Consider the following 72,089-nt stretch of genomic DNA (forward strand, 5'->3'; position numbering starts at 1 on the left):
ATAGGATCAAATCCTGGAAATACTCTAAAAATAATAGATTATACCAACATTTGATTTATCCTTGGGATGAAGGGGAGATTTAAATTTAGAAAATCTGTTAATATAAAATTTCATATCAAAGGTCAAAGAGACAAACAGCAGAATAATGTCAGTGGTGTCTAGTTGAAAACAGAGGGTTTTTTTCCAGGAATGGAGAGATTCTTGACAAAATATACTATACACTGTTTAAAAATTAGCTTCCATTAGCTAAAGGTCAAACTTAGTTTCTTACAATGGAAAATTATTGTGTAGAATCAAAAGCCAATGACATACTTATAAGGAATTATTTCCCATATCTTTTTGTCACTTTGAATGCAGTCTTGATTTCCAAATTTCCTGTTTGCACTTGATTTGAAAAAAATGACAATTTCATTGTCTTTACATTTAAATATATTTGGTAGTCTCAAAAGCGATACAGAATAAAGTGCTTCTAAGATTTGCTGTTTCCTACTGGATGAAAGCCATCATCATTGAGTAACTTTTTAAAAATGAACTAAAACAAAGGCCAGCATAAATTTTACAATCTAGAAAACAGCCATGTGACTCACATAAGTAATCCTGGCTACTTAGAAGGCTGAAATCTCAGGATCACTGTTCAAAGCCAGCCCAGGCAAGAAAGTCCTTGTAAATCTTATAGCCAAAAATCCCCCAAAACAAACAAATAAAAAACCCAGAAATGGAGTTATGGCTCAAGTGGTAATGTTAGTCTTGAGCAAAATAGCTAAAGCTCTGAGTTTAAGTCCCAGAACCAGCACAAACAAACATCAAGAAATAAGACTTTTAAATTAACATTTTACTATTAATCTGTGTTGATTTTGCTAAAATAGAAAAATAGCAGGGGCAGAGTGGGGGTAGTTGTGGAGCTGAGAGGGAAGGGATGGTAGGGGGAAAACAAAGGTGGAGGCAACAATGCTCAATAGGAAATGCACTCATTATCTTGCTCATGTAACTGTAACCCTTCTGTACAAGATTTTTACAATAAAAACCTACAAAAAAAGAAAGATAGCAATGTAGGAATATTGTAGGCAGACAACACTTATTCAGTTGTGTACATATGTATGTATGTATGTATGTATCCATATATGTAGGTACATATATTATTATTTATTGGTTCTAGGGACAGAACTCAGGTCCTTACATATGTTAGGAAAGCATTTCAGCAATGAGCTATATATCCTACACTCTATTCTAAGAACATCAACTGAAAATCGATTTGGGAAATAAGTGAAAGTTTATAAGAAGTAAAAGTCATGATTTGGTAAGATGAATATTATAAAATCTATACAGTAATTGATACATCCAAACATATAAGTTCTGTGGAAAAAGTCACAAAGAAAAGTACATCAAGAAGAATTCAGAGAATCAATTTCCTCAGAGATTATTTTTCTAAAGTTACAATGAGCTCACAACATCTTCAAATATTATAAAACTGTAATAAATATAACCCTATTTTTTTCAGAAAGAGATAAAATGTCCAAAGACGAATTGAATGCCTAAACAAATTCTGTATGTTAAATAATAAAGTATATAAAAGTAGCACTTCAAATAATTAAAAATGGGAATGGCACCCAGTAAATTGGATGAGCACAATTTAAGTAGAATTTGAATATAGCATCCACACACATACCTTTCAAAGGAATTCAAGAAAAAAAAAGATGGAACAAGTAAAATGAACTTTAAAGATATTTAAATATTTATTCTTGGAGTTGGATTTTTCTTTGTAAAACACAGAAGCAATTTTTTTCAAAAAAAGAAAACAACAGAACTCTGGTTAATAATTTATTAAAAAATATGTGTATGATTAAAAATAGCATATTATATTGGTAAATATTAAAGACAATTGGGGCTGGGAAGATGGCTCAGCAATAGAGTGTTTGCCTTGGATGCAGAAGGCTCTGAGTTCAATTCCTCAGCACCACATAAGAAGAAAAAGCTGGAAGTGGCGCTGGGGCTCAAGTGGTAGAGCGCTAGCCTTGAGCTGAAGAGCTGAGGGACAGAGCCCAGGCCCAGAGTTCAGGCCCCATGACAAAAAAAAAAAAAGACAATCCATTCATAAGAATGCAGAAATGCAGATATTACAACTGCTAATTCATATTTTTAAAGTACAACTTCAGTAAATCTGAGATATTAAGCTCTTCTTTCTCATCAAATTAAGAAAAATAGGGCTGGGAAAGTGGCTCAGTGGTAGAGTGCTTGCCTTGCATGCATGAGGCCCTGCGTTTGATTCCTTAGCACCACATAAGCAGAAAAGGCTGGAAGTGGTGCTGTGGCTCAAGTGGTAGAGTGCTAGCTTTGAGCTGAAGAGCTGAGGGACAGCGCCCAGGCCCAGAGTTCAGGCTCCATGACTGACAAACAAAAAAAAAAAATTGAGAAAAATATATGTGATGCTGCTGCACAATTTTGAATAAAGATTACTGTAGGAAGGTTCTGATTTTTTTTAAGGAAAAGTACAGCATTATTTCAGAGTTAAATGTATCTATTTCCATTAAAATCTCTAAATTATGTAATTCAACATTTTTTATACCTACAAATTTGTCCAGGTCTATGATCTTGAATATTCACCAAGACTATATGATTCTTTTTATTATGAGAAACACAGTAGTGAGACAATTCACTGATTGTGCCAATTAATCCACTTAAGAAATACAATTTTATATATTTATAGGACTATGTCACTATCATTGTATTCTTGTTAAAAGTAGCCCTGTCTACTAGCAGTTAATCCCAGAATATCCTTCCATTCTATCCAGACAGACCTCAGCCCTAAAAACCACACAAACCTAAATTTAAACTTTATCCATATAATTTTGCCTAAAACAGAAAATCATAGACTCATATGACATGTGATATTATTTCCTAAGATTGAATTATTTTCCTTTATTTTACTTTGCTATTTAAAAAATTGAGACAGATATGTCTTATTTTTTATTTTAAATATTTTTTTTCTTTTTTTCTTTTTATTATTGTGGCAATACCATACAGAGGGGTTACAATTACATGGGCAAGATAGGGAATACATTTCTTATCAAGCATTGCAGCCTCCTCCTTTGTTTCCCCATACCATCCCTTCTCCTCTCCATCCTCCCACCCCCACACTCCCCTACCACCACCCCCACATTGCCAAAGTTGTAAAGTTCGTTTTCGACATAACGACTTGCACATCTCATTGTTGTAATGGGTCCACCTGTATCCCTATTTAAGCAGTTTGTTTTTTCCCTTCCCCTCCACAAATTATATCAACATCAACTACAGTAAAAGCAGGGGTTATACCCTGGGGGAGGTACATACATACAAAGCAACAAAGAAATCATCTTATAAATATGTTGGAAACAATCATAAAAAAGAAAAAATCATTTGAATCTTTTTTTGTTGTTGTTGTTTTTGTTTTGGTTGGTCGTGAGGCTTGAACTCTGGGCTTGGGCACTGTCCTTGCGCTCTTCAGCTCAAAGCGAGTGCCCTACCTCTTGAGCCACAGCACCACGTCCGGTTTTCTAGTGGATTTTTAGCTATTTGTTATAAATGGAAATTCCCATTATTTTTGGAATGTCCATTGATATTGCATAAAAAATACAGTTGGTTGGTTTTTTTTTCAAATGCTTTATTGGTTTCAATAGGTTTTTTAATGTATTGTTTACAATTTTATCTACACATTAGTAGACAAATTAATTAAATGAATCAATTAATCAAATAATGCTTTCCCTTTCCTTCCTTTCTTGCTTCCTTTCTTTTCTTTTCCTTTGTTTATTTAATGTTTCTCTTTTTTTGGTTTGAGCTAAGTGCTATGCACTGATCCTCTTTCTTGGCTGTCAATTTATTACTTGAATCACATCACCAGCCCTTTTTTTAAATTTTTTCTTTTTTTCTTTTTTAGTAGTTATATTTTTGGAAATGAGTCTAGTAAAATATGCTGCCAAATCTGCCTTCATACTTCAATCCTCCATATTATAGCCTCTTGAGTTGTCTAGGTTACTGGCATAAGCCACTGCCTCTTTTTTGGTGTGTGTGTGTGTGTGACTGAATTAACTATATTGGTAAGGCCATCCACTGTAATGTTAAATAAAATGGTAATAGTGAAAGTTTGAGGCTTGTGTTGAACTTGAATAACACAGTCCAACACCATTAGGCAAGATGTAACACCTCTGATAAGGTTGACAATCTCCATTCCATTTCTTGTGGCATAGTTTGTCGGGTTTTTATTTTTATAAGTGTCTGCTGAAATGCTGGTGTGTTTTTGTCCTTTAATTCTAGTAGTAGGATATATGAGATGAATGACTCCTAGATATTAAGAAACTTGCTTGTCCAGAATAAATTCTACAGAGATGTATTACATAATTTTATCTGAGTTTTATAGCTAGATTTTACTTGCTAATAATTAAAGATAGTTGCATCCATATTCACAGAAGATAAAGATCTCTAGTTTACTTTGTTAGTTCTTTTATTGGTCTGATTTTGATATTATTAAAACTGTGATCTTGGAATGTAAGTTAGGAAATTTCTACACCTTTTCTATTTTTTTGGAAATATTTGTGGAGTTTTAATTGCAATTTTTCTTTGAATGTAGAATGTTTCTGAGCATTGTCTTTTCATTCAGTGAAGTTTTTAATTTGTTAACTTAATCTCTCTCCTTGTTAAAAATGCATCAGCATTTTAATACTAAGTCTGTTTTGGCAGTTCATTTTCCCATGAAAATGATGTTCTTTTCAATTCTGACTGTAGTCATTTTAGTCTCTAAATTTGCTTGGCTATTCTCATTAAATTTTTTGTGAATTTTATTTACATTTTAAGGCAATGATCCTCATATTGTTTAGCTTTATTGTTTTATTCCTATTTCTTTATTTTCTAGGTTTTTATGTTTGAATTATATGCAGCTTGGTTCTTCTTTTGCCTGCTTTACTATGGTTGAAGGTTAATTTAGGAAGTGTAGCTTTTCTCCATTTTTAACCTATGTATTTATAGCTGAAACTCTCCATTGGAGCCTTGATCTAGCTGAATCCCTTCAGTTTTTATATATTCAATTTCATAGTCTTTCACCCAAGAGTATTTCCTAATTTCCCTCAGGAGACACTCTCCTTTTACCAATTTTATTTAAGAGTGAGTATATGATTTAATTTTCATATTTGTGAGAATTTCTTCCTGCTTTTCAGTTCTCCTTTCCCTTCCATCATTACAGGCAGATGGGCTTTGTATGGCTCCCAGACTCTTAGATTATTGAATAGGTTTCTTCTAGAAAGCATCTCAGAGCTCAGCATAGAATCCCTCAGAACACACCCTGTGTTCCTCACAATAAGTACACTGTGGCTGTGGACAGGAGTTTTTACAAATAATACTTTTAGTTGCTTTATAGCATTATTTGTTATTACAGTTTTTAAGCTGCCTTTTTTTGGCTAGGGATTCTATTTATTGTAAAAATGGCATTTAAAATCTAATTATTATAGATAATTTTTTAATTGTTTTTACCTTAAAACATGCCATCTTTTAGCTTATTTATTTATGATGAGCTCTTATGTGTTACCCAAAGGGATTTCAAATTTATGATGTGCCTTTCCTGAATTCTGGATAACTGGGATTACAGAAGTGCATCCATATGTCTAACTGATGACATTTTAATATCCAATTATTATTGCTGAACTGCCAGTTTCTACATTAAATCAGGTCAGCTTTTAGCTTTTTCTCCCCTGTGTGTAGTGATATTATTAGGGCTTGAACTAAGTGTCTCACTCTGAATTGCGGGTCTTGTTCAGAGCTAGTGTTATACCTTATGAACCACACTTACTGTCAGATGTCTTGTCAGTCAATTAGAGATGTAGCCTTTTGGACATTTTTGCCTGGGCTGTCATTGAACTGTTAGCCTCCTGGTCTCAGGAGTCCTCCAGTCTCAGGTAGGACTACATGCATAAGCTACCAATGCCTGGAGACTGCTCTCCTTATTTTATTTTATTTTTTTTTGGTCCTGACCCCTGAACTCTGGGCCTGGATGTTCAAGTGGTAGGCTGGCGCTCTACCACTTAAGCCACTGTACCATTTCTGGCCTTTTCTGCTTATATGGTACTGAGGACTAGAACCCAGGGCTTCATGCATGCACTCTACCACTGAGCCACCTTCCCAGCCTCTCCCTATTTTTAATAGTCTTTTAACCTTTATGCCTAAGACATTAATTTGTATAGCATCAGTACAAGTAGTAAAGAATTTTTAATTTGATTGTGTATTAATACTTATTGATGAGTTTTATACTTACAATTGGTGATGATGAGCTTCATCAGTTTGTTTGTGTGGGAAACTATTTAGTTCTCTCTCACTTCTGCAAGCCAGCTTTGATGGGCACAATATGTTTGATTGCCAGTTATTTGTTTGTTTATTTGTTTTCTCTTCTGCATTTTAAATATATCTTACTGTTTCCCAGGTCTCTAAAGCATCTGCTTTAGAAATTTTGTAGTTCTGCTGAAACTCATTGATGTATGATTTATTTATCTATCTGGCTGCTTTCAATATTTCCTTGTCTTTGATTCTTGGCAATTTGATCATCTCTTGGCTGGTTGAAGTTCATGGAGACCATTGACCTTTCTGAGCCTAGATGCTTATACTTACCCTGTATTTAAAATTTATATCTATTATTTCATTATAAATTACATGAGAAATAAAGCCACATGAACAACCTTGTTCTTTACAGCCTTATCCACCATAGTCAAGGAATGGAAACTGCCCTGATGCCCCTCTGTGGATGAATGGATCAAGAAAACATGTTATATATACACAATGGAAGTTGAGCGCTGGTGGCTCACACCTGTAATCCTGGCTACTCAGGAGGCTGAGATCTGAGGATTGAGGTTCAAAGCCAGACTGGGCAGGAAAGTCCATGACACTCTCATCTCCAATTAACCACCAGAAAACTAGAAGTGGTGCTGTGGCTCAAGTGGTAGAGTGCTCACCTAGAGCTGAAGAACTCAGGGACAGCGCCCAGGCAGAATTCAAGCGCTATAACTGACAAAGAGAGAAAGAGAGAAAGAAAGACATACACACACACACACACACACACACACACACACACACACACACACACACACACACACAGAGAGGAGGATACACAATGGAATTTACTCATCCATTAGGAAGAATGTACTGACATTATTTGTAAAGAAATGGATGAAACTGGAAAATTACATGTTAAGTACATAAGTAGGACCAAAGACACATATCTTCTCTTATAGGTGGATGCTAGAACTAATTTACACATGTAAAAATGAACACTTAAGGGGTTGTATGCAAACGTACACATATGTATTAACCGAAGTAGGGCATTTGCAATGGGGAATTCAAGCAGTGTAATTCCTTAGAAAATTAACTCAGAGTCCAACAAAACGAATACCAGGAAACTATAACTTGAAAGGTGTGGGGTAAGTGGGATCAAGGAGAGGGGGCTGGGCAGGAAAGGGGGACAATGCAATCATAATATTCAATGTGGAGCGGGTCTGGGTTTGGGGGAAGGGGGGAGAACCATGAAAGGAGTGTCACTGATCAAGTTGCACTGTACCATAAGATGATTGGTTGTATGGTAACTCTTTTGTGAAAATACTTCATGAGAATAAACACATAATGTGAAAAATGATATTACAAGCTGGGCACCGGGCTCACTCCCGTAAATCCTAGTTACTCAGGAGGCTGAGATCTGAGCATTGTGGTTCTAAAGCCAGACCTGGCTTTTTCTTATCTCCAATAAATTACTCAGAAAAAGCCAGAGATGGTGCTGTGCTTCAAGTAGTAGAGTGCTAGTCTTAAGTACAAAGAGGCTCAGTGCCCAGTTCAAGCCCCAGGTCTGGCCAAAATTAATAATAATAATAATTTGAAAATTATATCCCTTTAAAAATTAACACATATATTTCTTATCTTTAATAATTATGTTAAAGAAAATAGTAATATGTGATATAATGCCAGTTGCTGAAACTCACTGTTAGCTTTTACTTCTATGAAATTCAAATATGTTATCTAACCTACTTTTTTGGAAGATCAAACCAAAATAATAAATAAAGTCCCAGCAAAGTGCTTGGCATGTATTAAACAGGCAGAGAGTAACAATAGTGGATATTCAGGACAGTAAGCTCTGGAGTCTATTAGCCTATACTTGAGCCGTGATCTGTGATCTATTGCCTATGATTTATTTTTTTCTTTGTAAAATGAAAAACAATGATGTCTTCTCAGAATAGTTATAAATTGAGTTACTTTATATTGAACATTTAAGGAAGTATTAATATATATAGTATCTTCCCCCAAAATACTAGCCCTTATCATATTTTTATTGGATGAGCCTAACTCTGTCCTAACTGATGATAAGTTTAGAAGGTATCCTTCAAAAGAAAGCTGTTTGGTATATGGTTTGATCAAAAGCCATGAATGTGAAATAAAAATATGTATCCATAATATTTTTATTTCTAAAGTAGTTATAAATACTTGTACTTTACACATGGTGGCAACTGCCACTAACTTCATAGTGCAGAAGAAAGGGAAAGTTCAGGCATAAAATGACTTTGTCAGAGTAATTAAATACTTGGTTGATAATGAAGATAGTGATTATATTCATGTTGAGGACTATGGCGATACCTTTCCATTGGAGTAATCTTTCCACTAATTTTGACACTTAATTCTAAACATCTTTATAACATCTCCAATCAAGAGAAAAGAAGCCAAAAGGAATGTAGATGTTTATGAGCCCTAATAATACATTTCAGTTGAATCCCCCTTTCCCTCAAGATGAGAAAATGTGTGCTGAATGTAACTGCATTTGATTTTCATTGTGCAGTTTCTGGGAAATTAATTAGCTACAATGATTAAAAATAATCCACAGAGATTCAGTTTGTTAGAATAATTCCTGAAAATTAGAGTTTTTCAGCCAACAGCTTTATCTTATTCAGAAAGAATGTGTATTTTGAATACAAGAAAAAGGGAACATATGACATGGAAACCACTTACCATTGTTAAAAAATGATTCCTTACTAAAATACTGTTTTGTCTGAAAAGGAAGACACTCACAAATGCTTTCCATTACTTCACTAGATTGCTGTTGAATACATTGTTCTTAATACTCGGATTTTCAGGAACTCATCAGAATCTTTTTTTTTCTATGAATACTATTAAATTTGCTTGAGAGGCTCCTAAAGGGTTTGTTTGTGTTGTTGCTGTTCTTACTGCTGAATAAAATTGGGCAATTTTATGGACTCATTAAGATAACGTATGTCTAATTATGTTCTTTTAGCAAAAAAAAAAAAAAAACTCCTCCAACCTTTTAGCAGAAATATAGACTAAATTGACAAAAATAAAGATGTAAACACTATAAGACTAAAAATAAATCACAACTAAAACTGATAAAGAACTAGATGCTACTAATTACTATGTAATTATTAATGTTTATTCAAATTGCATTTTTATAAGTAGTCATTCTCAAGAACTATTTGGATATAATTGTGAACTGAAGACTCATTTTGCCTATTTTATTTGCTGATGTATTAATTATTACACACAAATAACATAGATGAAATCACTTATTTCTTGCGCTGAGATTAAAAGTGCTACAGCCCTTCAAAGCTGGCTGTCATATAATCTGCCTTTCCTATGTGACTTTTATTTTTCACTCTTTTCAATGGGCATCTCCTACTAGTTTCATGTTTGACCTCAGCATTTCATGTGTGCCTCAGATTCAGGACTGTGCTCAAATACATCTTAGAAAAACCCTTCCTGGCCTGGGAAGGTGGCTCAGTGGTAGAGTGCTTGCCTTGCATGCATGAGGCCCTGGGTTTGATTCCTCAGCACCACATAAGCAGAATAATCCAGAAGTGGTGCTATGGCTCAAGTGGTAGATCACTAGCCTTGAGCTGAAAACTCAGGGACAATGCCCAGACCCAGAGTTCAGGCCCACGACTGACAAAAAAAACCCCAAACAAACAAACAAAAGAAAACCTTCCTTCTGGAAAATATTCCCACTTTTCCTTAATTTGCAGAGCTTTTAATTGTACCATAAAACAATTTCAACGTTCTGCTCACACATGCCCACCTCTGAATTTAAGAATTGTGACTTTGACTTGAAAACTACACTTGATTTTAGGCAAAATACCAAGAAGTAATATGACTTGTAATCCACTGGAACTATAAAGCAAGTGATGGACTTTGAGCTGTTAGGGATTTTATCCTACAAATCAGAATTTACATATTTACTTTTACCAATCAGAGGACCCATAGAACACTAAACCACTTCATTTGCAAGTCACATTATATCAAGGTGCAAATCATATTGCCTGTAGTTACAACTAGCTGGCTCTAATTTAGCCACTGTAACTATAATCAATCTGTAACCGATACCTAGGAAGAACTAGCCTATCGTTTTTTTACTTCATGATTTTTACTTTTCTGAAAACATAAACATTTTAATTTTTGACTCTACTTGGAAATAAACTTTAAACTTTTTATTTTACCGTAAAGGTTATGTGCAGAAGGGTTACAGTTACATGAGTAAGGCAATGAGTACATTTCTTATCAAGCATTGTTACCCACCCCTTTCTGTTCTCCCACAATCCTTAACCTCTCCCACCCCCCTCTCCCCCTCCAAGAGGTTGTAAAGTTCAGTTTCAATATACTGTCTTGTGGGTATCATTATTGCAATGGGTCATCTTGTGCCCTTGTTTCAGCGTTTTGTTATTCCCCTTCCCCTCTCCAAATTATACAAATGTATATACAAGATGCAGCGTACCAAAATGAAGTTCAGTGACAACAGAAGATATACCATAGGGGGAAGAACATACAAAAGAAACAAAAAAAATCACATAGGACATTAAAATCTACAACAAAGAAAGACCTCTTGTGTCCATGTGTTGGGGTTAATTTCGCTTAGTATAATCTTATATGGTGATATAGCTTTTGAGCTTTTCTGCTCATCAGATAAAATTATCCTACATGTATACTAATTATTGCAAATGAGGGAAACCATGGGACCTATATTTCTTTGGGTCTGGCTTACTTCATTAAACATTTATCCTTTAAGGAAATGTATGAAAATAAAGTATCAGGGAAAATAAAGGTTGGATAGTGAACCTAAAGAAAATTACTATGGCAAAAATGTGTTATAAAACACTATATCACAGAAATGTGAATTTTAAAAATAAAGCATTTCAGAATAGAAAAACAAGGCTTTGGGATATTCTGTGGAAGGGCAATATTCTACACATTTACAACAATTTTGGATTTCTGGGCACAAGACCAATGGTGAGAAACAACCTCTGAAATGAATATATGAAAAGATGTTAGGGTTGCAATCACATAAAATCCACAATCAACTTAATTTGATGCATATTTAATGATATGCATAATCCTTATTGTGTTTCAAGGAGATTAGTAATAATTGCTGAAGGGTTCCCATAAATTAATACAATTAGTATTGTTCTGACACAGTCAAACTAAGTGTTCCTATGATAAGCAAAGAGAAAGTAATGCAAAATCAACTAGAAGAAATGAGAAGTTGTTCTAAGGTTCAAGTGGAGAAAGAAAAAAAAAAATAGGAGATACACAGATATCTTTTAGCTTAATTCTTTCCTGGTAGTAATACACACACTGAACAATAAAGAATGAAGATTTCTATTTGGGTATTTGAAATCAAAGTACAAGATTTTTCACTTTCGTGACATCATTCTCTTGGCTATGGAGACTGTAGAACTCAGAATTGCATGTCTTGTCAAGAGAGGGATTGGTTGTTATGAAAGTTGAGAAGCAACTTCCATTTTTCATCTGTTCTTTGAAAATAATCTCCCAGTATTACAGATGGAACAGAGGGGAAAAAATAAAACAAAACAAAAAAAAACAAGAAGACCCTACTCTCTCTCCTCTCAGGAGTCCTAAATCAGATTTCAGTAGTAGAGAAATATATGTCCTAAAAAAAAAAGTAGAACGGCAAGAAGTCACTGCTGTAATACTTTGTGTTGATTTTCCAATGCAGAGAGCTGTGAAGGGATTCTGGCAAGGAATGACTCTGAAGAAGTCTCCAGCCTCCCAGAACCCTGAGCAGAGCAGAACTGCTTTACAAAGGGTCAGTCTGACCACTTTCCCTATGTATCCTTTCCCTAATTGGAGAATCAGTGATTTACGGTAGGAAAATCAACTCTCTCTCTCTCTCTCTCTCTGAGCTTCTTTTGTTTAAGGCTAGTACTCTACCACATGAGCCACAGCTCCACTTTTTTATTTTCTTTCCTTTTTTCTCCTTCCTTCCTGCCTTCCTTCCTTCCTTCCTTCCTTCCTTCCTTCCTTCCTTCCTTCCTTCCTTCCTTCTTTCCTTCCTTCCTTCCTTCCTTCTTTCCTTCCTTCCTTTCTTCCTTCCTTCCTTTCTCTCTCTTTCTTTCTTTCTTTCTTTCTTTCTTTCTTTCTTTCTTTCTTTCTTTCTTTCTTTCTTTCTTTCTTTCTTTCTTTCTTTCTTTCTTTCTTTCTTTCTTTCTTTCTCTCTCTCTCTCTCTTGCTTTGGTATTTAATTGCAGGTAAGAGTTTCACAGACATTCCTGCATAGGCTGACTTTGAGTCAGGATCCTCAGATCTCAGTCTTGTGAGTAGTTTGGATTATAGGCATGAGCAGCTACCAGTGACCATAATTAATCAATCATGTGACTCATAAACATGGAATATCACTATTATTTGGAATTTGCTTTTTTAAACTTTCTCTCTGAATATTACTTTGGTTTTAATGATCAAATCTTATATAGCATTTGCTATACTTGTCCTAAAATATTTCAAATATTTGATGCTAATGTAATAACTATTTCTAAGTACATTTTATATTGTTAATCACTGTTATATATCATTCAAAAGCTTGCATTCCCTTCACTTGAAGTTCTTTTCTTTTAGAATCCTCAGTTTGCCATGAATAATAATGTGTTTTGTCTCTGACTCATTTCTTTGTCAACACTCATGAAACATTTTAGCTCCCTTTTCATACCATCAAACTTATTATAATGCTGTAAAACACATATATAATTGATAATAAAGGAAAAATAGTCATTAAGGTATTGATCTTTTTTACTTCCAGGTTAAATAACTCACATTGAAGGCCTGACATTATTAATATATTATATCCTCATAATAAAAAATGAGACCAATATTGTAAATTCCACTTTCAAACCAAGACATCTGAAACTTCGGTTTGAATAGCGCAAATATATTATGTAGGTTCTGGCCTCTGGTGTTATCATGAGATGGCGAGACTAGCAGAGTAACAAATGAACATAGCATGGCCCTTTGAAATCTTTTCTTGGTGGTTTTGCCATAGCTAGCTATAGCCTTTCTCCTGGATATCATTTACAGCCAATTCTTAAGCAAGAGGAATATCAAAAAGAACACTTCTTTTATTTGTCACCTGGGATGACAAGATGATGAGACACTTGCTATGAACATACACTCCACATAATCACTCATACCCGAGTTTAAGGCAGACACAAACATAGCCACGTTATTTGTGCCGCGTTATACATGTGCATAAATAGAGAACATGCAATTTTCACAGCGGGAATTTGGTTTAAATGCTTCTCTGCCACCTTGTCCACATAGAATAGCCAGGTTGCATTTGAAAACCCCTCGGACATAATCAGAAGCAGGTGTTTCAGCAGACTCTTTCCCTTACTCACCAAGATGAGTCTAATGGATTGATGAAGACGAGAGAAGGTTTGGGAACCTTTGAATGTGGCTCCACACAGCCCTTATGTGTCCCCTTCATCTTAAACAGAGGTTGTTTGCACCCTAATTCTCTCATTTTCTGCCTCTGTGCTGAGGTATTTAAACTATATTAAACTCATAGTATGCAAAATGGAGATGAGAATAGTTCCTAGGAAAGACACCACTGTGACCCCAGCATGTCAGAAAGCCAGTAAGTAGGCCAGGTGATCAACACTTTGGGTCACATAGATCTTCAGAGCAAAAAACGGATGGCGCCTGGAAACTGATTTCTGTATATTCAATCAAAAGCTTTATTGTCCCATAGCTCAAAGGAAGATTACTCACACAAAACTCCAGGTGAACACTATGGAAAGGCCAGGAGAAAGATCTTGCAGGTCCACATACACACTCCAAGAATGACCTCTGGAGAAATAACTCCAGGAGCCAAGAAGCACTTGATCTGGAATGATAATACTGCTTAACATCTTAGGGCTTTTCTAAAAATTTCCTTTGACTTGAAATAGAATCAATCTCTCTCTCTCTCTCTCTCTCTCTCTCTCTCTCTCTCTCTCTCTCTCTCTTCTTTTTCTTCCTTTCTTTCTTTTTCTTTCTTCTTTCTTTCTTTTCTCTCTCTCTTTTCTGAGAAAAATATTCCATTCACTCTGACCTTACTTCCTTGCTGAGAAAAGTCCTGTGGTGATAACAGATAACAGAATTGGTAACCGAGTTGCAAAAGATAAATATATAACCAAGGAGACAAGCCACTTACTTCAAGGCATCCACAAAGAAAGATTATGTCTTATATTCAGCAGTTAATATCTTCCACAGCTATTAAGCCTAGGCTGCATACAGCTCCAAGGGTAAGCTACAATAAACCTGAGGACCAAGGGGATACAGGGAAAGTCTCCGCTCTTTGTATTTCATTAATCCTAAACAACAAAGTGAATTTGAGGTCTGGAATGAGGCATTTGAAAAAGTAAGGGACAATGCAGAGAATAGCTCACATATTAGGAGGACTTTTGAATTACTTTTGAATTACTAAGAGTTGTGTCACTTGGTAAACTTGATAGCAGTGACCAAGTCTCTCTATGCCCTGCCTTATGCAGAGCCAAATAAGTGAAACATTAAATAAATATTCAGTAAAAGGGATATTAGGATGATTTAAGAAAGAAATTTGAGAGCAAAAGTTTTACCTTCCAGTAATGTCTAATTTCAATGGATTTTTAGGTTTTCCCACTTTAGCATTTTGAAAATGAGAAAAACACAGACATACATACCCACACGAGCACACGTACACACATGCGTGCATACAACACACACACACACACACACACACACACACACAAACACACACACATATACCTTCACAAAATGCTGTCCACTGATGCTAAGTATCTAAAATTCCATCAGAGAATGAATCAGGTAGTCTAACTGGCTCACAGGAAGAAAGGGAAATGGCTATGTTCTAAATTTCTATTGCATATTACTTTATTAAACATCACACTAGGTACCTCTTACACATTAATTCTTACTTTGTTCCAATAAGGTATTATCATATTTTCCAAATGAAGTAGTTGCTCATTCGAATAAACATTTTGTCAAAACTTACTCTTCTGATAAGTGTTAAGATCTTGAACTGAAACACATATGTATCTAGCATGATAGTTCTCTCTCTTCTGTGCCCAGAAAGCATTTCAACGTCAATATAGGACAGTGGTTCCCACAAGGTGAGTGGGGTGGCTCATGCTTGTAACTCTAGCTCCTTGGGAGGCAGAGGCAGGAGGATGTTGGGTTTGAGGTCAGCCTGGGCAAATGAAGAACCTATCTCATAAACAAATAAAAGGCTAAGAGGTGTAGATTAAATGATAGAGCATTTGCCTAGCATACACAAGTCCCTAGGTTCAATTTCCAGTACGAGAGAAATTAAATAAGTAAAATAAAAATTGTGTTTTACAATCATCCACGACTTGGAAAAATCCCTAATTATACTTGTTAGAAACATAAATTCTGGAGCATCATTTCAACCCAAATCTATAGGAAGGAGCTTAAAAGCTCTGTTTAATAAACACTCCAAGTGGTTACTATACATGCCCGACCTTGTGGCACATCATAAAAACACAGAGATTCGCTCTCAAACCGTTTAGTCTATTTACTTTTTAAAATAATTATCTCAGTACAAATATTTATTTCAGTAGAAACATATTAAACTTTTATTAGTGGAATAAGTAAGATTAATTGTATGCTTTTAAGAAAACTAAAGATAATACTACTAGAAAAACTCACGGACTCTCAACAGCAAAATAAGTACTATAAAATATTTAAGGCAGGTATCACGTGTATGTCCAATTGACGTATAGTGTGAACAAGAACAAATCTCACACTGTTCAATGTCATGCTGACACTTAAATATGCTGTAATTTTAAAATAAAGTACAAAAATAATTTATTTTTATTTTTTTATTTTGAAAATACTATACAGAGGAGTTACAATTACATGGGCAAGATAGTGAGTACATTTCTTATCAAGCATTGTAGCCTCCTCCTTTGTTTACCCTTCCCATCCCTTCCCATCCTCCCTCCACCCCCACCCAATCCCCCCCCCCCCGCAAGTTGTAAAGTTCGTTTTCGACATGACAACTTGTACTTCTCATTGTTGCAAAAAATTTTATTAATTAGGTCAAAGAACAGAATTCAAGGGAACTATAAAATGTGTGGAGTTACATGATACCACTTGAATCCGGGCATTTCCATTTTCATTCTCTGTGGACTTGAACAAAACACTTAATATCATCTGTCTCTAAGTCGTTCTATCTAATTCACAAATATATGTAATAATGTTTTATCTATAGGGATAAAGTATGGATTAAAACTATCATTACAAAAATTACTTTACTAATTCTATAATTAGAATATGGAAAATTATTTTGCAACAATATGATAGACATGTCCTAGGATATGCAAATCCTGTTGGCAACACTGTATATGATGTCTAAAATGGAGCTAATACACACAGAATCAGATCTGGGTTGAAATTCGTGCTCTCCATATATTAGACAAACGATCTATGCTTTAAATTCCTTTCATTCTCTTCCCTCTTCCACTCCCCTTCCCTACTCTCTTCCCTCTTCCACACCCTCTGTCTTTCTTCTTCCCCTTCCTTCTCCTCCCACCTCCTTTCTTTTGAATAAATTTTCAGTATGATCTCATAGTCACAATTCTACCACATCAGCTTCCTGAGAGCTGAGATTAAAGCTGTAACCTACCATGATAGACTTTGATTTTTGCATCTCAAAAAAAAAAACCAATTGTAACTACCTCATGTGTGAGATAAAATATGTGCAAAACATAGCAGCATTGGTTTTGTTAAGATGAATTGTATTAATGTTTATTAATGAGAGTATATTATCTGTAAGATGCTTCTGTCTTAACCAGTTTATTTAAAATCTCTGTAAATCCTATGAGATGTCTAAAGTGTCCTTATTAATATTTTGATCTGATAGGTAAATATGCTCACATCACAGTTATTTCTTTTCCAAAATTGAAATAAAACAGCATAAAACACTTAAATATAAATTTTGAGAATATATCTTTGATGATCAGAATTCAATATTTTAACTCCATTTTTACTATCTTGATTCTCCACAGAGCTCCTTTTGAATTCCTATCATTCCCTGATGTGGAAGGAAACATATATCAGAAAGAACATTATGTTTGGAATCAAGTTTTGATAACCTTGAGACAAGGATTTTGTATTCAACATGTAGTATGTCACTTGATCTAAGATATTTATTTTCTCATCTTTAAAATGTCAGAAAACGCCGCACATGGAGGAGGAAAGAGGTAAGTAGCAACTCAGCTCAGCTTCCACTCAGTTAAAGAGACTATCACCTCCAAAGAAGCCCACCCCTTCCAGACAGATGGGCTTTCCCAGCAACTTCTACACGATCCCACAACCATCCTAAACTTTCTGACAACCTGTAAATTTGCCTTGAGCCATAAATGACAATGATCCTAAAATTCTCTCCAAGGCAAAGCACAGAAAGTCATAACACATGCCTATTCTCCAACAGAGGAGTCACAAAAAAGTGTCTCCTTCCTTCTCAGATTAGAAACCCATGATAGTGTCACTTCACATGGATCTCTATGGAAAAATGAGAGGATAAGGTCACAAATGTCTGTATATACCCGTCTGTGTTCGCCCTGCCCCCACCACAACAGCAGCCATGCTGGGAATCTAATACAGTGCCTTGAGCATGCTAGACAAGGATTGAACCCTGAGGTGTATCTTTGCCTTCATGTGCCTTTTTTACTGGCATGATTTACACATTTCCATCATAGAATCCAATATAGTGTGGCACTGGGATATTTTTCCTTAGCCCCTTTCTTCCAAGTTACCATCATCAAGAATCATTGGGCTTTCTCTCTCTTTCTCCCTCTCTCTTTTTTTCTCCCTCCCCCTCTCTCGTTTTCTCTTTGTTTTTACCAGTCCTGGGGCTTAAAATCAAGGCCTGGTCACTGTTCCTGAGCTTCTTTTTTCTTAGTATTAATAAGTTTGTTTTTATTGTGAAAATACCGTACAGAGGGGTTACAATTACATGAGCAAGGTAATGAGTACACTTCTTATCAAGCATTGTTGCCTTCTCCTGTGTTTCTCCTTACCATCCCCTCCCCCTTGAGCCAAAGTTGTAAAGTTCATTTTTTGACATAACATCTTGTACATCTCATTGTTGCAATGGGTCCACCTGTATCCCTATTTAAACAATTTGTTTTTTCCCTTCCCCACCACAAATTATACCAACATCAAATACAGTGAAAACAGGGGTTATACCATGGGAGAGGGACATACAAAGCAACATAGAAATCATCTTATAAATATGTTAGAAACAACTGCATGTAAGGAAAAAAAAACATTTGAATACTTATCTTGGGGTTCATTTCGCTAACATCAACTTATCTGACCTTTTCTGCTTGACTCAGACATACATTGGTTATTGCAAATAAGGGAAACCATGGGACCTATGTTTCCTTGGGCCTGGCTTACTTTCTTAATATAATTTTTTCCAAGTCTTTCCATTTCCTAACAAAAGGGGCAGTGTCATTCTTTCTGATGGAGGCATAGAATTCCATTGTGCATATATACCACATTTTCTTGATCTATTCATCTACTGAGGGGCATCTGGGTTGGTTCCATATCTTAGCTATGGTAAATAATGCTGCAATAAACATAGTTGTGCCGGTAGCTTTAGTATGGTCTTGTTTGTGATCATTTGGGTAAATGCCCAAAAGTGGGATTGCTGGGTCATAGGGGAGCTCTATGTGGAGTCTTTTGAGGAACCTCCATACTACTTTCCAAAGTGGTTGAACAACTTTACACTCCCACCAACAATGCAGTAGGGTTCTCTTCTGTCCACATCCCCTCCAGCATCTGTTGTTATTAGAGTTCTTGATTATAGCCATTCTAACCGGGGTGAGGTGGTATCCCTGAGCTTATTTTTACTCAAGGCTAGCATTCTACCACTTGAGCCGCAGCACCACTTGTGGTGTTTTCCTATTTATGTGGTACTGAAGAATCGAACCCAGGATCCAGGGCTTGATGCATGCTAGGCAAGCACTCTACCACTAAGCCACATTCCCCACCCTCTCTTTCTCTTTCTATCCCTCTATCCTTTCTTCCTTCTTTCCTTTAATCCTTCTCTCCTTCTCTGCTTCTCTCTCCACCCCTCACATTTTCTGTATTGAAGATTGAACCTAAGTCATAAGTATGCTGGACAAATATCTACCCCTTGAGCCACATCCCCATGCAACCTTCTTTTAGAACTTTATTGCTTTTTTTTTTTTTTTGAGATAAGGTCTCCCTTAACTTTTTCCTGGGTTGGCCTCAAACTCATGATCTTCCCCTTTCTTAGTTGCTGTGGTTACAGGAATGGGCCACTATATTCACCCAAGTTTCAAGCAGTGTGTATCCTCCTGTAAATATTCTAGATCTTTCATATATCTCTTTTGTTTTCAACTTTTCATCATCTGGATGGTTCAAAGAAATAATCTAGGCAAGCCACTCTCTATAAGGCCTCTGTTTACCCATAACTTAATTATTTACCACCCTAGAACAAGAATGGCTACAAACGATAGATTGTATGTCATTTTTATGTCATCATGTTTCTCTGCTGGGTCAATTTACTAACTGCTGATGTAGTGACATTCCAAGGATATCCTAAATGACTTAGAGATATAACCAAAACCAAAAGTACTCTCAAATCTAAGTAATATTTTCCCTTTCTATCCCATATTTGTTGTCTTTTGATAGCACTATGTAATATCCCTTAGTCCCACCACTTACTTGGCAATTATGTCAGGATGCTATGGTTTTAGCAATTTTTAGGGCACAGTTTCAGGACTCCTCTTTTTCGGTTCCTGTTAGTGACCCAGTAATTGTTTTCCTGGCTTTCCAGTCAGGTGTGAAGAGCTCTGATAGCATGTCAACAAAATGTCAAATACTCAGGGAGAGTCTCTGTGAGTGTAATTGTGATTGATTGCTTATTTGAATCTTTCTGCTCCCAGCTGCTCCTTGAATGTTGTGTTAAAGAAGAGCAAAACCAGAGAGGGGAAAGCTCAAGTTCAGTGAAAAGCTGTGCTGTGTATCATTATAGAAACTAAACAGCAGGAGGCAGAGAACAAATAGATTCTGGTAGGGTATACCCTTTATAAGATATTGTGGTTTGTAGTCCAGACCTGCAAACTGAGCTGAGAAATAGCCCATAGCCAAAAAGGTCCCATATCATCAAGCTTAGACTCTAGTTCTTCCTGGGTGGCCCCGTGTGGGTCTCACTCCCAGAAATGATCACCACTGCTTCTTCCAACGACCTGAATTATCACAGACAGAAAAGAAAAATCAGAGCAAGTTAAAAGTATTTGGATCCCTGTTAAGATAGGACATTCAGTCTTACAAACATTATCATGTACCACTTTGTACTAATAGATTCATGACATCAGAGTTTGCCATTTTCCTGCCAACAAAAATCACTGTATGAATAATTTGAATCCAATTATAAGAAAATTTCAATTGAATATTTTGTTGTTAGGAGAAATAATTTCCAATTTAGAAAATTTATTATTTGTACTAGGTACAAATAAAATGAAAATAGATTATTTGGGTAATAATTATGAAAAATGATTACTTTCAAGAAGGCAAAAGTGAATTAATCTATGCATGAGTTAAATGGAGTTTTCTAAATAGCTAATTGATTTTTAATGTATTCAACACACTATGAACATGTTTCATCTCCCAAACCAACTCAGACTTCAACCAGAATTGAGAGAAATGCACAAGGAATTTTCCTCAGTCTGAAAAAAAGGAGCAAGGTTTTAAGTTAAGGAATTCAACATAAAAGAACTTCAACGTTTTTTTTCTCCCCTAAAAGCCTTGCTAAATTTTTTAACGTAGCAAACCTTTATACACAAAAGCATTTTTTTAGAAAAAGATAATCCTAGAATGTACTTGCTTTTAACAGAGAAAATAATAAATGACAGTGGACATTGGTCAAGAAAATGTGTCTTTATTTATAACCTCACTCCTATGCCCACATAGATAACAAGCATTTTACTTAGTTAGGTGACTAATGGCTATTGAGCTCCCACTGGGTTTAAGAAGCCTATTCTGGCAAGTCTAAGGAAACACAAAAAGAAAGTCAACAAATCCCTGTCTTTCTAGAGTTTAACTTTTAACAGAAAAAATTTACTCATGTAAAAATTTTAAAAATGCATAAAGGTATTAAAGACATGAGGTTATAAAAATCTCTTTAGTTGCCTAAACAACTTTTGATGGTCAGAAGATGATATATCTTCATGGAATAATATGATGAAAGAAAAACAAGAATGGTGATATCTTCTAGTTATACCTAAGGACAGGCACAAAATAAATATGTCACTTAATTCTCCTTGTGAAAAATAAGGCGGAAGATTTCTTTCCCCTCCTATCATTTTAGCATTTACTTTATACAACTTGTAAAGTGTACTCCTTTCTTTCAAACGTATATCAAGAGCTTTGAAAATTAGATGGTTCTTTTTGCAAGCTACATAACTGAGGATGGCCTTTCTGAAAGGACCCAAGAGACATCGCTTTGAAAGCTATACATCAAGGACATGCACCTCTCTATCTCTTAGGCTGCACATGAGCAAGGATCAAACCTGTTTAGATCCTAAGTCTAAGTTGTCAAACTATTTTCTGTTTTCCAAATATTAAAAATAGGTCTATGGGCAATAGTCACTGGAATCACTAAGTAAAGTGAAGATGAATTGACTGTGACAAATGGTCCGGTCCAGTTCTCTTACATGAGGACTCCTTGTTCATCTGGACAACCTCTGTTTAATGATCTGTGGCCAGGTTGGTTCTACAAAAGGGTGAATCTTCCTTTTTTTTTTTTTTTTTTTTTTTACTATATCTTAGCATATTGCTTACATTCTCATTTAATGCTTACTCGGCAACAATATGATTTCCTTCTCTAACTTGTAGAGAAGAGTTCTGGATTGGGAGAAGATTTCTTATTATTTTTATTGTTACTTATTTCCGTTTTTGTTTCATTGTGCTGGTACTGGAGTTTGAACTCAGGACCTTGGTGTTGTCCCTTAGCTTTTTTTGCTCAAGGCCGGCCCTCTACCACTTGAACCACACCTCCACTTCTGTCATTTTGGTAGATAATTGGAGACAGGTATCTCAACTTGGCCCACCATGCCTTCCTTCCAAATTGACTCTTCCATTGCAGAAACTCATTGTCTATACTGGTTTTCTCAGTGTCATTTTGAATACCAGTTGATACCACCACTCTAGTGGGTGATGCTGGGGGGGTTAACATGTTTATGTTCTCTTCTGAATGTTATTCAAAGACTTTTTGGTTGGTTTTCCGGTTCTGTATCATTTTATAGGACATTTTATATGACATAAGCTGTGCACAGATCCCAAAGGATGTTTCCAGGGTTCTTCTATCAACCTAGATTTCCAAACTACAGTCCTTAACACATTGTATGCTGACCTTAGATTTTAGGCTTAACCTAAGGGAAGAATAAAGAAAATAATTAAATTCTCTTTTAACCATCAATCATCATCAGTACTTACAGGTTTTAAGTTACCACATGCATCACTTATGCAAATATAGGTTACTATTTATTATGGAATAAGAGAAAATAGAATGCACAGGGAGGGATGAGAATGATACTATAATTTTTAGCAAGTAAAAATTACTAGATGCTTAAGGAAGTTACAGTGACTCCATCAGATCTGATGCTCTAGTCTCTATCACCTTTCTCTATTTTGGGTTTGTATATTTGAAATCACCCTGGTTTTTAGGGGAAAAACAAAGGAGGAGGCAACAATGCTTGATAAGAAATGTACTCATTACTTTGCTCATGTAACCTCTCTTTACAGTATTTTCACAATAAAAAACTTATTTAAAAAAATGAAACACATTGATGTAAGCCTAGTCAAGGATCATCTAAGTATTCCCATTAGCCAGGTGTTCAGGGCCAGGTGCTATCATACTGACCTTATCACCAAGTCTTACAAATTGTGTATCTAGTTAGTAGTTTTTCCATAAAAAGCATCACTACTGGACACTGACTTGCAGATTCCACTGTGTACTTCAGAAGATCCCCGTTTAATTCTTGAGGTCTTCTTATACAGGTAACACAGAAAGATTCCACTTTAAGCATGACAGTATTTTAGGATCAACTTTGTAATTTAAAATCAAACAGAATAAACATAAAATTGGGGAAATCTATATTTTTCTGAGTAGAAATAACCTGCTTTACAAGAAAGACTCTGAAATATATTTTACCATTGCTTTATGGAGTGGGCATGATGGCTCACTTTTATAATCACAGCTAATCAGAACGTAGAGATCAGAAGGATCACAGTTCCAATCCAGCAGGTACAAAAAAACAAAACCAAACAAAAAACCTCAAGACACTATGTGAAAAATAAAGCAAAAAGGATCAGAGGCATGGATCTAGGGGGTTCAAGAGCTTGCCTAGCAAAGGCAAAGTCCTGAGTTCAAACCCTCGTATTGTCAAAACAAAACAAAAAAATGCCCATCAATTGATCTGAATGTATTATTACAGATAGGCAATTTGATGCTGCTGTGGCTGTGTTTTTCTATGACTGATCTCCTACCCTACTATTTTCTTCTCTATTTTCTTTTTCTTTACTTTTCAATCCTTTTTGGGAAGCAGAAAATGTGCAAGTCCAAAATATGAAGTTTGGAGTCATTTAGACATTAGTTAGATTCAGTAAAGCCTATATCTGAGTGCAGCACAAAGAAATTTATTTAATCTTTCTCATCCTTCATTTCTTCATTATAGTAATAATAATAGTAATAATAGAATAGTAATAATGATAAGAACACCTAGTACTTAGAAAGCTGTGAAGTTTATTCCTTTATAAAAGTAGTTGACAGCATATAGCACAACAGAAAAGGCTAGTTATACTTAGTAACAGTCCTAATAAATTGCATGCTTATTATTCAGAAATATGCATAGAATATAAATCTAAGTGCAGGTCTCTTCTGTAGCTATGAACAATCAGGCAACACTTTTTCATTTCTGTACATCACAGCACTTATCATATTTTATTGGCAGTATCTTTTCAGTTATTTATATTCAGGAAGGAAATGGGTGTATTTCTCTCTATGGGCTACAATTCAAAAGTTAACTTTTCTCTTGGAACATCTTCTGGAATAATGCAGCCTGTGTGCTACGTTTGTGTCTAAAGCCCACCACTCCCAAGTCAAGGAACTAGAGCACTGAAGCCAATAAAGAGAGAGCTACAGGAAATTCAAGGCCCAGAAGAAATAAGGGTTGCTTTCAGCTCCACTGGACAATTTTCAAGGGCCATTTAGTTATATCAATAACCGCCCGGAGCATGGTTTCCCATTCATTTACTGAAGGATTGCTAAGCTGGGGTCTCATTTTACTGCTTATTCATGTGTGCTCAGAAGTAGGCAAAAGTGATGCTGAGGTTACATGTATTTAGTTGGTGTACACTGGATAGCTGCAGCACTTGCTGCCAGCTCAGATTCATTTCCAAAAGGGATGTCAGTCATGGGAAGCATAGTCAGAGGGAAGGGAGCCTGGCAACTGCACTTATTTTGAATAGATTACCTGCACTGAATAGTTTGTTCAGGATGGAGAACGGGATTTTATCAATTGTTCAAAGTGTACTTGCTCATAATCCGCATTATTAAGTTCAAATGGATTAACCAACTATCAATTTATTAATTTATCAGTGAGTCACAGTGATTCTCTATTTGTTCTTTAAGGACTCTCCTTCTTTAGAGCTAAATAGTTGAGAAAATAATAAATTTACTATTTGTTCAATAATATTCACTGTCTATAAGATACTGTACTACTATTGAAGATGCAGTAGTGGAGAAATTAAGTATTAACCCTCTGTCCCTTCCCCCACCCCCCATCTATAAAATGCTATAACATATCCAATGGAAGCACATTGTTCAGTTCTGGTAGAGTTCATTAATATAATAAAGTGGCCTATATTGTGTGATACTCTGATTAGAGGATAGATAGTATTTACCAAAGCATCACTGTACTGTTCCTATAGAGAAAAAAGAATTAGTGGAGAAAGGAGGGTTTTGCTATTAATGAGCTAAAACTTCAGTATTTCCCTTTTGAATAGTGGGCTGCACACTAGCTAATTCCTTTCAAATCCCACTGCTGGAAGCCTGCATCTCCAAGCTTTTGGGTTAATCTATTATTCATGCTGCTTGTTTGCACAATATTATTGATTATTCACTGTTGGGCCAAATAGTAAGAAGATATTTCATTCTCCATGAAAACTCATGGAAAATGCTTGAAACACTAAAAGTGAAATGTGAAGAGGAAGAACTACAAAGCAGTTATTTGGAGGGAGGACCAAATGAGAAGAATTAAATATGTGTGAACATTTTCTAGTCATCAAGACTTGTGCTGAACACTTGCCACATCTCTGTGTAAGACTATGGGAAATGGGATAGTTGGCTTTCTGGAACTCAATTCCCTTCAAAAACATTAAATCATCATAAAAATGTGATAATTAGATAGCCGGTCTTTTTTTCCTTTCCCAATGCTGAACATCAAATCTAGTGTCTTGTGAATGGCAAGCAAGACTTTCCAACACTGGTCTATATTCCCAGGTTATAAATGATATTCTTGTAATTATGAACAAGTTTAAAATTTGTGACCGGTTAAAGAAAAATTTGCATGTGGACTAAATATATAGTTAGATTCTTAGTTTTAGTAATGCTAAGACATAAAACATGTTAAATGTTCTGAAAGCTTACACTGTCTGTTTTACTTTTGTAATTGGCTATTAGATGTAGAACAAGAATTACTTCTTATTCTCATAAAGAGTTTCTATACAATACAATGTACAAATCCATATTATGCTGCAATAAACTTAAAACTTCTTAAACTAGTTTATTGACTAGTTTTAAAAAGATGGACAACTCCTCCATTGAAGTATTTTTAAAAATTCTATGCTATTAGTTATATGAATTTGTTTGGACAATGTCCCAAATTATTCACAAATCTTAAATTCATTGCACAGCAAACATTTACATACATAGAAAATTATGCTTACATATACACACATAGTACACACACGTATACTCATACCTATATATAATTGAAAATCACAGATTCTCTTGTTTTTATGTAATATGGTTCTATGCATGATTTAAAAAAAATCGTTAATTCTGAACAACAAAAAAATCCCAGCAATTAACTTTCCTGGCACTAGAGGTCACTAAATTCAGATTATGATGAAGCTACTGCATTTCTGCTAAAAGTAGAAATCTGAAGGGGAGATAGCTAGCTAGCTAATCTACAATCCAATCTTCAATGTGTAGAGACCAAAGTAAATTCTATTCTCAGGAATATCCAAATCATAACACCAAGTATTAAAAACTCCCAGTTTTCAATGTAAACCAACAAACATGTAAGCTTTCTAGTAAATAATGAACATAAATGCCTTTATGTACACGTGGGTATAGTAAGGCAAAAATAAAGCCATACGGGATTAAACTCTGCTCCTTTCGTGTTTTGCATTTCAAAGGTCACATAGGATCAAAGTATTACGTTAATTATTTGTGGGCCCTTTTCAGAACGCAAATAAATTAGCATGTAATTCAAGGATGAAGTAGTTTGTGGGCACAGCTGCGATGCTATCAAAGTGGCCCTAGGTGACCAGAGATGTGAGTTGTTTCAAACAGGGCCCAGGCTCTGCTTGCCAGTCACTGCCTGTACAGCCTCACTCTGAAGTTTCTATTTCTTTGCACAAGAGGCTTCCAGTGGCTTTGGCAAAAGTCACCTATTTATTAGTGGCTTGCTGTAGTTGCTCTGTCATGTCCATCAGACCACGTGATTCGTAGGCAGCACATCATTGGCACACTCCCTTCAAACACAGATCATGTCCATTTGTGAATCATACAGCTGTCTGAGCTAGCTTTTCTAACCCCAAGGAGGTAGCCATTTTCTGCACTTTGTAGGTCCTCCCTGACCATCTCCTATAAAGCTTGCCAGCCTCTTCATATATGAACCTGGAATGCAAGAAACCACGAGAAATAGGTGCTTGGTACCTCATGTTCTTGATGCCATAGAGAATAGTACAGACTATTCAATCTCAAATTCTCTAAACGTTAAATGAAATCACCGTTCATAAATATTGTAACTAAAATATTCAGTGCATTGTGTTAAATCTAGCTTGAGCAGAAGAGAATAGATACAATTGAACTCTGCAAAAAAATCTAGTAAAGAAATAATTTTAAGGAACGTTTACAACTACTCATAATTCATAGAGCTCAGTTCATTCTCTATGCAAAGGTATTTGCCATGGGGAAATGTGTACTTTCTAAATACATTGTGGAGTGGGAAGAAATAATTTTGTTGTTTAATTTCTTTTTTTGTTGTGAAAATACTGTACAAAGGGGTTACAATTACATGAACAAGGTAATGAGTACATTCCTTATCAAGCATTGTTGCCTCTTCCTTTGTTTCCCCCTCCCATCCCTTCCCATCTACCCTTCCCCCCTACCCCTCAGAACCCTCCCTCTCTTCTCTCCCCTCCCTGCCCTCTCTCCACGCCAAAGTAGTAAAGTTCATTTTTTGACATAATGTCTTGTAATCTCATTGTTGCAATGGGTCCACCTGTATCCCTAGTTAAACAATTTGTTTTTTCCCTTCCCCTCCCCAAATTATACCAACATCAAATACAGTGAAAACAGGGGTTATACCATGGGCAAGGGACATACAAAGCAATCATCTTATAAATGTGTTAGAAACAATAGCAAGAAAAAAACCATTTGAGTCCTTATTTTGGGGTTCATTTCGCCTAACATCAACTGATCTGACCATTTCTGCTTGTTTCAGACATATACTAGTTATTGAAAATAAGGGAAACCATGGGACCTATGTTTCTTTGGGCCTGCCTTACTTCACTTAATAGAATATTTTCCAAGTCTTTCCATTTCCTAACAAATGAGGCAATGTCATTCTTTCTGATGGGGGCATAGAATCCCATTGTGTATATATACCACATTTTCTTGATCCATTCATCTACTGAGGGGCATCAGGGTTGGTTCCATATCTTAGCTATGGTAAATAATGCTGCAATAAACATAGTTGTACTGGTAGCTTTAGTATCACTCCAAATGGAACAAAGACCTCGGAGTCAAAACAGACACCCCGAAAACATTACAGGACAGAAAAGGAGATACCCTATTCTCCTTGGCACAGGCCAAAATTTTCTTAGTAAGAGAACCAGAAACATAACAAATCAAAGAAAGGTTGGACAATTGGGATTGCATGAAATTGCAGAGCTTCTGCATGGCAAAGGACATAGCTAGCAAGATCAATAGAAAGCCCAGGGATTGGGAGAAGATCTTCACTATCCTTACAACAGACCAGGGTCTCATATCTAAAATATACCTGGAATTCAAAAAATTAAATCCCCCAACACCAAATCCTCAAAGAAACAACTGCCCAACAAATAACAGGGCTAAAGACTTAAAGAGAAAATTCTCTGAAGAGGAAAGAAGGATGGCCAATAGACGCATGAAGAAATGCTCAACCTCCCTAGCCATAAAAGAAATGCAAATCAAAACAACACTGAGATACCACCTCACTCCAGTTAGGATGGCTATAATTAAGCACTCTAAAAACAACAGATGCTGGAGGGGATGTGGACAGAAGGGAACCTTACTGCATTGTTGATGGGACTGTAAACTTGTTCAACCACTTTGGAAAGTAGGATGGAGGTTCTTCAAAAGACTCTACATAGAGCTCCCCTATGACCCAGCAATCCCACTTGTGGACATTTACCCAAATGATCACAAACAAGACCACACTAAAGCTACCAGCACGACTATGTTTATTTTCTTTAATTTATGATTTTAGACAATGCAAAAGCTTGAGCTAGATCTCCTGTTTCACTTCAACCCAGAAGAGCATTTGAAGAGCTCTGGTGCATGTGCCAATGATCACAATGTTGTCAGCTTTTGGTTCACAAAAAGCAATCAAAAACAGACATGGTGGACCCACGGAACAAAATGTAAGCATGCCAGGAGACTATTTAACTATCAACAATATGGTGAAAGAAGAGAGATGGTAGCCCAAAGAGGCTACTGTAACACCTCTCCACATTCTTATACTTCAGGGGCTACCTTCTAAAGCAAATTAGCAAATTTTCATTTCACAGGTAGTTTAAACTGAAGCAACTGTAATATCTAGAAACACCCATTTAGTATCACTGTCTAGCTTTCAGAATTACTGTAAAAACTAAGTAAGGAATGAGTGGACATCTGTGCATCTTCTCTCTCTCTATCAATTCCATGAAATCATTAAGGCTCAATGTACTGAACAAGAAAAAAAATCACCAAGAAACCCAACAGGTATCATGTTAGGCATATGTGTGTATGTGTGTGTGTTTATAATACATACAACGTACATATACAAATACATACAACAATATACAATGATGTGCTAAACAAAATAGTCCCAACACTCAAGATATTGTAAGTCAAAGAAACACAGCAGTCAGGTAAACAAACAATAAAGATGAAGTCATATTTGGATCAGAATAGAATTATGTGTTTGTTGGAATACAGAGAGAGAAAGAGAGAGAGAGAGAGAGCTGTCATCTATCTCCCTACTTCCCTATCTACCTATGTCACTGAGCAGCAGGCAGTAGGGGTTCACTGAAAACAGAAAATAGAAACTAAAGAGAGAAGTATATTTTTAGTGCTGAGAACTTCATGCACAACCAAGAAACTTGTATCTCAGTGACATGAAGAGGAATAGGATTTTAGTGTACGATACTCTCCACTTAGAGAAGGTACAACCTGTTCTGTTTTATGAGTTGATGAAAGAAGATAGAGTTCAAGTGGTAATAAAAGGAGAACAAGATGCCACAATATTGGATGTTGGAAACAAAGCCTTTTGATCAGCTTCAATTCTGTGGCAGCAAGTTACTTAATTTTTGCCTCTAAGTTTTCAAGAAAAAAGATGTATTTTGCTTTTGCTATTTCAGTACAGGGAAGTCACAGGCAAAGTGGATGGCCTACCTTGTGTAGACAATGTCAATGCAATGTCTCACAAAGATATTTTGGTCTAGGATGGAGAAAAGCATAGAAAAACTTTCAAGGCTGGGTTAAGGATTTGTTATGGATTTGGGAGCCATCAGTAGCTGAGTTTTTCTTGCTAAATCCTGTCCATAACTCTGCTTGCTCTGATAAGCTACCAAAACAAGTGACTTCTACGTAGAGGCTAAGTTTATAAATTCAAGTGATTGAATCCATTTTCATTTCATTTTAAAATTCTGATTTATCTCTTTCTGACAGCATATCCCACAGTTCCTTCTGGCTTCTTGCCACATTAGAAAGTAATCATGAATGTGGAGTTTTGCCGTACACTATGCAGACCCTGCTTTATAGTCTGGAGTCCATGTGAGTCTTCCTGATAGGATTGATTGTGGCGTAGAGCCATTCTCCACACAAAGATGCATCCTCTCGGTAATTATCCACCCCTGGTTGCTTGACTATGACTCCACATTTTCAACTCTTATTTACACAAACAGCCAGAGTGTTAGGATGAGGTATTTTTTTGGTTTCTCCTTTTATCTGATATATATATTATATTCATTTTTATTTTACCTTTTAAATAAAATGTTTCTTCTTGCCATGCTAGTTAGGCAAAGCATTCAAAATCATAAGGACCACGATGGACTGAAGAAATGAAGTGATTTTTTTCATTAATAACTTGATGAAATATCCATATGGTTAATCCAGAAATCAACGTGATCAAAGAGATAGGAAGGTGGTATAGACACAGTTAGTGGCTACTGTTTCATTATTCATAGTAGTTATTATGAGTATGTCAAAACTAAAAGGCTGTTTTCCAAATTTAATTCTTGAAAAAGTGCCATTCAAGACAGGATCCTGACAAATTACTATAAGTCAAAAGAAACCAAAGTACTGCATACAAATTATTTTTAGCTCATTTAGAAAGGCTCATCCATGAGCACAGAGACAATCTTTCTTTGAAAAATGCAAAGCGAACCTACAATTCAGATTGCTCTTGATAAAGTACTTTAGGTCTAAGATCTTGAATTTTTCAACTTCCTTTGCAAAACAAAACCAAAATAAAATGCCTTCATGTTCTCTGGATTAGTAACACTTTGTAAGTAGAAAATGAATTTTCAATTCATCATTTTCCTATGAAGTGGCCCTGAGCTAAGACAGGCATCTACTGAGAACACAAAAATGTTAAATTTGTAAAGAGTGAATGCAATAAGGAGATAGATCCAGAAAATATTTAATAAATTGTATCTGGGCAATACATATCTGTATGGGGAAGATAAACAAATTTAATTTCACAAGATCACACAGAAGAGTAGATAAAGCATGAACAATAAAACTCAGATATATTCTGAAAGCACTAAATGCTTGCCTGTGTCATGTTTAAAATATATTTGTGCTTTAAAACCTACAAATGCCTGCCAAGGCATATGATGCATACAGGAACTTAGTTTATGAAGCTAAATAAATTAACCAGTTTTACCAGATTGCAAGAGAATATTTAGCTCCCTTCCAACAGTTCAGAACCAGCAATTTATTTTATTTTTTCCAAACACAGAGTCACCTCTACAGGACAATCACACAGTATATTATCATTATTATATAATTTCATGATTGATTAGCATCTTTGGGGCAGCTTTTTATACAACTTAGCTATTTGAAGACTGTTTCTTTCCAAATCTCTCTAATACCTAATCCAATATGGCGAGTCATCAACCTTTTTTTTTGCTATTGCTCTGCTATCTTGAAACAGTTTAAACCAGAAGACAACCAGTTATATATTGTAGGACTATTGGCCTATCCCTTGGGCAGCATTTTTAACTGCACTTAAAATATGAATCATTTCTTCTGAAGGAATGCTTTGCCAATTTTTTTAACTTCAGGGCAGAGATATGTGGGTTTTTAAGAAAGAGACCCTCATTATACCTCCACATTCATGTTTAGAGTTAAGGCATGCACACAGTCACCTGCCCAATTAATTATGTGAATCTTGGAAGGAATTTCAGAGTTACTCACTGCAAGCTGCTATTTTCCCTGATTATTTTTCCTAAAATCATAGCAAGATATTTCCAATGTACATCATATTTTCACTCATTTTTTTGGGGGGGGGTGGTGGTCGTGGGGCTTGAACTCTGAGCCTGGGCACTATCCCTTAGCTCTTCAGCTCAAGAGGAGCATTCTATCACTTGAGCCACAGCACCACTTTGGTTTTCGGAGTGGCTTATTGGAGATAAGAGTCTCATAGACTTTCCTGCCTGGGCTGGCTTTGAACCGAGATCCTCAGATTTCAGCCTCCTGCGTAGCTAGGATTATAGGCATGAGCCATAGATGCCCAGCTTACTCAATGTTTTTGGCATTTCAAATCTGGTCAGAGCCTAAACACAAAGAGGAATTTAAGCTTACACTGATACACAATATAAAACCAATGTCTGTATTGCTTTCTTTTTCTTTCTCTCCTCTAGTCCACAGTGTATGTAGAAAATTAAAAGATCTATCTATCTATCTATCTATCTATCTATCTATCTATCTATCTATCTATCTATCTATCTATCTAGTGTTTTTTCTCTTCTCTCTCTCATTTTCTCAATTAGTTAATCTTAACATCTCACTTATTTGATAGGTATATCTTAAGTTAGATGGTAAATCATGGTAAATATTTTTAAAATTTTATAGATTAAATGTGCACATGGACTTTCTTAAGGTTATGCATATGACTATAATTAACCAATTGGAAGATAAGAGAATCAAAGAGGTCTCCATTTCTTTGGCATCTAATAGCATCAAATACATGTCAGCAAAAATCACTGCTATTCAATTCTTTAAGCCAAAGAGTAAGAGGTTTTCAAACAAAAGCACTTTGTAACTGGCAGATAATCAGGGTAGTTACTAATAAATGGGGAGAAATGTAGTTAGTCTCATGCTATATTTAAACAAGTATAAGATCAAGTGTATTATAATAAAAACTTCAATACCACTCCTCATTTAAAATATTATGAATATTTCTAAATAGGTTTAAACTTAAATTTGATTGAAATTATTGTTTGTGTATTAGGGTTGAACTATCTCAGAGGGATCTGATATATTTACAGTAAGTTGTAGTCATAATATAGGTTTATTTATTTGTTTGTTTTTTAGTGTGGCAGAATTTCTAATTCCCTACTTGTTCATTCACTTTCCTTTGATATCTCACATGCTACAGGTTCATAAATCAATAGCCAGATTTACAAATCTGTACAGATGTATGGTATTAATGACAAAATATTTTATGTGTGAATCAGTACATGACTCTTCAATTGAATCTCTAGTTTAATTATAAAAAGTCACAAGGAAATAGAATTTTTCCATCCAGCTCTACTAAGAGACAGACTGTGAAATTCCAATTGGTGACTTTCAGTTGCAGAAATGAAACTATCATTTCTTTTCTTTCCTTGTTTTCTTGTTGCCTTCCTTCCTTTCTTCTTTCCTTACTTCCTTTCTTTTTGTCATCCTTCCTTCCATTTTTCCTCCTGCTCTCCCTCCCTCCCCTCATTCTTTCTTCCCTTTTTCATTCTCTCCCTCCCCTCATTCTTTCTTCCCTTTTTCATTCTCTCCCTTCCTTCCTTCCTTCCTTCTTTCCTTCCTTCCTTCCTTCCTACCTTCCTTCCTTCCTTCCTTCCTTCCTTCCTTCCTTCCTTCCTTCCATTCCTCTCTTCTTTTTTCCATCTGTCCCTTCTTCCTTCTTTCCTTTCATTCATTTAACTATTTTATCAAATACTACACACTAAACACACTTGGTCATGAAGGATGTAAGTTTGGACTGTGACTAGAAGTGTACAACATACAATGCAGTCCCAGAGAAACGATATGCAGAAGAAAAATGAATGATATTAAGATTATGAGCGAGATCATGCTTCAGTGTCTGTCAAGCTAACAGTATAAAGTGGCAGTAGGTCTCATATTACTGCTTACAATTTGTCCTTAGAAAGTTAAACAAGAGTTAAGGTGGAGAGGAGTGAATCTTATATTTCAGTACCCAAAAGTAAAATGCATAATGCAAAACTCTCTCTCTCACTTGCTCTCTCTCTCTTTCTTTTCTACAATGTGTAATTTGTTCCTTCAGTGAATAGCATTCTAGTATCATAGAAATTAAGTATGACCAATGAATAACAATTGTCCATGCTTGTGTGGACAAGCTTGGAAATTATGTAATGTAGACAATTCAATTTATAGTGTCAAAATTTAGGTAAGACTTACTGTAATTACCTAGAAAAAATAAAGGTTCTTTTTTTTGGGGGGGGGTCCGGTTGTGGGGTCTGAACTCTGGGCCTGGGCGCTGTCCCTCAGCTCTTCAGCTCAAGGCTAGCGCTCTACCACTTGAGCCACAACACCACTTCCAGCTTTTTTCTTTTTACTTATGTGGTGCTGAAGAATCGAAACCAGGGCCTCATGCATGCAAGGCAAGCGCTCTACCACTGAGCCACCTTCCCAGACCAAAATAAAGGTTCTTCACATTCAGTGGACAAATGCTAAAAATAATGCCACATCAAAAACACTATGGGGACATACATGCCTAGGCAAACAGGCCACTTACTAGTAAGGGCTTGGTGAAATAGTCACAACTGTAATTAAACCTAAATTGGGTATTAAAGGATAAATATAAGTGGAGTTCCATAAGGTAGAAAGGGGAACAAAGAACATCTGATTCTATTCTAGATATAAATATTCTGTAAGTATAGTTCTTCTATACCTAGATACTCTTGATACAGGGAATCACATGTAAAAATCAGTATCTTAGGCAGTTTGTGCTGTCACATTAGAGTACCAAGAACAGTGGTTCAAACAACAGAAATGTATTTCTCACATTTCTCGAAGCTTGGAAGTTCAAGAATAAGAATTTTAGCAGGTTAGTAGTTTTGGTGTCTGGAATAGGGAAGACTTTATGATGTACAGGTGACCATCTTGTATGTATACATGATACAGAGAGAGAGAGAAAGAGAGAGAGGAAGGGAGCATATTCTTCTTCCCTTATCCTGCTGTGGGGAATTATTTCACAAGTGTTCTATGCTCTGTATTGCTTTATGCTCCGTATTGCTTTCCAAATTTTCTTCCGTATAACATTATTTCATGAGCATTTATAAAGATTTCTTTAAATAATTTGGGAAAATATAACCAGTCTACAATACTTAAGGAAAAGAGAATGAATTCATATTTAAATAAATCCATCCTCTTACACATTAAACAATTTTAGAGGTGACTACTAGTCCTAGTTTTTGGAAGGAGAAAGTGTGCTTGTATTTTATTTATTTGTGTATTAATAAGTCATGAACTTCTATTTACAAAGTAATAGTTGTATTTGAAAAGAACACAAAGGAACTGTTAGATAAGCATTTTTATTTGAGAAGCAAGACATTCAATTCCAAATAGTAGCTACAGTATAGTGGAATGAAACTTTGGAGTTAGGGAAAAATAAATTAAGTCCCATATAGCTATTTGTGGGACTCTACATTAGTAATTTAAGTACTTGACTTTATTTTCTCATCAATATAATGAGCATTTTACAAGCTACAAGTAAAGGGTTGTTTTAGAGATTAAAGTAGGAATAAAAGTTTTAGATATAATTGATACAATTTGATTCTTAGGAAGGACTAAAGAACAATGTATGATATACAGATATATAGATTTATATATCTATCTAGATATATAGACATATAGATGTATCTATATATAGATTTGTATCTCTATATATCATGGTATAACACTTAGAATCTCCATGAATAATAAATATGAGGATACAAAGAAAGACGTAGTTCAAGAGGCATAATGTAGACAGTCTTTAAATGATATTTTGAGAGTCATAAAGAAAGATAATAATATTCTTTTTAGAGGAAATCTCAGGTCTCAGTGTTAATTTCAAAGGGATAGTATAAGCTATGAAGGCCTGTGTCTAATGGCAACAGGAAGCCAGAGAAAATAATTCTGTATTAATAAGTAATGCAATGTATTGGATGAAACATGTCACATTAAGAAAAGTCTATACTGCTAGTGGGAATGTAAGCTTGCTCAACTGTAAAGAAGTATGGAGGTTCCTCAAAAACACTAATCATAGAACTGCCCTATTACCCAGAAATCCCACTTCTAGGCATTTATTCAGTAGACTACAAATTATAATAAATCCATTAGCACAACTGTATGCCCTGCAACATTATTTACCATAGCTGAGATGGCCTGTAAGGGACAAATGGATCAAGAAAATGTGGTATAAATGCACATGGAATTTTACTCATGTATTAGAAAGAATGATATTGTATTATTCATAAGTAAATGGAAAGATATATATATATATATGTGTGTGTGTGTGTGTTTGTATATATATATATATATATATATATATATATATATAAGTCAGATCCAGAGAAACAAAGGTTACATGGTTTTCCTTACTTGTGGCATATAAAATGTACCTATCAATCTAGATGTAAATGCTGTGATGTGCTGTCCACAAATCGCTACAAATGAATTATCTGAAGTATAATATACTCTATGGAGAGCTCACATCGTATGTTTTCGAATGCTTAGGTCAAAGTCCAACAAATTGATATTTGCAAGACTGGGCTGGGTAACAAATGAAGTAGGGGAAGAGAGGGAAGTGTAGTCAATAATCCATTGTAGCTGGGTACTACTAGTAGCTCACATCTGTAATCCCAGCTACTCAGGAGGCTGAGATCTGAAGATTGGTTCAAAGTCAGTCAGGGCAGGAAAGTCTGTGACACTCATATCTATAACTAAGCACCAGAAAACTGGAAGTAGCACTCTGGATCAAAGTGGTAGAGCACTAGCCTTGAACAAGAGACCTCAGGGACAGCATTCAGGCCCTGAGTTCAAGGCTTAGGGCTGGCAAACAAACAAACAAACAAAAAACCCCAAAATTAATTGTATATACCACAAAATTAAGAAAACCAAGGGAAACAATGGGGAGTGAGAATGTTGAAGGGGTGACACTTATTGAGATGCATTTCATTCATAAACTCCTTTGTTATATGGATATTCCTGTGTCTGGCCAATTAAAGATTAAAAAAGAAAAAGAAGAGTCTTGAAAAGACTCTTGGTAACGACATTCATGTATTATTGACAGTGGCTAGGCAAATGCCTCTCTTGCAGACATACTGAAGTCTATATTGGACAGCAGAATCTATGACTGGATTTTTCTCACTGCTGAGACTTTACTTCATCTCTTATTGCAGAGTCATCAGCTCTAACCTCTGTCTGAAGTTGCCATTTCCTTTCCATACTCCACTCTACAGAAATCACTATGCTTATTAGTTTATTCTAAATCATTTTTATCCTTGTGCTAGACTATATATTTCATGAGAACGAAAATATCATTACTTTGAGTTTCCAGCTATATTTCTAACCCTTGAGCAGTATCTGGTACCTGGTGGGTTCTATTCTCACTTGCTATTCTCATGCTACTACACACCATAGACACATACAAAACATAAAACACCCCCCCCCGCACACACACACTCTTAAGACATGAGTAAATAAAGCCCAACAGTGTTGGTAAGTGTGTGGTCACAAAGGGTCAAATGGATCTTATAGTTACAATCCATTGGCAGGCCTAGCAATTGTCAGCAATAATTTCTTATGTGAAAATGTTCACTAAATTCATATTATTCCATAAGCGTCTAGGTTTGCCAGACCCTATCTTCTGTCACAAACCTATTTGTCTACATTTGAAAACAGTCCACCTCTCATAAGAGTTCACAAATGCCAGCCCTCTGATCATTCATAGGTCATCCTTTTACAATGCATTTTTTCCCTAGAAAATCACACTTCTCAAGGTCTGCTTAAGTGCACTGAACAATACCTTTGCCTTTATGGCATTACTTGTTGTTTTTATCATATTATCTTTTCTATCACGGAAGTGAAGTATGTTTATTGTTTTCTCTTACGAATTGTCTATAAGAACAAGATAATTGTGCTTTGTTCCATTCTAATTTGACTTTGGACCTTCATGTGGCACCTAAGACTTGAGGATAATGGGAGGGAGCTTACCAGATAAAAGTTAAGATAAACAGACTATTTGAGTCTATATTATTTGTTGTCATATATCTCAGGTATCCTGCAGTTATTTTTTTATTGTGAAAATACCAATCCTGCAGTTTCTGTGGCATATAATAGTGGCTGAGTAAATCTTCCATGGAATAGCTACATTCTTTACATTGTAAAGAAGGGAAACATAAGAGAAAACAATCATTTGCCCAAGGTGTGAATGACTTGATATTCATACCAAAGAGATAGTCTGGGATGGAAATCATAAAGACACAATGATCCTTCTTATTCCTCTTCTTTGAGTCTCAACTCTGTAAACCCAAAAGTCTACATTAGTTACTTGCTAGCATTTACTCTCATATTCTGGAGGCTGACAAATTAAGAGGTTTAAGACATGAAGAATTATAAAGAAATGGGTAAGGTGAGTTGTGGAAGCACAGAGAAATATGAAAATTCTAGGTGTGATGGGTAAAAAAACAAAGCAAGTAAAGGTAGTAGTAGAGAAGGCTCTTGACAAGTAGCCTGGAGCAACACTCAGAAAAAAGAACTTCATGATTCACATTTAGTAACTTGGGGCAATGTGTATTTCCCTCCTGGCTTTAGCTTTATAGCAGGACTTCCTAAGATTAATAATGTATGTACGGTTCTTCTCACAAGCAATACCAGTCTGAAGAAAAAGATATTCCAAAGGTAATATTTTATGTATTTCTAAAATTTACAAGTGCATTATTATCAAACCTTGAAAAATCTTAGACCAGTTGTACTAATGAAGTATTGGACCTAGTTGGATACAGAAATTGATACCAGGTTTGTGCAATAGGATAGTCAGAAAGTAAAGAAGAAATCCATCTAGTACCAATTGTCTTCAGGAAAATGTTAATAACAACACAATTAAAAAAAAAGATATCTGGTGGGACAAAGGGTGAACTAATTCAGCAGTGTACTCACTAGACACTATGTTGGAAATGAATTATACAACTTGTCAGGGAGAAAGGGGAATCAGGAAGGGGAAAAATGGGAGAAAATGAGGGAGGGATGACATTTAAAAATAAATGTCTTCATTACCTCACTTATGTAAATACAGTAGTAAAAAAATAAAGTAGTAATAAAAACGAAAAAGAAAACAACAAAAACACAATGACACAATTGATACAAACCAAACCATGCAATGTAGCATACACTAAAAAAAAACCTCACATGATATTTCATTGGATCAGAAACTGATATTCTTATAAATGCTTGCAAAGAAATGAACTATTGATATGCCAAATTTTATATGGCTTTGGAAAGGCTTTATTATAGCAGACATTTTATGGCATCATGTTGGATGAAACTTTCACATACTTGCTAAATGAAGAGAGGAGAATTCGCAGAAAAAAAACTTATTTCTTCCAACAGAAAATTCTTCCTCTTGACTAATCTATCAAAGTATTCATGTCAAAAACTATGGAAAAAGAGGGGCTGGGAAGGTGGTTCAGTGGTAGAGCGCTTGCCTTGCATGCATGAGGCCCTGGGTTCGATTACTCAGCACCATATAAGCAAAAAGAAAAAAGCTGGAAGTGGCGCTGTGGCTCAAGTGGTAGAGCGCTAGCCTTGAGCTGAAGAGCTGAGGGACAGTGCCCAGGCCCAGAGTTCAGGCCCCACGATCGGGGGAAGAAAAAAAAAAAAACTATGGAAAAAGAGATGACTGCAATATGCTTATATTCAAACTGAGAAGGTACAAAGTGTGTCATGTATCACATAGTTCCTAAACATTCTACTTCACCTTTAGAATATTTTCATTAATATGATTTTCCCTAGCATTCTTAGAAATCTTTTGGAAGGCAGGTATATATTTTTAGTAACATTGATGAAACTTATAGAATTTTGTATTTTTTATTAATTATTTTCAGATACATTCATCGTTCCCAATCTAGATAGAGCTCAATAAAAACACCTTTAAAGACTATTAAAAGGGTCTTTAGGGGATGGAGTCATGGCTTGATTGGTAGAGAGCTAACAAGGGAGTGAAAGCTTCAGGTACCAAGTTCGAGTCCCAGTCTCAGACCAAAACAAACACAATAATTTTAAGGATTATTACTTTGTTACTTAAAATTGTACCAAGCCAGCATATCCATTGCTATTCACTAGAATAATTTCCCTTTGTCTCCATATCAAAGTCATATTTTCCTTGGCTTGACCCATGGATTGAGCAATATTTAAATTTGCCAATCACTGGTACTACCTTGCACATCTATATGATGAACTCAAACAGAATTTGCACTCATAGACTATATCCAAAGTCCTCTGAGGAATTTATCAGGGAATAACAAGGGGAAGAAAATTAAGGTAAGGCTAAAAGATACTCAACTACAAAAGACTGAGACTCATTTAAGACTGAATTTAACTGTAATATGATAATCATTCAAGTGAAATTACCTTACGGCTAAATTTCATGAGCAAATCAGTAATAAAGCCTCTTTATATGAAGTAGAGAAGAAAGCCTGTGACTATACAACACTTAATAGTGTCAATGAGATTTCAATGGATAGCCAGTAATTTTATCATGTTTTTTTCAAAAACAAAGATTTTTATTAGCCAGAAGACTTCTCTGATATTGCTTGGGGCTTGGTGACTAATGTTTTAAAAAAAATATGGATGGGTTACTTCACTTAGTATAATTTTTTCCAAGTAAGCCAGGCCCAAAGAAACATAGGTCCCATGTGTTCCCTTATTTACAATAACTAGTATACGTCTGAGACAAGCAGAAACGGTCAGATAAGTTGATGTTAGTTGAAATGAACCCCAAGATAAGGACTCAAATTGTTTTTCTTTCTTGTGCTTGTTTCTCACATATTTATAAGATGATTTCTTTGTTGCTTTGTATGTCCTTCCCCCATGGTATAACCCCTGTTTTCACTGTATTTGATGTTGGTATAATTTGTGGAGGGGAAGAAAAAAACAAATTGTTTAACTAGGGATACAGGTGGACCCATTGCAACAATGAGATGTACAAGACATTATGTTGAAAAACAAACTTTACAACTTTGGCAGAGGGCAGAGGGGTTGGAGGGCCGGGAGATGGGAAGGGATGGACAGGGGAAACAAAGGAGGAGGCAACAATGTTTGATAAGGAATGTACTCACTCTAACATAAAAAATACAAGGATATATGGATAATAAACACATTATATTTACCTACAAAATATTACAGGCTCTAGTGATACATATGCAAAGTAGAATTAACACCAAGAATGGCATCACCAGTTTTGTTTTAGGTGGTAGTTATCCAAATGAGCTAACATGCTATTTACTGGATGCTTCACCTAATGTATCACAGAAATCTAACATTAAAATATGTTGATTGAATAAAACACAATACCTCAATTAAAAATCCACTCCACCACTCCTTCTCTCCAAAAATATTCTCATGTACCTCATATGTAATGAGATGAGTAGTGTTGTTTCCATTTTGGTTACATAACGGAGTGATGGTTACTAAGATTTAAAGTAGTGAGAAACAGCTACACTTTATTGAATCATTGTTCTTAGGTCATGCATCCTTCTGTGAGTGTGTGTGTGTGTGTGTGTGTGTGTGCACATGTATGCATGAACACACACGCTTTTGGGCTGGTATACATACTGGAACTCATGGCTTTCAGCTTTTGATTGGCTTTCATGCTTGTCTTACTACTTGAGTCATGTCTCCAGTCAGACTTTTTAACAAGTTAATTTCAGATGGACTCTAAAAAATGTTTCTTCCTTAGCTGACTTTGAACTTTGATCTGTTAAGTCTCAGCTCTCTGTGTAGCTAGGATCACAAGCATGTACCACCAGCACCTGGCTGTGTCATGCATTCTTAAAGGTCAAAAGATTCCAATAATACTGTCCATAATATATGCTAAAAGACTTTGTTTCTCTAGTAGCCTCAGTAGATCTTTCAAACACTTGTGCAAATCATTTATTACATAATAGAATTATGTTTGTAGAAATGAAGAATGAAAATTTACTACAAGACTTGCAAAACCAGGATGACCCAGAACAACGCTAGCACATGTATGCTGATAATCATGTATGTGTGCATGCACACATGTGCACATGCACACACAAAAACCTAGTATATATGGGAATTCTATATCAATTATCTTTGTAAAGTAGAAATATAGTACCTTTACAATAAAGACATCACCTTTGGATACTCATCTGTATGAATGAGAATCACTGAAATCAGGACAAACAAAAACTTCAAAGAAATATTGTTTCTTTACTAAGACCATTTTCTCAGTTGGACAGTTTTATTTTTAAAATTTCTTTGCTTTAATAAGTTTTTTATTGTGAAAATACTGTACAGAGGGGTTACAGTTACATGAGCAAGGTAATGATTACATATCCTTTCAAGCATTGCTGCCCCCTCCTTTGTTTTTCCCCTACCATCCATTCCCTCCCCACCTCCCCAACTAACCCTCCCATCCCCCACCTACCACCCTCCACCCCCGCCTAAATTGTAAAGTTTGTTTTTTGATATAACATCTTGTATATCTCATTATTGCAATGGGTCAATCTGTATCCCTACTTAAACAATTTTTTCCCTTCCCCTCCCCAAATTATGCCAACATCCAATACAGTGAAAACAGGGGTTTTACCAAGGTGGAGGGACATACAAAGCAACAAAAAACTCACATGGTACTTAATAAATACATTAGAAGCAATAGCAAGGAAGAAAAAAAAAAAACATTTGTGTCCCTTTCTTGGGGTTCATTTTGCTTAACATCAACTTATCTGAGCTTTTCTGCTTGTCCCAGACATATACTAGTTATTGAAAATAAGGGAAACCATGAGACTTATGTTTCTTTGGGCCTGGCTTACTTCACTTAATATAATTTTCTGCAAGTCTTTCCATTTCCTAACAAATGGGGCAATATCATTCTTGCTGATGGAGGCATAGAATTCCATTGTGTATATATGCCACATTTTCTGGATCCATTCATCTACTGAGGAGCATCTGGGTTGGTTCCATATCTTAGCTATGGTAAATAATTCTGCAATAAACGTAGTTCTGCTGATAGCTTTAGTATGGTCTTGTTTGTGATCATTTGGGTAAAAGCCCAAAAGTGGGATTGCTGGGTCTAGGGAAGCTCTATGTGGAGCCTTTGAGGAACCTCTACACTAATTTCCAAAGTGTTTGAACAAGTTTACACTCCTACCAACAATCCAGTAAGGTTCCCTTTTGGTCACATCTCCTCTAGCATCTGTTGCTATTAGAGTTCTTGACTATAGTCATTCTAACTGGGGTGAGGTGGAATCTTTATTTTGTTTTGATTTGCATTTCTTTTATAGCTAGAGAGGTTGAGCATTTCTTCATATGTCTATTGGCCATTCTTATTTCCTCTTCAGAGCAGTTTCTCTTTAAGTTTTTAGCCCACTTATTTATCAGGCAGTTGTTTCTTTGAGGATTTGTTGTTGAGGTATTTAATTTTTTGAGTTCCAGGTATATTTTAGATATGAGACCTTTGTCTGTTGTATGGCTAGTGAAGATCTTCTCCCAGTCTGTGGGCTTTCTATTGATCTTGCTAGCTATGTCCTTTGCCGTGCAGAAGCTCTGCATGTTCAATCTTTGTATTAGCCCCACAAAAAAATAAAATCCCAAGGAATCAACTTAACCAAAGAAGTGAAGGACCTCTATGATGAAAACTTTAAAAACCTGAAAAACAAATCAAAGCAGAATTTAGAAAGTGGAAAAACCTCCCATGCTCCTGGATTGGAAGGATCAACATCATGAAAATGACAATACTTCCCAAGGCTATCTACAAATTCAATGCAATACCTATCAAAATTCCAATCTCATTCTTCAAGGAAATATTAGAGGCAATCCAAAATTCATATGGAACAATAAAAAACCCCTAATAGCAAAAACGATCCTTAACAGAAAGAACAATGCTGGAGGAATATCAATACCAAATTTCAAACTCTACTATAAAGCCATAGGAATCAAAACAGCTTGGCACTGCACAAGAGGAGACCTGAGGACCAATGGAATAGAATTGAAAACCCAGAAATGAACCTACAGACCTATAGCCATCTAATCTTCGATAAGGGAGCTAAACAAATAGAATGGAAGAAAGACAGCCTTTTCAGTAAATGGTGCTGGCAAAATTGGTTAACTACTTGTAGAAAACTAAAGCTAGATCCTTATATATCACCCTGCACCAGAATCAACTCCAAATGGATCAAAGACCTTGGGAGTCAAAGCAGATAATCTGAAATCATTACAGGACGGAATAGGAGAAACCTTAAGTCACCTTGGCACAGGCTGAAATTTTCTTAATAAATTTTCTTTTAAAAATTTCTTGTTAAAATTCTCTTTAAGTAGTTGTACAAAGGAGTTGCCATTTAATAGAGCAGCCTGTGAATACAATATATCTTGATCAATGTCACTCCTTTTGACATTCTCATCCATCCCGCCCAATCCACCGCTTCCCTCACATTTCTAAATATTTTAGGATATATATTGAATTCTTGACTGCATTCTCCCATACTTCTCTTCATTTTTCTACCCTTTTCCACTTGATCTTTGTTATATTTTTCTACCCTTTTCCACTTGATCTTTGTTATTAAGTATTATTCACTTATTTGAATATGGCTGTAAAAACCCAAAATTATAAAAGTTTCTCCAAGATACAAAAGCCTATCTCCTTTTTTTTTCAAAAAAAATTATTTAATATAATTTAGATTACATTTCAACACTATGCCTGATTTATCTTTCCCGCACTCTCTCTGCCTTTTGTGGAGAGTTCCTATTTCATTCCAAGAAAACTTGGGCCTTATCCCAGATCAACTCAACTCTGAAATTTTATTATGATGCTCTCTTTCCATGTTGTAACCCAGTTACATACAAGTTTATTGGTTGACACCCTACTGTTCTCAAATTCCCAGCTGCACAAAGACAAGAAGGAAGCCTCCAGAACCCTCCCAGTACAGTATCTTCCCATCTTCCCATCCATTCATCTTTCAGAGTTGTAGAGAAAATATCACCCATCAAAGCAGAACATGTTACAAATCATGTGAATAAAATATTTTACACCTTCTCTATTCAAAATGCAGTTCTGGGATCATCAGCACCCACATCACCAAGGAGCTTGTTAGAAGAACAGCATCTCCAGCTCTTGTACCACAAAATGAGAATCTGCATTTCAACCAGTTTCTCAAGTAACTGATATGCATAGGAAAGTCTGAGATGCACTGTTGTATACCACTTAAGGAACCAAGAACTCACTGTCAAGGACTTGTATATTCTTCAAGAAGAGAAAATAAAAATTAAACAATCTCCACTCTACTTCCAAGCAAAATTGTTTTTTAAATATTTTTATTTATTTATTTTAATTTTTAAGGTGATTTACAGAGGGGTTGCAGTTATATAAGTCAAATAATGAGTACATTTCTTTTTGAATAGTGTTACCCGGCTCCCTCCTTTTCTCCTGGCTCATCTCCTCCTGATTCCCCTTCCCCCAAGTTGTATAGTTCATTTCCAACATAGTATCTAGTGACTATCACTGCTGAATTAGTTCACCCTTTGTCCCACCATTTCTGTGTTTCCTCTTTTTTTTTAATAAGTTTTTTTTATTGTGAAAATACCGTACAGAGGGGTTACAGTTACATGAGCAAGGTAATGAGTACATTTCTTATCAAGCATTGTTGCCTCCTCCTTTGTTTTTCCTCTATCATCTCTGCCCTCCCATCTCCAGGACCACTGACCCCCACCCCCATCCGCCTGCCAAAGTTGTAAAGTTCATTTTTCAACAAAGCATTTTGTATGTTCAACAAAATCTTATGCAGAACACTTGAAAACATACAATAAGTAGGGAAAAAAGCAGGGACCATCTTATTGCTCTGATTGGGGATTTTGAACTATACTAGGGGGAGGTATTGGGTCATGTTAATTTAGTTATAGGAAGCTAATTTTTTCATCCACAGATCAATACCAAGCTCTTTTAAGTTGAAGATGTGCATTAAATGACTATATTGAATTTCAGTCTCACAAGTGAAAGAGCTTTGCTCTGGCTTCTTCTCTTCTTAGGACAGTCTGAGTATCCTGTTCTATCCTGTTCTGTCAGCATACTGGAACTATCATTCTCTTGTGAATACTAAGCAGGTGTTCAACTCCTCTTCTCTGACTTCCAGTATGAATTTTTCTTTAGAAATGTAATTAGAAAGATCTTATTAATTGTCTGTGTGTTTTCCAAGTAGGGATAGTGCAACCATTTTGATATTTCTGTGTGATCTAAGTGTGATGTTTGAGACAATGTTCAACAAGCTCAGCTTTAAGAAAAAGAATCTAGACAGTAGGTTTATCAAAGAAAGGGCTATATGTTTCTTCTCACTTAACATATTCAATCTCCAAGTCTTGAATTATAAAGGAAAAGGAACTTTGGGTTCTCATTTTACATTCATGGCAAAAGAAGAGTGGTGATATTCAAGAAGGGGAAAATAGAACATTTTGAAAATGTCATGGTATCTGCCATATAACCTCTGAAACATGGCACCAGTCTACTTCATTTCTTTTGAAACAGAATCTTTCTATGTAGTCCAGGTTCTCCTTAAATTTTCTAGTTACCCCAATCCTCCTTTTTGAGCACTGGGGTTATAGTTGTACATCATCATGCCCAGAATATATATTTTATATATTATATAAGATAAAAGAGTACCAAATAAGACCATGCATCCATATTATGAAACGTATTGAGACCTACTCAAATATTTCCTGGCTTCTTAGAATTTCAGTGGATGTTCCTTGTTCTAGTCGCTCCTCAATATCGGTACCCCCCTTCTTCCATAGTAGTTATTCCTTTAAAACTCTTTGTCTTTTAGAAAGGTCATAAAGTTTGTGCTTCTCCAAAAGAGTCTACCTTTCTATCTATTCCTGAATAGAATTATAATTGTGGTCAAGAAGAATGAAAAGAACAATAGGGCTCTATAAATCTAGACAGCAGCTACTAAGTATACAGTATACTGCAGACACACATTATGCATGCACACACACAATGGACACACACACACATAATTTGAGAACAAATTCTGGATAGTAATAGTTGTTCTCTGTGGTGTTCAGAAAAAAAAAAACCAGTTCAAAACAGAGTGAACAAAGAGTTGATGTCTCTTTCAAACTGCATGTTTACATGTTAGATACTGAAGAGGAAGCACCTCTTCCAAATGAAATACAAATTGAGAGACAAGTGCTCCTACTCATGCATATTGGAGCTAGATTCTGAGAAAAATTAAACGTTTGACGCACATGCTCATTTCCCACTGAAAGTCCTTCAATGTATATGTTTCAAAACCTTCAAAGATGGGTGTCACTAAGTTCTGGTGACTCACACCTGTAATCCCACCGGCTTGGGAAGCTGAGAACTGAGGATCTCGGTTCCAAGGCAGCTCAAGCAGGTAAATCCCTGAGTCTCTTATCTCCAATTAACCAGCAAACAAAGCCAGAAGTGGAGTTGTGGCTCAAGTGGTAGAATAACAGACTTGAGAAAAAATCCAATCAGGACCGTCTCAGTATTGGCACACACACACACAAAAGTTAGTGTCATTTTAAAATATACTATGGCCAGCAAGGTAAAGGTAACCAGGTGAGTACATTTCCTGAAAGTTAAATGAAGAAAGATTGAAGGATTGGGCTATGAGTTCAAGTAAAATAAAACCTGATCAATGATCATTCAATTTAGCAAACGTGATCTTGACCAGAATAGTTTTGATTAAGTGATAAGGGTTAACATTTTATTTTAGTGGGCCAAAAGAGAAAACTGAAACAGTAAGTCCAGTTGTTTATTTCTTAGAAGTTTATTGTTAAAGGAAAGAAAATACAGGTTGGCAGTGAAAGGGTTATTCTCCTAAATAATAAGATAATTTATTTTCTCTATAATGGTGCAATTAATAACAGGTTACAAGTTAAAAATGATGTTAAAAATGGGAAAAGAAATGTTATAGGATAGAGTACACACTGTTGAAATTAAATCTTGATCAAGTGAGAAGAGTTAGTTCTAGCAATGTAAGTAGAGAAGTTGTCCCTAGTTATTAACATGTGCTTTTACCTAAGGCTACATTACAGGAAAAACTTGATATGAGTACTGCTAGTGCTTCTGCTTAGATATCCTAGTGGGAGCTGATAAAGCATTTCCTGTAATGCCATCTATTTTTTCATTAAAATAGCATCTAAGACTATCATTTGAGAGAGGAGGTATTTATAGTTTGTGAAGGGCAAGAACGAAAAGTTTGATATATTACTTTGAGTATAACAATGAATGTATTCTCTTGTGACTGGTGAACATAAGTGTAACCTGAAACTCATCAATTTAAATGATTTTTTTTCATTTTACTCCAACAAAATAAGGCATCATAGTTTTCAAGCAACAAGCAGGGATAAACTAGCTTTAACGGGTTTCCTTGTTTCTTAACATGAAGTAATCAAAAGCAGGTGGGTGTGACATATAAAGAGAAGTTGTTACGACAACAATTTATTTGAAAATGGATAGGAAGGAATAGAGATACAATTATGAAAGATACAAGAAATGCTCAGATGATCACTAGTGTATAGGTCATTTATGGATCAAAAACAGTTTAGGTTAGGTAGGAAAAAAACTAGAGACAGGAATCAGATCGAAACTTGTAAAACTGAGCTCGTGCATAGCATATAGTTATTGCCAACAACAAAGTTCATAGCATGTTCATGACTGTAACCTACTCATAGGTTACAATATTTTGGAGTACAAAACCATTGATGAACCCAAGGTCAAGGAACAGAGGGTCCAGGTTATTGGAAGATTGCCACAGAGTTATACAATCTCTGACAATTACAACAGTAATAGCATTGGAAGACTATCAAAAATCTAGTACACAAACCTTCCAGAAATTAGAATGTTTAAACAGAACAGACATGATTATACATATAGGCAAGTAAGACTAAAAGATAGGGCCATGGGAATACAAACAGCCACTGGTCTCCCAGCATGGATAAGAAAATGAACAACCATCTTCTGAGAAGGATTGATGGGAATTAGTGTCATTAAAGGAGGCACAGTTTGCAAATAAACAGAGCAAATAAAGGTTATTAGGTAAGTATTTTAGGAAATAAATGATTCAATGTTTTGTTGGTAACTGACCACTGGGGGAAAAATTAGTAGGCTTTAAGGCTTGAGAGGGGAGAGATACAATCAGATAAGAAGATAGATTAAAATGCATAGAAACTGAAAGAGTAGTAACCAGAATTCCTGAGTATCTTGCAGCAATTAAAGATTTCTGCACTGTGAAAGTGTTAATATAGCTTCTGCTATAAGGTTGTGATGGGGAGTAAAGACAGGCTTCTAGTGAAAGTAGGCTTTTAGAAAGAAGTGCAACAACTACAGAAACCATAGATGTAATTTTCTAGGAATCAAGTATTTCCTCCTAGATGCATCTCCAAAATTATAATGTAAACTGATGAGGAAATAAGAACCATTATAAATAAAAATCATGTAGCAAACATTTGTTTTTTTCAGAAAATAACAGCTATTTTTCTTCCTTGACAAATTAGGTTTATTGAATATGCTTTAACCATTCTATGGGATTTGACATGTTGACATGTTTGATGTAAAGATGAGCAGAATCAAAATGACATTTTACATGTCAGCATTGAGAAACACAAAAGAGATTTAAGATTCCTTGTAAATTTTTTTCAGATTCATAGTTTCTTTTCAGCTGAGGTCACTCTTTTCATGTCATAGAAAATCAAGTTGGCATTTCCATTTCAAGGATTTTCTGAGCTGAACTTTGTTATTTTTCCTGAAGGTGGAGAAATGTTTCCACTGTTTGGTATTGTCAACCAGGAAAGAACATAGTCTGAAATTTAATCTACAACATATTCCTAGTCTGTTTGCTCCAAGATCCATATTTATTTCCCTTCTTCCCTTCCTTGACTGTCTCTCTAGTGATTGTCCTTTTGCAAAGAACTCTGCAGTCTATTACATCTCTGTTCTTGGTTAATTAAAATGACATCCCAATCATTTGGGGGGGGTGTCTGGCTCCCATAGATGTATTGCTCTAGACTATTTGTAATTAATTCTCCACTCGACACAAGCAGTAGCCATATCATTGGCGGTGAAGGTTCTCAGAAGATTAATGAAACTGGATAAAATAAATGGAGCTGTAATTCGGGAGGACAAGCTAAACATCACCATGAAGCAGACACTGCCAAAACTAGCAGACTGTAGCTTGTCTCTTATTGAGCCATGACAATAAACATTCATCAAGTGCAGGAAAATAATATGCCAGCCTTAAAATGATATCTTACTCTATGCAGAAAGACAAGAATGCCCTGACTTGTCTTTTCTAATTAAATGTAAATAACAATGAGGTGATGTTACAGTGGCTATACAGTCAGTTCAAGTACACAGAGTGTGTCCTCAAACTGCTGGATGAGATAGAAACTCACACATAAAAGCAGATGGACAGCCAATAGGCTATACTGTAAGAATGAGCAATATGGCATGATTGGCTAGAGATGCTACAATCAGAGTGAACCTCTGTCAGAAACAGGCAGTAAATCTGAACCCTAATTACAGTGGCCAAGCTCATTTCCTAATCAGACTGCCAGATAAGAAAGGATCTCATTTGAAGCATTACCCTTGAAATGAAGCTAACAATCATGTTGAAGCTTGAATCTTTGGTTCCTGCCATAGTAATCATAGTGAGGCTTTGAGATTGATAAGCCAATGGCTAGGCTAAGCCATTCAGGAGGAGTAGGGACACACTCAAAGCATTAAGATGGTACTCTTCACTAAAACTTGGATAACAATATCAAGAGAATGCATATTGACCAATAATTTACAAGGCCTGACATTAAGAAATCATTTCAGAGGAGCATGACTACGTTCTAAATTGGTTCAAAAACAAATATTCCTCAGACTTTAAAGACTGTTCCATTATTTGTTGCTAACTTCCATCACAAGTTGTGATCCGATTTAGGGAGGCAGAAACGTGATTTCGTAGAAAGGCTAAGTCATGGATACAGGAAAGGGGAGGCGGGATCAAGTGGAGGGATATAGACAAATGAAGTGACGAAGGTTTCTGGGGGAAAATGAAGTAAAAAAAAAATCAATACAGGGCTCGAAAGGTGGCTCAGTGGTAGAGCGCTTGTCTTGCATGCATGAGGCCCTGGGTTTGATTCCTCAGCACCACATAAGCAGAAAAAAGCTCGAAGTGGTGCTGTGGTTCAAGTGGTAGAGCGCTAGCCTTGAGCTGAAGAGCTGAGGGATAGCGCCCAGGCCCAGAGTTCAGCCCCCATGACAAAAACAAACAAACAAGAAACAACTCACTATATATCCTATCATATTTAAGAAAAGTGAGGGAAGGTTTGGGTTGGGAGGGATGGGTGAGAATTTTGAAAGAGGTGACATTGATGAATATGCATTATATTCATAAATTGCTTGTTGCAATTATAATGCAACATGCAATTATAAATTTTTTTCTTTATTTTAGACATTTTAGAGTTACTCTGTGATTCACACATATCCTCTGCTCCCTACATTGATTACAGTTCTTCTTGTATAATCTCTAGACATTAATATGCCTATTTTATTACTTTGTTATTAACCCTTTTCAGACAGATGCTATGCTGATCTTTTGCTCACATAGTCAAATGAAAGAACTGATAGATCTTGAAAATATTGGTCAGTAGGATTGAAGTGTAAGTCCCAGTTTTTAAGATGTTCAAATGCCTAGGAGAAATGTCAAAATAGGTGCAGTAAAATTAACATATTTCTGTATACAGAATATTTTTAGCTGTATAAAAATGTGTTCATTATCATACATCTAAAAATATTGGCAATCTCCAGGTGCTGGTGGCTCATGCCTGTAATTCTAGCTACTTAGGAGGCTGAGATCTGAGGATCACGGTTCAAAGCCAGCTGGGGCAGGAAAGTCTGTGAGACTCTTATCTCCAATAAACCACCAGAAAACCAGAAGTGGCGCTGTGACTCAAGTGGTAGAGCGCTCACCTTGAGCTGAAGAGCTGTGGGACAGTGTCCAGGCCCAGAGTTCAAGCCCCATGACCAACAAAAAAGAAAAAATATATTGGCGATCAAAGTTAATAAAGTATTTGGAATTCCATAATTCCAACATAAGCATGTCAGATTCTATATTCTTTCATAGTTACTTTGTCTGTGTATATGCATACATGAAACAATTTTACAGAAGATAGGCTTGGGACTCTCTAACATCTAGTAAGTTTTTGATTTATAATATTTCTGATTTACCCACTAGTATATATAATTCATATTTCCATTTTTCTTTTAAATTTTATTTTATTGTTAAGATGCTGTACAGAGGGGTTACAGTTACATGAGTAAGGCAATGAGTACATTTTTTGTCTAGCATTGTTACCCCACAAGGACAGTGCCTAGGTATAATAATAGGCATTTGATCATTTCCAAGTAATCATTATTTTTTATAGTTGCTTTTTTGTAGCCTAAAATTTAGAGTTCCATTATGCACATGAGTACTTTCAAAGAAGAGTTTGGGACCAATTTCTGGAGCCATATGTAGCCACGAGAAAAGGCTGAAATCGATTAGGTGGGACATAATATATGATGATTTAATGGAAATGTCCTGATTTGAACTCTGCTTTATATTTTTCCAATAAAGGTATCCTACCAGATTGCATTTTTATTTTCTAATTACTCTTTGAGAATAAGAATATGTGACTTTTTTCAAATATTTTTGTTACAATGCTGATATATTCAATGTAAGTTTAATGATGTCTTTAGTATAAAAGAAACTCATGACAAGTATGAAATCATTTTGAGCAACATGGCATGGTACCCAATAGCCAATTTACTTGGCATAACCAAGTATAGTAATTAAAAATTGAAATGCTTAAGTGCACATTTTAAAGCCCATTTGTAGAATCCCAAAGTCCAAAGCACTTTGTAGTGTGTGTGTGTGTGTGTGTGTGTGTGTGTGTGTGTGTGTGTGTGTGTGTGTGTTTGTGTGTGCGCACGTATGGTCCTGGGGCTTGAAGTCATTGCCTGGTCACTGTCCCTCAGCTTTTGTGCTACCACTTGAGCCACAGCACCACTTCCAGCTTTTTGGTCATTAATTGGAGATATGAAATTGAGTTGGTAAGAATACAAGCTTCACCACTAATAGAACTCAGAGCATATTTCTGATACAAAGTCAAGGTCAAAGTGAGAGCCTTCCTGCCCTTTCTTCCTATGGCAATATCTTTGGCTATTTCTCCCACTACTAGAACACATAAATACCCAAAGCAGAAACCTAACAGAAAAACAATGACTTCAGGATATTGTCAGCTTGTCTTCATGTCCTTAATTAAGTAAATTAGACCAACTACATCCTAAATAATTTAGCAATTCAGTAAAGCTTTATTTAATTTATGAATTTTCAATCTAGTCTATGTTTTGCTCAGGAAAAAAAGAATGGAAATAGAAGGATTATTTCCTTATGCTAGATAGATAGAAGGATTATTTCCTTATGCTAGATGGATAGAAGGATTATTTCCTTATGCTATTTTAAATTAAAATTTAGTAGTTGTGAAGTGTATGATAAGTCTCTCTGGGTCAAGAAAGTAAGCAGTGGACCTTACAATTCTGCTTTAATCAAGAAGGATTTAATTTATTTATTCTTACTTAAAACATGGTGCTTATATCCTAAGGTGAAATATAAGGTCCTGAAATACTTATCCCCCTCCAGAATATGAAAATGTAAAAGCATATCAGTAAGTACATCAGTATCTGGGATATTAAACCCAATCATGGGAGGATTGGCTGTAATCTTCTGACCAATCAAATTTTAACACAAAAGTTTCAGTACCATTATTTCTGATACTTCCCTTGAGATACATAATATACTTAATATTCTTGTCATGTTCCAATGCTGGATAGCTTTCACATTTAAAGTGATCACACAGAATGTATAAAAGCACCTTATGAAAAGATGTAAGATTTCATGGGGATTATTTTGAACATTCAGATCCTATACAGTGTATTTCATTACCTACAGCTCTATTTGCCCCTTAAATCCCGATCTGCCAACACTTATCCAGAGCCTATAATGTGTTAATGATTGATAATTTTCTTTGGCTTTTGAGTAAGTGTTAAAGTAGGATATTTGGGATCTATTCATATGTATATAAAATTCAGAAAGTCACCATCATTGTATGGATTCCCGGGTAAACTGGCATACTTCTATATCTAAGCACTCTCAGTTTGGCATATATTTCCTGCACAGCTGTGTTTCAGTATTGTATAGTTTGCACCTTAGTGCACAGTCCAGAAAACTGAGTATCAGAGACCTGGGTTCTAGGTATTTTCTTGTCACTAAAGAGCTCTGTGCTTCAGAAATACTAATATTCTCTAGAGCACATGTTGGCTGCTATCTCTGTAAATTTATTGGATTCACAAAAGTATATTTAGTACAAAGAATTCATCACTCTGTATCATTCCAAGATGTTACAGCAAAAGTTAAGACCTTAAAATTTGGGTAGCTACAAAATGTCTGTAGTGATCACACATTGGTTAATTTGTAACAAATTTTCTCACATAAATTTTATCTACTTTCTGCTATTATACTGACTTAAGGATAACATGATAAAAATGGACTCAGTTTACAAATCTTCTAACAGGATTTGATTAAGGTAGACAGATAGAGCTCTCAACTTTACTAAGACCTATATTTCAATGCTCAAAGTGCAATTCCTTGCAGGGTATATTCTACAAAAATCTGAATCACATAGATCAACTGTGATATTTTAGGGTAGTTAGGTTGTTATCAAGGTCAGTATGCATGAGTGTGGGAGATAAACAAATCCTCAGAATTTCCTGGTATAAGCATGCATAATTGTACTATAGATTTAATGTTTCCTATATCCTATTTTAAAGGGCATAAATGAAAACAAATAAACAAGCCCAACATGGGAACATATACCTCCTGTAATCCCAGCACCAGGAAGACAGAAGCAGGGGACAGAATGTTGCAGGATAGCATTGATTAGATAAGGAAAACCAAAATCAGAACCAAATAAACAACAACACAAATAAATAAACTGGACAGGTACTCCTGTAAATGATAATGTTCTTTCTAAACTGAAATACATAAGTTGTAAAGGAAAATAAATGAATCTTCTGAAAATTCTGTTGTAATTTTGGGATTTTCAGAGTTACTCCTCAGGTAAACTAGTAATCAGTTGGGGTGAAAGAATTTAAGGCATGATAATATTCACCAGTGAGTTGATAAATGTCATAAAAGATCCCACTGGAGTCTCAAAATTCTACCACAGACATCTCCATTTCTGATTAAGCAAATGTGTTTCCAGAAATGTATGCTTGATTAACTTCTAAAATGTCATGGAAGGATACCGTTTCCCATATTTGCAATAACTAGTATATGTCTGAGACAAGCAGAAATGATCAGATAAGTTGATGTTAGGCGAAATGAACCCCAAGATAAGGACTCAAGTGGTTTTTCTTTCTTGTTATTGTTTCTAATATTTTATAAGGTGATTTTTTTTGTTGCTTTGTATGTCCCTCCCCCATGGTATAACCCCTGTTTTCACTTTATTTGATGTTGGTGTAATTTGAGGAGAGGAAGGGAAAAAACATTGTTTAAATAGGGATACAGGTGCACCCACTGCAACAATGAGATGTACAAGATGCTATGTCAAAAAATGAACTTACAACTTTGCAGGAGGAGCTGGGAGGGCAGGGATGGGAAAGGGAAACAAAGAGGAGGCAACAATGCTGGATAAGAAATGTACTCATTACCTTGCTCATGTAATTGTAACCCCTCTGTACGGTATTTTCACAATAAAAAAACTTATTAATAATAAAAATGTCATAAATGTGAGCTAGAGTGGCATCTTCCCATGTATAAGGGAGGCGTTTGCCTCCAGGGTCCTGGCCACCCACTTTCTTATCTGGTGCCCAAAGCAAATATGCCTGCCTTTCCCCAAAACTGTAAGAAGTCGAAGACCAGGCCCATATCAGAAAATGTAACAATGGTCATTTTCTTTTAAATCTCATAAAAAGCCAGGGTTACATTATCTGTAATAAGTATACAATATTCTTTTTTGCATTCCTCAAGCAAACTTAGTGTTTATTACATCAGATCAGAAGAATTAAGTATTTCTCAAACACATTTGCCTAAGGCGTCTTTAAAATTACTTTACTTTAGGTACTTAAATACTATCGTTTCTTTTTTTGTTTCTTTTTTATTTATTTACTTTGGTGTTGTTGGTCATGGGGGCTGAATTATGGGCCAGGGCACTGTCCCTCAGCTCTTCAGCTCAAGGCTAGCGCTCTACCACTTAAACGACAGCGCCACTTACAGGATTTTTCTGCTTATGTGGTGCTGAGGAATCGAACCCAGGGCCTCATGCATGTGGGGCAAGCACTCTACCACTAAACCAACTTCCTGGCCCTCTTTTTATTTTTTTGTCTGTCACAGGGCTTGAACTCAGGGCCTGGGCTCTGTACCTGAGATGTTTGTGTGTTTGTTTGTTTCACTCAAGTCAAGTATGCTACCAGTTTGAGCCACATCTCTACTTTCAGTTTTCTGGTGGATAATTGGAGAAAAGAATCTCATGGACTTTCATGCCCAGGCAGGCTTTGAAACCTATTCCTCTGATTTCAGCTTCATGACTAGTTAAGATTACAGGCATGAACTATTAGTGCCTGACTGGTTAAGTAAGTGTTTATGCAAAAACATAAGAAATAATTATAAGATTGCTTCAGTATTAAGGTATACAAAAACAGCTCTTGAGGAGATCTCATGTGAAAGACTTGAGAGCAAGGAAAAACTAAAAACTTCTTTTTGACATGAATTTGTATATCTCAATGTTTTCTTTTTCCCTTAGCTTCAGATCCATAAAACTAAGCTCAAAAATTGTGACTTAATTAAAGCTCATAGGTAACGTTTCTTATTGTTTTGCAATACTGATTCCTATCCTTAAAGTGGGAATTCATTCTGTCTGTACAATATATCCAATTAATCTAAATGGCATGGATTTTAAATAGAAGTTTTAAGTAGGCTAGGTAGCTATCAAGTTGTAAAAATAAATAATTGAGTATAACAGTTATACCATGTAGATTTTTAGGTAAAATAATTGAAACAAAGGTACTTATATTCACTGCAATAATATAATAAAATTGAAACAATGAGATGTACAAGTCGTTATGTTGAAAATAAACTTTACAACTTTGGTGAAGGGGTGGGTGGGGAGCAGGGAGGATTGGGGGGCAGGGGGAGGATGGGAAGGGGAAACAAAGGAGGAGGCTACAATGCTTGATAAGAAATGTACTCATTATCTTGCCCATATAATTGTAACCCCTCTGTACAGTGTTGTCACAATAAAAAATAATTTCATAAAATAATATATTTTGCATAATTATGATATTCATAGTTACTGACTTACTAATTTATTTCCACCACTTAATTCTATGTCCCTTGAAAATGGGAACAATGCTCATCTGGACTTCCCCAAGACTTAGCTGTCACCTGACTTAAAGTCAAGATTTCACTAAATGCTGGGTAAATGAGGGAAAACATAAGAACAAGATAAATGCAGACATCTAACAACACAATGGCATTTCTCATCTTATTACTTATAATAAGATCATGAGCCACAGTACAGCTTTTAGCATTACCAATATTCAGAATCATCCCCATGACCCAAACAAAAATATATAAGGCAAAGCAAAGCTCAAAAACCCAGTGGTAGTTAACACTTCAGTTTTCAACATATTGTAATTTTGAATCATTTCCAGTCTTCCCTCTTGATGCAGTTTTAGCTATGCTTCATGCATTCCACAGACCCAAAAGCTTTTAGAACGAAATGCATCAATTACACATAATCTTGTGATACGTTCCTGCCTTGAATGCTTAGTCATTCATCCTCAGCCCACAGAATGCCATCTGCTTATTTTGGGCGTACCTTGCTGCAAAGACAAAGAGAAGGGAAAGTTGTCCTAAATTGATTCTGTCCCCCTGAATATGCTACTGTGATGTATAGTTTGCTTTTTGATGGCATTGTCCTTGTTTTGTCAATAGCATTATTGACTCTCAGTTCTAAAGGTTCTACAAATGCGTACGTTTTCCGACTTTTTGTAATAAGTGTATCTTACAGGAATTCTTCCCTGTGAACTCAGAAAGAGAAAGAAAGAATCAGCTAAAGAAAGTTCTGACTTCATCCTTTGACCACAATCCTCATGAGGTTACTTACTGAAATTACACTTCCATGAAAGTGAACCATTGGAAGGGTGAGGTTTAAACTATTCATTCCATATGCCTAGCTTCTTGGGATAAATGGAAAAGCTGTGCAATGTAATGGTAGAGAATGACTAAACTTACAAACCCCCAAAGGAGGAATGACGTGGCAGTACCACTTGGTTCTATTCATTTAAAAAATATCATTAAACTTTTATGATAAATATTTAAGAAAGGGTTAAGACTCTCTAATAGCTTAAATTACTATCACTTCTCTTTTGACTTTTATAACATCTGCATGAAGAGACAAAAGCATCCAGCAGTGAAATTGTCTTAGGTAATAAGAGTTGTTAAACGCTGTAACTGTACACTGTCATTCCCCAATTGCTCAGGGGAAAGTTCACTCCACTCCTACATCTGTAGGTTATATACTTAAATGTCTGTATTATTTTATTGTATACATTTTTAGACATAGAACAGAAAAAGGCATGGTGCAATCTAAGTTTTCCATTAATTAGCTTTGAATTCTTGATAAGATGAAGCATAGTCACAAATATGTGTCTGTATGCTTTGGTTAGGATGTACTTTGTCCACTCAGGATTCATGTGTTGAAATTATGGTTCCTGGGGTAGTAAAAACTTTAAGGATTGGGGCTTAGTTCCAGGTTACTAGGAGCATGGTCCTCAGAAGATGGATGTTAGTCTGCAGTAGTGACTTGTTTCCACAAGAATAAATTGCTAGCCTAATCAGAGGGAATCCTCTTCCACAATGGAGTTACTGCCATCATGATACCATATTATGACATAGCCAGGGATCCCTTACCATAGAAGACCAGAGGCAGCACCAGGCTGTCAGACCTCCAGAATTAGGAGCTAAATGAACTCTTTCATTGATAAATTACCCAGGTGGATCTATTTTGTTACAGAAATGGTAAACAGACTAATACATTCGTTATTGACAGAAGAAACAACTTTCCCTGTGATGAACATAGGTACAATCCCTAGCATTTGTCCAACTTTCTACCCCAACAAATTCTTTAGGCAAGGTATTATAATCTTTATCTAGACCACAGGAATAGGACTTAGCTATCTTCCCAACACAGATTATTCCCTACAATCTAATCTCTAAAGAATGGCAGCCATGATCATTTTTAAATGCTAGTAGGATTATGTTACCTATTCTTTAAGTCCATTGCTTCCAGTTGAACTTTTGGCTTATCTTCCTTAAGGTTTACCATACTTCAAGTATTCTGCTGTTTCACAAAATGCTTTGTTCAACTCAGAACTTTTTATTTTCCCTTTCTTTGTTCTCTCCTTTCTTCCTTTTTCTATCTCACTTTCTCTCCTATTCCCTCCCTCCCTCCCTTCTTTCCTTCCTTCCCTTCTTTTCCTTTCCTTCTTTTCCTTTCTTCCTTCCTTCCTTCCTTCCTTCCTTCCTTCTTTCCTTCCTTCCTTCCTTCCTTCCTCCCTCCCTCCTTCTTTCCTTCTCTTTCTTTTGTTCATTCTTGCTTTCATTTTCTTTTTTGTGTGCTAATACTAAGGTTTAAATGTGAATCCCTGTGCCTGCCCAGGTGGTATTTTACAACTTGAGCCATGTCTACATTCCAGGTTTGGGTTGGTTATTTTGTAGAAGTAGTCTTATATGTAAACACTTTTGCTCAGGCTAGCTTCAAACTTTGATCTTCTAGGTCTCAGCTTCCTGAGTAGCAAGGTTTAGCCACTGATGCCTAGTTCCCTTGTTCCTTCTTTGTGGCACACATCCCCTCTCTCCCTCACCTCACACATATGCAGTGTCTCTGAGTTCTTACTCATTATCTGCCTGAAACCTTGCTTTAGTTTAAAAACTCCCTCAATAAAATCAGATCCAACTTTTAAACTATCACTCATATGTTCTAGTTTATTTTGCATGCCAAATATATATATACATATATAAGTATATGTATGTATACATATATATTCCTTAATACCCCACAAAACTAAAGATTAAGAAATGAGGTTAAATTCTATTCATATATTTCAATAATAGATAGCTGATCTGTTTTATCTACATGGTGAAAGTATAGATTCCAAAGTAATATAAAATAAGGTAAATCTGGGTTTAGAGAAGCATGAATGTAATACCAGGACTGAAGAAAAAGATCATAGTATCAAGGTCAGACTGAGTTACACAGCAAGACCTATATACTTATATATGTGTATGTGTGCATATATCTACTACATATATACACATATATGTACATATATATTCTTAATTTGTATACAAGGTATTTCTATATAAATTTGATATATATATATACACACATTTTATATATGTGCATATATGTATATATATCCAGGATTATACAAAACAAAACAAAGACTAAACACTATTGTAGTTGATATTTTAAAATAATGAATTCTTTTCATTTGATTTGATTTGTAAAAGAGAAACTTGTAAATGACCCAAAGAATCATTATAGCAGAAATTGCAATGAGATCTTATTTCATATAACAACCTTGTTAATTTGGTGAAGATGGTAGTGAGAATTGTATTTAAGAAGACAGAGTTTCGATTCATCAAGAGAGCATCCCATGATTTAATGACATTTTTTTCAAGGCAGAACATGAGATAAACTGTGTCAATTTATGACTGAAGAGAAAAAAATGGACAAAAGACGCAAACAGTTCGTTTTAGCACAAAAGTAAAAGGCTAAAATTGCAATAGAAAGTAACTAAATTCTTCTTAAGGCATCTGGCAGTATGTGAAAAATACTTATTGTTCTTTGAGTAGTGTGCAGAAAGTAGGTGAAACATCTTTTCCCTGTGGCTTCTCTTTAGAAGTCCTTCCACTTTCTAAAATCCTGCTACCTTACAAAGCATTTATAGGTCCTCTTTGCCTCTGTTAGCTCTTTGATTTAATCTCTACTTCTTTTTGTATCTCTTCACTTTCCATCCATCTCTAGTAATTATTTTTTTAATACAGTGATGACTTTCAAAACATGATTGAAATCTTGTATAGGTATTGCTTAAAATTCTACAGTAGCTTGGATTAAGTTTTTTTATTCTTTTTTTTATTGTGAAAATACTGTACAGAGGAGTTACAATTACATGGGCAAGATAATGAGTACATTTCTTTATTTTATTTTATTTTATTTTATTGCCAGTCATGGGGCCTGAACTCTGGGCCTGGGCTCTGTCCCTCAGCTCTTCAGCTCAAGGTTAGCACTCTACCACTTGAGCCACAGTGCCACTTCTGGCTTTTTCTGCTTATGTGGTGCTTAGGAATCAAACCCAGGGCCTCATGCATGCAAGGCAAGCACTCTACCACTGAGCCACCTTCCCAGCCAATGAGTACATTTCTTATCAAGCATTGTAGCCTCCTCCTTTGTTTCCCATTCCCATCCCTTCCCAGCCTCCCCCCACCCAATCCTCTTCCCCTCCAAACCTCCCCCCCAAGTTGTAAAGTTTGTTTTCGACATAACGACTTGTACATCTCATTGTTGCAATTGGTCCACCTGTATCCCTATTTAAACGATTTGTTTTTCCCCTTCCCCTCCACAAATTATACCAACATCAAATACAGTGAAAGCAGGGGTTATACTGTGGGGGAGGGACATATAAAGCAACAAAGAAATAATCTTATAAATGTGTTAGAAACAATTGCATGAAAGAAAAAAAATCATTTGAATACATATCTTAGGGTTCATTTCCCTAACATCAACTTATCTGACCTTTTCTGTTTGACTCAGACATATACTAGTTATTACAAATAAGGGAAACCATGGGACCCATGTTTCTTTGGGCCTGGCTTACTTCACTTAATATAATTTTTTCCAAGTCTTTCCGTTTCCTAGCAAATGGGGCAATGTCATTCTTTCTGATGGAGGCATAGAATTCCATTGTGTGTATATACCACATTTTATTAAGTTTGTTTTCTAAAACGTGTATAAGAAAGATAGCTTCCTAACCACTTGTTCATTTTCTATCATTTTACTCTCACACTCCATTCATTAATACCAGTCTTTGATTCCTCTATAATAGTATATGCATCTGTACCTTCTTATCTCAGAATAATAAGGGATATTTTTCCCAGTGACTATCTTGTTCTACTGACTTAAATTAAAATAGAATTCTCTATTCATAACTCTGTGCCAGTAACCATTCACATCATTTTCTTCTACAGTTTTTATTTTCTGATACTTTGATGTCGATTCATAATCCATCCATCCACCCATTCTTCTCTGTATCTCTGTGTTTGAAAACAAATCCCATGCGAAAAAGGAAGTCGTCTAGCTTATTCAACCATAGAACAAAATGGATGCATAGTAAACAGACAATTTGTTTTCAAATATAAGTAAATTTCATTTTCTGAATAATTTTCAACATTGAACATAAACCCATGACTTTTTTTTTTTTTTTTGTCGGTCGTGGGGCTTGAACGCTGGGCCTGGGCATTGTCCCTCAGCTCTTCAGCTCAAGGCGAACGTTCTACCGCTTGAGCTACAATGCCACTTCCGGTTTTCTGATGGTTTATTGGAGATAGGAGTCTCACGGACTTTCCTGCCCCAGCTGGCTTTGAATTGTGATCCTCAGACCTCAGCCTCCTGAGTAGCTAGGATTATAGGCATGAGCCACCGGCGCCTGGCTTAAGCCAGTGACTTTTTAAGCTACTGCAACAGATATTTTGTTTGTATTTTTGTGGCAAATGAGAGGGTTCGGTTTGTGACAACCTTTCTAATGTCATTTATTATACACATAGAATTTTTAAAACTTACATAAATACGCATTTGTCAAGAAAATGAAACTGGAATGTCAACTAGATACAGAAGAGGAACTGTACATTGTAGTAAAATACATAAATTTAGCGGGTGATTATTCAATAGTATCTGTTTGAAATAAGAACTTAAATATTTTCATTGGAATTTATAGAGTTGTTGCTTTTTATCCATTATTGAATGCCTCTGGATTTTGAGAAATAAAATGCAAATAGACTCCTTTTAAAACCACCTCATTTGTAATGTGCAATTGCTTACTATTGTTCTGCCTGCATCATATTTACGCTACGCCGTATTCACCTGCGAACATCAGGTTTCCAACAGAATGGAATGCTGTTTGTGCATTGTCAGTCTGGACTGTTAACAACCCATGTTGTAACTAAGTATCCCAGTCACATGCACTGGGACAAAGCGAATACTTGTATCTTTCACTTAGCAAATATTTTAAGAGAATGAAACAGTAAATTCCACAGTGGAGGATTGATTTTCTCAGAAAATGGCTTCCAATCATTAGTGTCAGAGTTCAAATTTCAACAATAAAGTACCTGTTCTTCATTTTGTTGCAGTGAAGGCAAGGGAAAGAAATATACTCTTATGAGCTGAAAGTCTAACTATGGAATCCTTGGGAGAAAGTCCAATATTACATGGAAGAGGACTAATCTAAGGTGTGGGAAGGAGCGTATGTCACACATAAATGTCAGTGACAACCTAGACTCCTGTGTCAGCTGAAGCTTTTTCTCTCATATCTAATGGCACTGGAATCAGAGCAGAAATAGAATGCAGTGGCTTTGAGATCCTGGATAATTCTATTGAGGTGGATTTTGGAATCCAACAGAGTAGATGTTATTATTTGTCAGTTTATCTGAAGTCTACTCAATTACTTCTGATATGTCTTCCTTTGCAATAGTGGCATTGACACTTCAGAGGAAAATGAGATATAAGATCCCTCCCTTAGTGTCTTCCTGCCTCCCTTCCCTCCTTCCTTCCTTCCTCCTTCCTTCCTTCCTTCTTTCTTTCCTTCCTTCCTCCCTTTTTCCCTCCCTCCTTCTCTCCTTCCTTCCTTCCTTCTTTCCTTCCTTCCTTCCTTCCTCCCTTTTCCCTCCCTCCTTCTCTCCTTCCTTCCTTCCTTCCTTCCTTCATTCCTTCCTCCCTTTTCCCTCCCTCCTTCTCTCCTTCCTTCCTTCCTTCCTTCCTCCCTTTTCCCTCCCTCCTTCTCTCCTTCCTTCCTTCCTTCCTTCATTTCTTCCTTCCTTCCTGTCTTCCTGTCTTCCTTCCCTCTTTCCTTCCTTTAGTCTTTCTTTCCTCCTCTTTCTTTCCCTCCTTCCTTCCTGCTTCTTTCCTTCCTCCCTGTATTTACTTCCATATTCTTTCCTGTCTTCCTTCCTTCCTTTCATCTTTCTGTCTGATAAATATTTAATAAGCATGTTGCCAGATACAAAACTATAGTATTGAGAAAGGTAGAACAAATAACATGATTCTTTGCACAGAGAATAAGTAAAGCAGTAAATAAGGTAATTATATTTTCTCACAAATACTGTAAATAATCAGAGTAAAGTTATAACAATTAGAAGAGTGTATTTTAGATTAAATAATCAAAGAAAGTTTCTGAGCTGAAACAAAAACAAAATTAATGCAGCCGTCCATGAGAAATATTCCAATCTAGAAAACAGAAAAGCCTAGATCAGAAAAGCTTCACTACATTTAATCATATTCAGCATGGTTATAAAGACACTAATGTGGGTAAACTGATATTAAATGAAAATGTAAAGAGAAACCAGGGCCAAATATAGAGTCCAGGAATATCTACAGTGTCTATTTGTAACAAGTCTGCTGCCATTTTTACAGAACATTTTCCCCAGAATCCTACATGGAACTGTGTAAAAGGACCAAAGCAATTAGGAACCCTGCAGGAAATACTATGCTAAAATTGAAAATAGTCCCTCTCAAGAGCCACAGTTCCTGATACCAGAGGAAAAACCAACTCTCAATTTTGGTAACTGGACCTACAGCTAAATTGACACATGCCTATTTCTTGGCTTTTTTCCTGTCTTTCCTGTAAATTGTAATACTGCTTTGGGCAAAACAAAGAGATGGAGAATTTTTCTCTCCACAGTTTGGCCAAAACTATAAATAAGTCATTTATTATTCATATCATGTTATTTTCTCTTAACATTGACAAGTGCTATTGCCAAAGGCTCCAACACCAGAAACAAATTACTCAGTGAATTTTGAAGACATCTCTAGTGGTACTTCTCATGCCATCTTGAATGTAAACATGAAAGGGAGGATTACTCGTTCATGGCTATATTATAAAGATAGTTTTATAAAGGTAAAACAAACTTACATGGCCAGCAATTTGGAGCTGTCTGAAATCATAATAATTTTTTTCCACAATGTATTTCTTACACTATCCCAGCAACAGTTCTCTTAACTATAAAATAAAGATTGGAATTAACTACACAGTTTTCAAAGTTAGTGTTCATTTTATAAGACAGTAATATACACCATATTTACCTTAATTAGTATGGTTGGAGATCAATAACAAAATAAACTAGGAAAAAGTAGGGTGGCTCTACTTAAAGTAGGAGAGATAGAATGTTACAAGCCTTACAGAGGAGTCTTCTCTCAGTGCTCTAAATTTTTTGTGTGCTAGTATTGGGACTTGAACTCAGGGCCTGAGCACTATCCCTCAGATTCTTTTGCTCAAGACGATCATTCTATGATTTGGCTCACAGTTACACTCCTGGCCCTTTTTGTAGTTTATTGGAGATAAGAGTCTCATGGATTTTTATGCCAAGGCTGGCTTTGAACCTGGACCCTCAGAGCTCAGCTTCATGACTAGCTAGGATTATAGGCTTGAGCCACCTGCACCTAGGGTCATTTCCCTTTGGTTAGGACATTGGTTAAGACATCTATGATTAAAGTGTGTGATGATCCTGTTTTCTTGGTTTTATAATTCTGAAGTTTCACAATTCTAAAGTTTTATAACTAAGTTTTGCATACTGTAGATTTATCTTCATAGTCCTCATGGATGAAATGCAAATTTCAAGAGGGAGAATAAAGACACTACCAAAATTAATCAATGAAACCATTAAAAAAAATTTGAGTAGTCATTCCAAGAGTAAAGGAACCTTGCCACAAACATGCAAGGTTGCTCAGGTTTGCATTTGAAATATAATAAACACCATAACAAAACAACAATAATAAAATCAAGAAAATAAATCAAAACAGTAGAACAATCAATTTGAGAGTGGTTATTTTTTATTTCAATGAGTCAGAATGACAAAGGGAAGGAAAACAAAATCAAAGTGAAAGTTGGTGCCAGCATATAATGTTTTATTCAAAACACGAATAGGATATGAAGTGGCTGTTCAGACATGAGCTTCTGTTTTTGCAGTCCAGGATTTGGACATCCTCAGCCTGACTTACCCATACTCATGAGCTGGCTGCCCTTAAGTTCAGGAAGTCATCTAGTTAGTTTCCAGGGCAGGCACAAAGCTAAGTCTGGGTCAGCAGATAACCACTGTATCACTGTGTCAGATGGCTCTATTTATCTTGTGTTCTCTCTGTTGATATAGATTTAGTCACACAAGCTAAATTATTAGGTGCCTCCCATTTACTCACATTAGATAGACTAGAAATGTTTGTAAATTATCCAGGGCCTTAGCTATCTAAAAATTCTACATCCACAGATTTAGCCAAACTCAGATAAAAATATTGAAAAAAGTACTGAATTTCCATGGAACAGTCAGTGAATTATAACAACTGTTTTCACAGTAATTACTTTGGATTAGGCATTACAAAGAATCCACAAATTACCTAGAGTACATGGAAATGTGTAAATATGAAAATACTACATTGTTTTAAATAAAAAAATCAGCACCAGTAGATTTTGTTGCCTGCTGGGAGGAGCTTGAGCCATGTCCTGTGGGATAATGGGGTGTCACTTTGTTACAAAAATAAAAGAATCTGATATAAAGAATATATAGAACGTACAAAATCTAATGGCAAATCAGTAAACATAATTAGTAAGGCGGGCCCCAGTAGCTCATGCCTGTGATCTTTTTTACTCAGGAACCTGAGCCCTGGAAAATCATAGTTTGTAGCTAGCTCAACAAGAAAATCTAAGAGACTAACCAAAACCAGAGTTAGAGATTTGGCTCAAGTAGTATATAGCCAACCATGAGTAATCAAAGTGACAGAGCATGTGAGGTCCTGAATTCAACCCCCAGTACAGATCTAAAATAAAAGAAAAAAAAAAAAGAAAAAAGTAATTATTAGAAATAGACTGAAATCAACATTTCTTGAAATAAGACAAACTAACAGGTAACAGGTAATGAAAAATGTGCTGAACATCACCAATCATCATGGAAATGCAAATCAAAATGACAGTCAGGTATGACTTCTCACCTCAGCAAGAATGACTATTATGAAAAAGGCTGAAGATGTGGACAGAAAATTTTGCTTACTCTTGGCTTCATAAACTATAATCACCACATATAAAATGTATAGAGCTTTCTAAAAAAAACCCTACCATATGATCCAGAATGCATATATGTATTTTATTTCTATATTGTATATATGTGTATATATATCTCATATATACACAAATTATTATATTCAATTTTATCTCTTATGTATCAATTAAAAACAAAAATGCACAGAAAGTAAGCAATCTTTAGAAATGCACATTAAATAATCAGTCATTAGAAATATGAGTCTTCCTAATTATGGAAACACTCAAAAAGAGAGACCAGAATACTTCTTTACCTTTTTTAAAACCCTCCATGCTCCTCAATTTTGATATACATATTGCTGCACTCAGATAATGGACACATTGCAAATAGACTATGGATAAATGCATTGCCTCCAGGAAATAACATCTGCTAAAATGATCAAGGCACATCTGTCATCTGCAAGATCTTAGATTTCTGACAATTCTTTCCATGATTCATCCCACAATGCAGTATCTTATTACATGGTAGCTGTCAGGTGAGAGAAATCATTGGTATGGATACATTGTAACTACATATAAACATTGCTTTAGCAAAGGAACCATTATGGGCTAAATAAGAACCATTAACAAAGTAACTGTGTTAATAACCACAAGTTTATTATCTTGTCTTCAGAATGTATTCTCATTGTTTGTGGAAGATTGTTTTTGTTTTTAATCAATTCTGTCTCCCTTGAGCTACTTTGTAATTTCCTTCCTTTTAACTGCCAAAGAGTTTGCTTTTGCTATCTCTACCTTTCTCCTCTATTAACTTCTCAATTTATTGTTGCTTTTCAGCTCTATGTTCCCAGAGTTAAATTCTATGCTAAACAAACTTTTATATTTTACTTTTTTTCTTACCTCCCTTCTCCTTCTTCTTCCCTCTCTCTTTTTAAGCCATAATGAGGAAACATAAAATGTGCCATTCACTCTGGTACATGGGCCTGACAATGTTTTCTATTATAGAATTCCCCCCATTTTTAAACTCAAATTATCATAGTATTTTCAGGCAATCAATAAACTTTTTAATCTTGGATGAAATGAATTATATCAATCAGTGGTCAAATATAACCTCTCACATATTTTGCAATAACTGGGTTTTTTTTGGTCAGAATTCTCTAGTGCCAAATGTCCTTGTAATACCAAAGTATTCTGTGTCAGGGAGAAGGGGAGCTATAATACTGCAGCTCATCTTCTGCCAAGCACTAACTCTCTCAAGCATTATTCATAATTAATTCAGGCCAAAGAAAAGGATGAAAATCATTTTTAAAAAGCAAGAGATGGAAGTTCATTTCACTTTTGGAAAATAGAACAGTTAGAAGATCGTATTTAAGGTCAGGCATTGAGATAGTAGAATTTTTTCCAATTCTTTGGCTTTGGTAAATATATAAACTATAATTAACTTCAGAAGTTGTAAATGGAGATAATAGTTCTCCCTCCCTGTAAAAAAGGATGGTTGTTAGTAGTCCTATTATATAACAACCAATTGTTAATAGTTAAGTCAGAAATCATACTTACTTCTTTGTCTCCTAATAATACATTTTTAATACAACCAATTATTTATGCTTTATTTAAAATAGCCCTGCATTACTGTGAACAATATAAATGCACTATTTCCCTTTCAACCTTTCATAATGAGGAAGGGGCTTGATAAACACAGTTGGCTTTAAAGATGAAGCCATTATGGAACAGTGTTTTGGTACAGACAATAGAATGGGAAAAGATGAGATGGTTTTTGAAAATATTTACAATTATTTTGGGGACAGAAAAGAGAGAGAAGTTAAGCATGAAGCCAGACTTTTAGCTGTAGAAATGCTATGAAAAAGAATGTGAATATGTGAAAAGGAAAATTTGAAAATGTATTAGCTGGGGAATTAGTTCATTGAAACATGTTAAATCATTTAGGTATTTTTAAATCAGCCACCCTGATAATAACTGACTATCTCTTAGGTTAAGAAAAATGAATGGCACTGGAGTTGTGGCTCAAGTAGCAGAATGCCTGTCTAGCAAGTAGGAGATTATGAGTTCAAACCTCCAGTAAGCGATATATAAAAAAGAAAGCAATATGGGTTGAACTATATCTTTCTATTTTATGCACATCCAAGTGCACACACACATACACATACACACACACTTTAAGAATCACAAGGAAACTAATGGAATGACTAAATCATTTTGGGAGCATAGATAGGTGTACTTATAGGTGGGAATCAGATTCCTGAGTAATGCTAACTTAAACTATACCATGATTGCCAAGTATCACTTAAAATGCACTTCCCTAATGGCTAGACAGAGAGCAGGAACAAGTGAAGAAAATGAAAACTAAAGTCAAATTTTAGTTCCTAAATGTTACTAGTTGAAAGTGGCACTGTGGCTCAAGTGGTAGACCACTTGTTTCAGCTGAAGAGCTGAGGGACAGCGCTCAGGCCCAGAGTTCAAGGGCCACGACCAACAAAATTAACAACAACAACAAAACCTAAATGTTACTAGTGGAAGATGCTGCAGAGACCAGGTCACCTCTATCAGTGACTTTAGTTTCTACAGAAAGTTCTTGGTACTGGCACAAGAACAGACCTCAAGACCAATGGAATAGTATTGAAAACCCAGAATCCACAGACCTATAACCCTCTAATCTTCTATAAGGTAGCTAAAAAAATAGAATGGAAGAAAGATAGCTTTTTCAGTAAATAGTGCTGGCAAAACTGGTTAATCACTTGCAGAAAACTAAAGATAGATCCGCATATATCACCCTGCACCATAATCAACTCCAAATGGATCAAAGACCTCGAAAATATTACACTCGGAAAATATTACAGGACAGAATAAGAGAAACTCTAGGTCTCCTTGGCACTGGCCGAAATTTTCTTAATAGAGACCCAGAAACAAAACAAATCAAAGAAAGATTAGACAAATCGGAGTGCATGAAAATGAAGAGCTTCTACATTGCAAAGGACATAGCTAGCAAGATCAATAGAAAGCCCATGGATTGAGAGAAGATATTCACTAGCCATACAACGGACAAGGGGACTCACATCTAAAATATACCTGGAACTCAAAAACTTAAATCCTCAAAGAAACAACTGCCGAATAAATAAGTGGGCTAAAGACTTAAAGAGAAACTTCTCTGAAGAGGAAAGAAGGAAGGCCAATAGACACATGAAGAAATGCTCAACCTCCCTAGCCATAAAAGAAATGCAAATCAAAACAACATTGAGATACCACCTCACCCCTGTTAGAATGGCTAAATCAAGAACTCTAATAACAACAGATGCTGAAGGGGATGTGGACAGAAGGGAATCTTACTTCATTGTTGGTGGGAGTGTAAACTTGTTCAATCACTTTGGAAAGCAATATGGAGGTTCCTCAAAAGACTCTACATAGAGCTCCCCTATGACCCAGCAATCCCACTTTTGGGCATTTACCCAAATGATCACAAACAAGACCATAGTAAAGCTACCAGCACAACTATGTTTATTGCAGCATTATTTACCATAGCTAAGATATGGAACCAACTCAGATGCCCCTCTGTAGATGAATGGATCAAGACAATGTGGTATATATACACAATGGAATTTTATGCCTCCATCAGAAAGAATGACATTGCCCCATTAGGAAATGGAAATACTTGGAAAAAATTATAAGTAAGCCAGGCCCAAAGGAACATAGGTCCCATGCTTTCCCTTATTTGCAATAACTAGTATATGTCTGAGACAAGCAGAAAAGGTCAGATAAGTTGATGTTTGGTGAAATGAACCCCAAGATAAGGATTCAAATGGTTATTCTTTCTTGTATTTATTTCTAACATATTTATATAATGATTTCTTAGTTGCTTTGTATGTCCCTTGCCCTCAGTATAACCCCTGTTTTCACTGTATTTGATGTTGGTATAATTTGGGGAGGGGAAGGGAAAAAACAAATTGTTTAAATAGGGATACAGGTGGACCCATTGCAACAATGAGATGTACAAGATGTTATGTGGAAAAAGGAACTTTACAACTTTGGTGGGGGGGGGGAGGATTGAGTGGAGGATGGAGAGAGGATGGGAAGGGATGGGAAGGGGAAACAAAGGAGGAGGCTACAATGCTTGATAAGAAATGTACTCATTACCTTGCCCATGTAATTGTAACCCCTCTGTATGGTATTTTCACAATAAAAAAATAAAGTTCTTGGAGAGGAGAATGCACAGCCCACCAGGTCAGGGATGCACATCACACAGCCATAAACACACAGCTGTGAAAGAAAGAGGAACCACTGCACACCCCCTTC

The sequence above is a fragment of the Dipodomys spectabilis genome, unplaced genomic scaffold, assembly GCF_019054845.1.
Source record: "Dipodomys spectabilis isolate Male_0828 unplaced genomic scaffold, ASM1905484v1 ptg000006l, whole genome shotgun sequence".
Lineage (NCBI taxonomy): Eukaryota > Metazoa > Chordata > Mammalia > Rodentia > Heteromyidae > Dipodomys > Dipodomys spectabilis.